The sequence below is a fragment of the Schistocerca cancellata genome, chromosome 4 (assembly GCF_023864275.1).
Source record: "Schistocerca cancellata isolate TAMUIC-IGC-003103 chromosome 4, iqSchCanc2.1, whole genome shotgun sequence".
Taxonomy (NCBI): Eukaryota; Metazoa; Arthropoda; class Insecta; order Orthoptera; family Acrididae; genus Schistocerca; species Schistocerca cancellata.
In genome coordinates this window covers 640,340,425-640,412,513 of record NC_064629.1, presented here as the reverse complement: position 1 = coordinate 640,412,513, position 72,089 = coordinate 640,340,425, and the positions used below count along the sequence as shown (strand labels likewise).

General features: G+C 39.1%; 1 protein-coding gene across 1 annotated transcript; it reads right to left on the bottom strand.

Annotated features, from left to right (window-relative positions):
• Positions 1 to 20,350: 20,350 nt before the first annotated feature.
• On the bottom strand, positions 20,351 to 67,135 carry LOC126183570 (PP2C-like domain-containing protein CG9801). The gene is made up of 6 exons (XM_049925661.1): positions 66,766 to 67,135; positions 65,646 to 65,881; positions 48,456 to 49,223; positions 42,258 to 42,577; positions 32,495 to 32,696; positions 20,351 to 24,943 (listed from the first exon to the last, which is right to left on the bottom strand). The coding sequence occupies exons 1-6, from the start codon at positions 66,903 to 66,905 to the stop codon at positions 24,183 to 24,185; spliced, it is 2,427 nt and encodes an 808-aa protein (XP_049781618.1). The 5' UTR covers positions 66,906 to 67,135; the 3' UTR covers positions 20,351 to 24,182.
• Positions 67,136 to 72,089: the final 4,954 nt, after the last annotated feature.

The window sequence follows — 72,089 nt, the reverse complement described above, 5'->3', positions numbered from 1 at the left end:
ATGCATTCATGTTCCAAGATTCAGCATAACAAATTTTAAGTGAATAATTACTTGAATTGTGTTATGTATTATGCACTGATAAATTTCAGTGCCATTCTGGAAGTACAAAAGTAAGATATTAAGAAGAAATGAAGATAATATTAGATGAGTGAAAATACTTTGTAAGCCTACTTTGTACTAGAACTAAGAAAAGCACAAAGAAAATATATAATTTAAATGTATATAAAGGATTACAAATGACAAACGTCCATATGTACAGTACATACAATTACATATTTCGTTCAGAGATAAATTCAGAAGAAGACCGTTTTCACTTGGCTTGACGTTTATGCATTACTGGCCATTAAAATTGATACACCAAGAATAAATGCAGATGATGAACGGGTATTCATTGGACAAATATATTATACTAAAACTGACATGTGATTACTTTTTCACGCAATTTGGGTGCATAGATCCTGAGAAATCAGTACCCAGAACAACCACCTCTGCCCGTAATAACGGCCTTGATACGCCTGGGCATTGAGTCAAACAAAGCTTGGATGGCGTGTACAGGTACAGCTGCCCATGCAGCTTCAACACGATACCACAGTTCATCAAGAGTAGTGACTGGCGTATTGTGACAAGGCAGTTGCTCGGCCACCATTGACCAGACGTTTTCAATTGGTGAGAGATCTGGAGAATATGCTGGCCAGGCAGCAGTCGAACATTTTCTGTATCCAGAAAGGCCCGAACAGGACCTGCAACATGCGGTCGTGCATTATCCTGCTAAAATGTAGGGTTTCGCAGGGATCGAATGAAGGGTAGAACCACAGATCGTAACACATCTGAAATGTAACGTCCACTGTTCAAAGTGCCGTCAATGCGAACAAGAGGTGACCGAGACGTGTAACCAATGACACCCCACACCATCACGCCGGGTGATACGCCAGTATGGCGATAACGAATACACGCTTCCAATGTGGATTCACCGCGATGTCGCCAAACACGGATGCGACCATCATGATGCTGTAAACAGAACCTGGATTCATCCGAAAAAATGACGTTTTGCCATTCGTGCAGTCAGGTTCCTCGTTGAGTACACCGTCGCAGACGCTTCTGTCTGTGATGCAGCGTCAAGGGTAACTGCAGCCATGGTCTCCGAGCTGCAAACGTCGTCGAACTGTTCGTGCAGATGGTTGTTGTCTTTCAAACGCCCCCATCTGTTGACTCAGGGATCGAGACGTTGCTGCACGATCCGTTACAGCCATGCGGATAAGATGCCTGTCGTCTCGACTGCTAGTGATACGAGGCCGTTGGGATCCGGCACGGCGTTCCGTATTACCCTCCTGAACCCACCGATTCCATATTCTGCTAACAGTCATTGGATCTCGACTAACGAGAGCAGCAATGTCGCGATACGATAAACCGCAAACGCGATAGCCTACAATCCGACCTTTATCAAAGTCTGAAACGTGATGGTAAGCATTACTCCTCCTTACATGAGGCATCACAACAACGTTTCACCAGGCAACGATGGTCAACTGCTGTTTGTGTATGAGAAATCGGTTGGAAACTTTCCTCCTGTCAGCACGTTGTAGATGTCACCACAGGCACCAACCTTGTGTGAATGCTCTGAAAAGCTAATCATTTGCATATCGCAGCATCTTCTTCCTGTCAGTTAAATTTCGCGTCTGTAGCACGTCATCTTCGTGGTGTAGCAATTTTAATGGCCAGTAGTGTACACATAGTCGGGAACATCCCTTATGACAGTCCAGCAGTAATCTGCTAAAATAGTAGGGCTCCACTTACCGGCATACCTCTTACCATTGTGGCAATATGTTGATGAAGTCGCTGCCCATGTACATCACTTACTGAACCACAATCTTTGGGGAAGAGGTCAATATGACTATGTAAGAAATGCATTTTCAATGACATGTTGCAACTAAGTTTTTCATAAGATGACAACACGTTATCTACAATCTCCTTGTAATTTATTGCTCGTTTTTTCCTTAAGAACTGTAAACAGCATGTCTTAAAACATTCCCATGTATGCTTCTCATCACCTTGTATGATTCCATCAAAAGCATGTTCTCCAAAAAGCTCTCGAATCTGTTTGCCTACAGAGGTGCTCTCCTTTACTTTGGCATCACTTATGTAAGAGAATTTTTGCCTTAAGTACTTAAAAGCGTCACCATCTTAACAAAGTTTTTCATGAGACCCAACTTGATGTGCAAGGGCGGGAGCATAAGCTTTTTAGGGTCTATTAGAGGTTCACTCTTAGCGTTCTTTATACCTGGTTGAAGAGATTTTCTGGTGGGCTATTCATATTTACTGTAATGAGATGCACGAGCTCGGCTATCCCATTCACAGAGAAAGCAGCAATCTTTAGTGTATCCTAACTGTATCCCTAATAGCAGTGCAACCACTTTCAAGTCAAAAAAATCTTACATTGAGAGTCATTATACTTGATGGCTTCTAGCAAAATTTTCTTGCTTTGGTATGACTCTTTCATATGCACACTATGCCCAACTGCAATAGAAAGAAGCTCATTACCAATATGTAAAAGCACTGCTTTTAAGCTAAACTTTGAGGAATCGATAAAGAGTCTCTACTCATCAGGGTTATAATTAATTCTGAGAGCCTTCATTAGACCATTTATGTCTACACATGCCACAAGACTATCTTGCATTTTAGTTCACTACAATAGCAGTCAATGTGAACAACTGGTAGTTAATCTGGAAACAAATGTGCAAAAATTATTACATGCATTGATAAAGTCACTGAAGTTGAAGAGGAGGGAGACAAAAAGATCACTAAAATTGGTATCAATATGTTTATATCCAAAATATTCCACAAAAGTAAGACCATAGATAATAATATAATATATTATTACTAGTTATTATGACTTTAACAAACAATTACAATATTTAATTTTAAACTTAACATAAAAATCTGTATATAATTATCTCATACTAAAATGTAGACTTTCACGGCCGGAAATATCATGTTCATTATGATTATCCGGGCTGTTATGCCGTGGTCGGTTGATGAATTTTGTCTCAATTCCCAACGTTTCGTCCCCGTCTGCGGGAGACATCTTCAAGGGGGTCTTTAGCTCGATGGAAGGTCCAACACACCCGCTGGCTCGCTACTGACTGCCGCTAAATTCCGTGTCCGCGCGCTCCGCACCGTGGCGTGACGTCACGTGTTTTGAAAACGACAGTGCAATTGGTCGCTGTCCGCTGCCGGCGATCGCCGTTGCCATCACCCAGTAGTGGACGGGTGGTACACATCCTCTTTAACACCGGCATCCATATACAGTTTAATTTCACGCCCTCCTCCTTTCGATTGAAATTATTAGGGTGTTTAGCGATTTCAATTGCCTCCCTGTAGAGCCTTTCGTAATATCCGCTTGTGGCAGCTAGTACTTGCGTCTCCTCGAAACGAATATGGTGGTTCCCTGGCTGGAAAGCATGCTCCGCAACAGCTGATCGTTCCGTTTCTCCTCTTCTACAATTGCCCTTGTGCTCTTCCAAACGTTTTGAAACAGTTCTTTTAGTGGTACCCACATAAACATCTCCACAGCTGCATGGGATCCTATACACTCCACCTTTTTCCAATGGTTTGCGAGCGTCCTTGGCAGGCTTAAGGTATTCCTGTATCTTCCTGGTGGGCTTGTAAATTACGGTAATATTCCGCTTCGTGAAGAACCTCCCTGTTCTTTCCATTACAATTTTAACAAACGGCAGGAAAACCTTTGATTTTGCAGTAGCCTGTACGTCAGTATGATTTCTGCGTGGCTGTCTCAACGCACGTTTTATTTCGGCGGACGAATATCTGTTCTTCATTAATGCATTGTGGAGATGTTCCATCTCCGCGTCGAGCAACTCAGGTTCACAAATATTTCTAGCTCTGTCCGCTAACGTCTTGATAACACCCCGCTTCTGTCGTGGGTGGTGGTTCGAATCCCGGTGCAAATAACGGTCCGTGTACGTGGGTTCGCGGTATACTGAGTGGCCCAAACTACCCCTTTCGTTTCTAAAAACCAGCACATCAAGCAAATGTAATTTTCCGTCTACCTCTTCCTCCATTGTAAACTGAATTCTCGAGTTTATACTATTCAGATGTTCGTGGAACCGGCTTAGTTCCTCCATGCCATGTCTCCACAGCACAAACGTGTCATCCGCGTATCGGAATCATACATTTGGTTTTTTGCTGGCAGTACCTAAGGCCTGTTCTTCGAATTTCTCCATAAAAAAGTTTGCAATTGCGGGACTTAGGGGGCTTCCCATAGCCACGCCATCCGTTTGCTCATAAAACTGTTCATTCCACTTGAAGTATGTGGTCGTCAAATTGGGAATTGAGACGAAATTCATCAACTGACCACGGCATAACAGCCTGGATAATCATTATAGATATAATTATCTCACCGTAATAAAACAGTGTAAACGAAAACCAGAGCTAATTTTGAATTGTCTTTGTGATATTCGCGACCAGCACATTAGAAATGATAGGAACTGGATATTTGCATTCGACATATATTTTCATTGTTGCACAGTGTAATCGCTTGCAAACCTTTCGTCTAACCATTTCTTGAGTACTGTTCGTTAGTCTGGGATCCTCATAGATTTTTGTTAGAGAGAGAAGAGTGAAAGCAGAGCCACACCGTTTGCTACGGGTTTATTTAGACTGCAACTGACTACGCATCAAGGAGGATTTTGTGTGCGACGGGACTGGACGGCACAAGTTCCGAAACGAATCGTGAAAAATGTTACGTACTATTACATACTTCCAGCGTAACGATCGTGATGCTAAAACAACAAAAATTCGAACGTACTTTCTTCCGTAGCACTGTTTGCGGGTGGATTGGAATGGCCCGAAATGAGACTGTGTATCAACCGCTGCACAGCCTGTAGTTGCTTTCAGGGTAAGAACCCGAGAAGAGATGTGTCTGCTGTTCACGACAGTTATCTTCGACAGCTGCAGAGATTTGGGATTGCTGGAACATCGCACTGGAAGTACAGCGATCGTCGGAGGCATACGGAGTAGCGAAGTAGGTAGGTGAAGCAGGCGTACCGTTGGCGGTGAGGCGTGTGGGGGCCAGCCGTGGGCGGCCATAGCTGGCGGTCTGCCAGCGCAGCGCGACGCACTCCCCGCCCCGCTTTTCTCCAACACTGCCTCATACTCGTTTCTAAGCCTCGTCTCAGGTGAATGTGTGGCATGTACACTACTGGACATTAAAATTGCTACACCGAGAAGAAATGCAGATGATAAACTGGTATTCATTGGACAAATATATTATACTAGAACTGACAAGTGATCACATTTTCACGCAATTTGGGTGCATAGATCCTGAGAATTCAGTACCCAGAACAACCACCTCTGGCTGTAATAACGGCCTTGGTACGCCTGGGCATTGAGTCAAACAGAGCTTGGATAGCGCGTACAGGTACAGCTACCCCTGCAGCTTCAACAAGATACCACAGTTCATCAAGAGTAGTGACTGGCGCATTGTGACGAACCAGTTACTCGGCCACCATTGACCAGACGTTTTCAATTGGTGAGAGATCTGGAGAATGTGCTGGCCATGGCAGAAGTCGAACATTTTCTGTATCCAGAAAGGCCAGTACAGGACCCGCAACATGTGGTCGTGCATTATCCTGCTGAAATGTAGGGTTTCGCAGGGATCGAATGGAGGGTACAGCCACTGGTCGCAACACATCTGAAATGTAACGTCCACTGTTCAAAGTGCCGTCAATGCGAACAAGAGGAAACGAGACGTGTAACCAATGGCATCCCATACCATCACGCCGGGTGATACGCCAGTATGGCGATGACGAATACACGCTTCCAAACGATGTCGCCAAACACGGATGAGACCATCATAATGCTGTAAACAGAACCTGGATTCATCCGAAAAAATGACGTTTTGCCATTCGTGCACGCAGGCTCGTGGTTGAGTACACCATCGCAGGCGCTCCTGTGTGTGGTGCAGCGTCAAGGGTAACCGCAGCCACGGTCTCCGAGCTGCCAGTCCATGCTGCTGCAAACGTCGTCGAACTGTTCGTGCAGATGGTTGTTGTCTTGCAAACGTCCCCATCTGTTGGCTCAGTGATCGAGACGTGGCTGCACGATCCGTTACAGCCATGCGGATAAGATGCCTGTCATCTCGACTGCTAGTGATACGAGGCCATTGGGATCCAGCACGGCGTTCCGTATTAACCTCCTGAACCCACCGATTCCATATTCTGTTAACAGTCATTGGATCTCGACCAACGCGAGCAGCAATGTCGCGATACGATAAACCGCAATCGCGATAGGCTACAATCCCACCTTTATCAAAGTCGGAAACGTGATGGTACGCATTTCTCCTCCTTACACGAGGGACCACAACAACTTCTCACCAGGCAACGCCGGTCAACTGCTGTTTGTGTATGAGAAATCGGTTGGTAACTTTCCTTATGTCAACACGTTGTAGGTGTCGCCACCAGCACCAACCTTGTGTGAATGCTCTGAAAAGCTAATCATTTGCATATCACAGCATCTTCTTCCTGTGGCACGTCATCTTCGTGGTGTAGCAATTTTAATGACCAGTAGTGTAGTTCTCTGGTAAACGTGGGGAAGGTAGTGAGCGGGTGGCATTTCCAGGAAGAAATGAAGGGGTTGCACAGGTACGATACCTGATTAATGCGGTATTGAGCACAAGACGTCACGATAGGCGGACTCGTCAGTATAAAACGAGGCGTAGAGTATTGTGTTGTCAGTAGAAAAGAAGTAATAACAGGCTGGGGCGGTCAGGAAAGCTCAGTGACGTGGAACGTCGGATAGTCATTGGATGACATTTGAGTAACAAATCCATTATTGATATTTCAACTCTTGTAATCAACCCAAGCCAACTGTTGGTGATGTGGTTGTGAAGAGGAAATGCGAAGGAAGAATCACAGCTAAACTAAGACTAGGCAGTCCGCATGTACTGACGACAAGGACCGTCGAGTATTGCGCCGGGTGGTCTTAAAAATCGCACGAAATCAGCGGAAGGAATCACTCGTGAGTTCCAGAGTGATACCAGCAGCCCAGCTAGCACAATGACTGCGCACAGGGAGTTAAAAAGGATGGGGAACGACGGGCGAGCAGCACTTCATAGGCCACTCATTTCCGTAGAAAACGCTGAGTGACGCTTGAGATGGTGCAAAAAGCGACGGCGCTGTACAATGGATGACTGGGAACGAGGGATTTGGCAGTTTGGATTTGAGGAATGCCAGGAGAAGGTTACCTGCCATTACGTGTAGTGCCCAAATAGCTCTGAGCACTATGGGACTTAACATCTGAGGTCATCAGTACCCTAGAACTTAGAACTACTTAAACCTAACTAACCTAAGGATATCACACACATCCATGCCCGAGACAGGATTCGACCGTAGCCGTCGCGCGATTCCAGACTGAAGCGCCTAGAACCGCTCGGTCACAGCGGCCGGCGAACTACGGAGGAGCTTGCGTTACAGTATGGGGTATTTTTCGTGGTTAGGGTGTGGGTACCGTACTGCGGTTAAAAACGTTAAATGCGCCTGTCATAAAGAAGCATGTGTGAATCAATGGTTTATGGACAATAACATTCATGAAATGGACTGACCTACCGATCGTCTCGACCTGAACCCAATGGAGCACCTTTGGAACAAGTTAGAGAGTCGACTTCGCTCCAGACACCAGCGTCCAGCCTCACTGTCTTCTCTGGTTTCGGCTCTGGAGGAAGACTGGGCTGGTCTTCGTACACAGACATTCAGATACCTCACTGAAAGTCTCCCCAGCGGAGTTCAATCCGTCATAAAGGCGAAGAACGGGCAGCCGGCCGTGGTAGCCAAGCGGTTAAAGACGCTACAGTCTGGAACCGCGCGACCGCTACGGTCGCAGGTTCGAATCCTGCCTCGGGCATGGATGTGTGTGATGTCCTTAGGTTACTTAGGTTTAAGTATTTCTAAGTTATATGGGACTGATGACCACAGATGTTAAGTCCCATAGTGATCAGAGCCATTTGAACAAGCCATTCGAAGAACGGGCACAACCCATATTAATGTCTACTAATAGGTGTTCGGGTGCTTTTGATCAGATAGTGTACGTGCAGGCAAAATATGTGCACTGTGGTTTGTCAGTCGTGGAGAGAGATGGGTGCACCAGCTAAGTGCTAGCATTGACACACGGTGCCCAAACAGTTTTGACCTGATTCACTGTTAGCGGTAGGTATCGTTCCAGCTGTTACAGGGACTGATGACCACAGATGTTAAGTCCCATAGTGCTCAGAGCCAGCCAGCTGTTACATATGGTGTTGAGCGTTGTTAACGTATGGTGGCTGCGCGAGTTTACGCACTTTAAACGTTATTCCAACTGCCGATATACCAAATCTAATTTTGAAGTGTATAATAAACTGTTGTTTTGATCTATGAACTTGCATATATCTACGCCATTTGGTAGCTGTGTTCACCTGTAACTGTTTTGCCTATATTGTATTACAGATAGTAGCAGATAGCTGATAAGATTGTAGGACTTTTGCGTCCTAGACTCCAGGATTATCGCATTCCCAAAGAAATTTTTCGGTCCTGGTTACTTACTTATGCTCTTTATTCGACATGCAAAATCTGTTGGCTGTAAGGTAGTCACGAGATCGGGCAATCTTCACCGATTCATTTTTTCCTCACTCACGACGGAAATGGAATAGAACAAAAAATTGCAAATATTGGTGACAAGTACTTTCCACCACCCAATGTGTAGATAAGAGGCAGTCGAAGAGAAAAGAGCCGAAGGCTATAAAGTGAAGGAATCGTAATACCGTTACCTACGGAGCAAGGTGTGGTCTCTTTATAAGCGCTGGGGCCCCAAACTCGTTGCTAGAGGCACTCGGCCGCACAGCCACGTGACGACAGAGCGAGCACGTGCGTGCGTCGACCGTCCACTGCACTCAGTCGTGCTCAAAACAGAGAAATGGAAGCTTCCAAAGAAGATCAGAAGGGCACAGTGCGCATCCTTACAGCGGAAGAAGTGAAGGGAACGGAAAAGTGACGAAGAATGACACAAGTGTACGCAGGGCACCGCACGTCCGTTGCAATTCCTGCGCTCAATCCGATCTTTAGGGCAATGGCTGTCACGGTGACTCGCCGATCTTCAATAATCAAAGCACCGACCTGTTGGACAGTGGTATCGATAATGCGTTGTGGCGATCGCATGTCGTTAGTCAATGACATCCGTCGTTCCTTGACTCGCTTATGCCACGCCTTGACTCTTGCAACGGGCATGTGTGCTCCCCGTACACTTGTGCCAACCTTCGACGAATTTCCGTTCCTCAGACTCCTTCCGCTGAAGGAAACGCGGTACAGCCTTTGCTTTTCTTTTTAAGCCTCCATATCTCTGTGTTCAGCACTACTAAGTGCAGCAGACGGATGAAGCGTGCGCGTTCTCGCTCTGTTGTCACCTGGGTAGGTGCTCATGTGCCTCTAGCAACAAGTTTGGGGCCTCAGCACTTTTAAAGGGGCGACACCTCGTTTCTTTTTGATTGCATACACGGAGGAGACAAAAGTCATGGGATAGCGATATAATCATATACAGATGGTAGTAGTATCACGCGCACAAGGTACAGGGTGTGTGCAGCTAGTGGTATAGTGGCTAACGTTGCTGCCTTTGGATCACGGGGTCCAGGGTTCGATTCCCGGCCGGGTTGGGGATTTTGCTCTGCCCGGGGCCAGAGAGTTGGTGTTATCCTCATCATTTCTTCGTCATCATCATCACTTGTGACATTGACTAGGTTACATTGTGAAAATAATGAACAGAGTAAAAATTGGGACTTTGTACGGGCACTGATGACCACGCAGTTGGGCGCCCCAAAACAATCATCAAGGTACAGGGTGACAATTAGTGAACTACATGAAAAAAAAAACGTATATGAGTTACAAACTACGGCGTGCATACACTTTATTTAAGATGTAAACGTCACTACAGATATTCGGATGTACTTTATATTTTCGATATGCCTGCCATCATTCGCGATGGAGTAACGCAGAGGAATAGAGAAATTCTGCATGATCCGCTGAAGTGTCGGAAGAATGAAGCTGTCTATGACCTCCTGAATGGCTGTTCTCAGCTCAACACTGGTTTTGGGGTTATTGCTGCACACCTTGTCTTTAATATAGCCCCAAAAAAAGGAGTCGCATGTGTTCACATCCGAAGAATATGGCGGCCAATCGAGGACCATTCCAGTGCCATCTGTGTACCTCAGAGACAGAATTTAGTTCCCAAAATGCTCCTCCAGGACATCACTCCCCTGCTTCGATGTGGTCGAGCTCCGTCTTACATGAACCACATCTTGTCGAAATCGAGGTCACTTTGGATAATGGGGATGAAATTATCTTCCAAAACCTTCACGTACTGTTCGGTAGTCACTGTGCCATCAAGGAATATCGAACCGGTTACTCCGTGACCGGACACTGCACACCACACAGTCATCTGTTGAGGGTGAAGAGACTTCTGGATCGCGAAATGCGGATTTTCAGTCTACCAAATGAGCCAATTTTGTTTATTGGCGAACCATTCAAATGAAAGTGGGTTTCGTCGCTAAACCAAACCATACAGTGCTGCTACACTGAAGAGCCAAAGAAAATGGTATAGCTGCATAATATCGTGTAGGGCCCCTGCTAGCACGCAGAAGTGCCACAACACAATGTGATACGGACTCGACTAATATCAGAAGTAGTGCTGGAGGGAACTGACACCATGAATCCTGCAGGGCTGTCCATATACCCGTAAGAGTACGAGGGAGTGGAGATCTCTTCCGAACAGCACATTGCAAGGCATCCTAGACATGCTCAGTAATGTTTATGTCTGGGGAATTTGGTGGCCAGTGGAAGTGTTTAAACTCCGAATAGTGTTCCTGGACCCACTCTGTAGCAATTCTGGACGTGTGGGGTGTCGCATTGTCCTGCTGGAATTGCCCAAGTCCGTTGGAATGCATAATGGACAACGGTAGTAGTATCACGCACACAAGGTACAGGGTGTCCGCAGCTCGTGGTCTAGTGGCTAGCGTTGCTGCCTTTAGATCACGGGGCCCCGGGTATTGTCCCTGCCGTTGTAGCACCAGTAACCGATCTAACAACTGCACCAGGCACTTGTTGTCTTATATATACGTTGCCGACCGCACTATCGTATTCCGCGTGTTTACATATGTCTGTATTTGAATACGCATTCCTATACCAGTTTCCTTGGCCCTTCAGTGTAATTCCCATCATTCCCCGCGGTCAATCGTGCAGTTTGAACATCCTAATGCAAACCGTTCAGAAGTTATGACGATTTTATTTCATATAGTTCAATAATTTTCAACCTGAATAAAAGGACAGTGCATTGGCGGAGCTGTCATTTCTCAGGTGATTCATGTGAAAAGGTTTGACGGCCTTCGCTTAACGACCGTGAGCAGCGGCGTCTGCGTAGAGTTGTCAGTGCTAACAGATAAGTAACACTGCGTGAAATAAAGGCAGATGTCAATGTGGGACGTATGACGAACGTATCCATTACGACAGTGTGGCGAAATTTGGCGTTAGTGAGATATACAACCGAAACGAGTGCCATTGTCAACAGCACGACATCGCCTGCAGCGCCTCTCGTGGGCTCGTGACCATGACGGTTGGACCCTAAACGACTGGAAAACCGTGGCCTCGTCAAATGAGTTCCGATTTCAGTTGGTAAGTGCTGATGGTAGGCTGCGAGTATGGCACAGATCTCACGAAGTCATGGACCAAAGTTATCAAGAAAGCACTATGCTAACTTGTGGTGGCTCCATAATGGTGTGGGCTGTGTTTACACGAAATGGCCTGTGTCCTCCGGATGTTCGGATACTTGGAGACCATTGATTGACTTCATGTTCCCAAACATCAATGGAATTGTTATAGATGACTTTGCGCCATGTCACCGCGGCCACAATTGTTTGCGGTTGGTTTGAAGAACGTTGTGGACAATTCGAGCGAATGATTTGACCAGTCAGATCACCCGTCATGAATCCCATCGAACATTGATGGGACATAATCGAGAGGTCAGTTTGTTTACAAAATTCTGCAACGGTAACACTTTCGAAATTGTGGATGACTATTGAGGCAGCTTGATTGTCGGTATGCCTCTGTCTGGGCTCTAATCTCTCTGATTTTATCCCGATGGTCTCTTCGCGAGATGTACGTAGAAGGGAGCAATATACTGCTTGACTCCTCGGTAAAGGTATGTTCTCGAAACTTCAACAAAAGCCCGTACCGAGCTACTAACCGTCTCTCTTGCAGGGTCTTCTACTGGAGTTTATCTGTCATCTCCGTAACGCTTTCGCGATCACTAAATGATCCTGTAACGAAGCGCGCTGTTCTCCGTTGGATTTTCTCTCTCTCTTCTATCAACCATATCTGGTACGGATCCCACACTGGTGAGCAGTATTCAAATAGTGGGCGAACAAGTGTACTGTAACCTACTTCCTTTGTTTTCGGATTGTATTTCCTTAGGATTCTTCCAATGAATTTCAGTCTGGCATCTGCTTTACCGACGATCAACTTTATATGATCATTCCATTTTAAATCACTCCTAATGCCTATTCCCAGATAATTTATGGAATTAGCTGCTTCCAGTTGCTGACCTGCTATATTGTAGCTAAATGATAAGGGATCTTTCTTTCTATGTATTCGCAGCACATTACACTTGTCTACATTGAGATTCAGTTGCCATTCCCTGCACCATGCGTCAATTCGCTGCAGATCTTCCTGCATTTCAGTACAATTTTCCATTGTTACAACCTCTTAAAGCATAATATTGGTCCCTAGATTAATAAGCTGCAAGAGAAGCTAAGCTTTCACATACAGGGTGTTTCAAAAATGACCGGTATATTTGATACGGCAATAAAAACTAAACGAGCAGCAATGGTAATACACCGTTTGTTGCAATTTGCTTGGGACAACAGTACATTTTCAGGCGGACAAACTTTCGAAATTACAGTAGATACAATTTTCAACAACAGATGGCGCTGCAAGTGATGTGAAAGATATAGAAGACAACGCAGTCTGTGGGTGCGCCATTCTGTATGTCGTCTTTCTGCTGTAAGTGTGTGCTGTTCACAACGTGCAAGTGTGCTGTGGACAACATGGTTTATTCCATAGAACAGAGGATTTTTCTGGTGTTGGAATTCCACCGCCTAGAACACAGTGTTGTTGCAACAAGACAAAGTTTTCAACGGAGGTTTAATGTAACCAAAGGACCGAAAAGCAATACAATAAAGGATCTGTTTGAAAAATTTCAACGGACTGGGAACGTGACGGATGAACGTGCTGGGAAGGTAGGGCGACCGCGTACGGCAACCACAGAGGGCAACGCGCAGCTAGTGCAGCAGGTGATCCAACAGCGGCCTCGGGTTTCCGTTCGCCGTGTTGCAGCTGTGGTCCAAATAACGCCAACGTCCACGTATCGTCTCATGCACCAGAGTTTACACCTCTATCCATACAAAATTCAAACGCGGCAACCCCTCAGCGCCGCTACCATTGCTGCACGAGAGACATTCGCTAACGATATAGTGCACAGGATTGATGACGGCGATATGCATGTGGGCAGCATTTGGTTTACTGACGAAGCTTATTTTTACCTGGACGGCTTCGTCAATAAACAGAACTGGCACATATGGGGAACCGAAAAGCCCCATGTTGCAGTCCCATCGTCCCTGCATCCTCAAAAAGTACTGGTCTGGACCGCCATTTCTTCCAAAGGAATCATTGGCCCATTTTTCAGATCCGAAACGATTACTGCATCACGCTATCTGGACATTCTTCGTGAATTTGTGGCGGTACAAACTGCCTTAGACGACACTGCGAACACCTCGTGGTTTATGCAAGATGGTGCCCGGCCACATCGCACGGCCGACGTCTTTAATTTTCTGAATGAATATTTCGATGATCGTGTGATTGCTTTGGGCTATCCGAAACATACAGGAGGCGGCGTGGATTGGCCTCCCTATTCGCCAGACATGAACCCCTGTGACTTCTTTCTGTGGGGACACTTGAAAGACCAGGTGTACCGCCAGAATCCAGAAACAATTGAACAGCTGAAGCAGTACATCTCATCTGCATGTGAAGCCATTCCGCCAGACACGTTGTCAAAGGTTTCGGGTAATTTCATTCAGAGACTACGCCATATTACTGCTACGCATGGTGGATATGTGGAAAATATCGTACTACAGAGTTTCCCAGACCGCAGCGCCATCTGTTGTTGACAATTGTAACTACTGTAATTTCGAAAGTTTGTCTGCCTGAAAATGTACTGTTGTCCCAAGCATATTGCAACAAACGGTGTATTTCTATCGCTGCTCGTTTAGTTTGTATTGCTGTTTCAAATATACCGGTCATTTTTGAAACACCCTGTATAATGTTGATCTTTTTTGCGCGTGTTACACGTTAAGATACATCCCACAAATGTGCCAGTAATATTTTTTAATAAAGACATGTATGTCTGATGTTCTGAGCTCGAAATTTTTCTAAATGTTCGTACTCAAAAGACCTGATTTTTAAATGAGAGTCAAACGCTCTGTGATTTAAGGAATTCATCGTACATTCTCGCACATAGTTCATCTTACATCAAAGGAAATTTACTTTGAAAGTAACGCTTTTCAAACAACCATTCGCAATATTTTCCCGCGATCTGTTAGAAATAGGTTCGTTTCAGTAGTTGCCAGAAAGCGCCAGATAACAGGCGTCACCGCGCTTGCGCAACTACTAGGATGCTGGAAGCGCACATGTTCGACGGACGGTGTAAGACATTAAACGATCTTACATTGTCATAAAAGAAACAGGACATCAGAGGATACTCCAAGAGCATCGGAATTTCGTGAACCATACTAAAACGCGTAATTCGGCTTAAAGTGCAAATTCGTATGTCCAGATTCGGATGTAAATTTTCTTGGAGTACCAATAATGTATTATCTCATGTTTGGTTCTTCATTGTGACATAATGTCATACGTGCTTGAAGATGAAAGCATGCACTTTTGGAATGCAGCAAACAGTTGAAACTAGCCAGTAGTGTGGAAATTAAACACTTCGTTTCAAATAAATTGACTGCCTCAGCGGAAAAGATTAATAAAAGCCAAATTTCTTTAGCAAATCGACAAAAATAACTTCATTGTTCTGCAAGGCGATTAATGCTTGACAGTCAGAAAGGTGGAAACAAAAGAGAACCTGAAACTAATAACATACAGTATTTTAGCCTTCCGTACTCATGTCAATGTATTTTAATTCACTTGATAGCTCCCGGTCAAAGAAATCCATTTTGTTTTCACTTGACGTGAGAGCAATAAACGAAGAGGAAACAGCAAAATCACTTAAAGTAAACGCCGGTCACGTGGAGATTATCCACTTTCCTACAACAACTCAGACTGCTCTGTGCATCAGAAAAAAACTCGCAATCAATATTGGATGGGATGATTTGTAACTGGGAGGACAAGAACTCTTTAGAAAATTTGCATTGTTTATTGCCTATAGCTAATAACTTGCTTTTTTGTGTGACATAAAATTAAATATACGATACATGAAACCAGTAGAAGAGACAAGCAAGTCAGTACACATTTCTTCAATCCAAAAACCTAGCATTTTTTTTTCTCTCCAACCTTGTTACAGCTTTACATTATGTGTTTTCCTTTCTGGGAAAGAATCTATTACCTCATCAATGATCGTCAAATGTTTTGCTAAATGAAAAAAGAAATGTCATTGTCTAATACCGACAAAGCTGTTAATACAAACACTACCCAAGACTTGTGTGGTTTCTCCATCTGATTACATGTTTTTGTATCTGTCTGCTACATAAAACGAAATAGGCCTGTCTAATATTGCAGTTTTTGTAACAAACACCAAATAAACGAGACTGTTTTGGCACAAATGGTCATTTTTATAACAGAGAAAATATAATTCACGAAGCACCAATATCAAATGCTTATCAGGCCTACTACAAGCAAAAAGTTTTGTGTTAGGAAATAGTTTCACATTTCATTCATACGCTCCAGCTTCTCAAGAATGATATCGAAATTTAGTGGTATGAAATTTTTATATAAATTTGGAGTCGCCTTATTCTTCCATAATTTGTGTGATGTCCCCGTTTCTTCTCCTTCCTCGTTCTAATAAACAATCTTGTCATCACTAATCATGTAACTTATTCTCCGGTTAACTTCACTCACCCTGCCACAATCAACGGTTTAGTTATCCCGCGTTTATTCTCTGGTTAGGTGTTAGTACTTCATACAACGCGTTCTCTGCATTACTCCCAGAATAGAACTCGGGCGACTGCCACCGGGGACAGTAGAGCTGGTCCTTACTAGTGTAGCAGTCTGGCCTAAAATTTTCTATCAAAATTTCATGTTCTTGGATACACCAAGAAGAAAATACGTAATCTTTCTTACCTATCAATCCTGTTAGTCGTTTACTTCCACTCTGGTACTCTGAATCCATGGATTCCGGTGGCAATTATTACAACGCTGATCATTCGCAAACCCAGTCAACCACATAAACAAACAAGGTTTGCTATTCACCCGTCGGCTTTATTCCGCTCAGCTCTTATAGCCCCGTCCCCTTCTGTCTGCAGGAAAGATTATTTCAAGATGCGATGGGGATTCCCCTGGCAGATACATGACGTACACTATACACGCATTCAAAATTCAACTTATCATTCATTCAGAAATAAACTTAGAATATGTTCAAAAACCAACAGGGATGCGTTTCAAAATCATATGAATAATCGACAGATCAACGTGCGCTGGATACTGGGCACTTTGTGAAACAAGGTTTTTTTCCTCAAGAATATGAATCTTCCCCCCCAATTCCCTGAAATTGCCGCCCGGGGTAGATACCCCGGTTCGCCCCCAGTGAATCTGGCAACTTGCACGCAAATTTTTCCAGGTAGCTTCTTGCTGCTGCTGCAGCTTATACAGCTAACAGCCACACTTCTGCAGCCAGAAGCAGGAGAAGGTACTGCACATACGGGACTCAACTGCGCATGCGCATGAGATAGCCCGCAACTGCTCAAACGAATCTAAAGTAAACTGTTGTGACATCACGCTCATCGGAGGCAATTAGTTATTATGAAGAATTGCAGTCTTCCTAAGGCCTTTAACACATTTTGCTGTTGGCAGACGCTTGTATGAGCACTGTGTTTTGTTGTAGTACATGCCGCATTTCCTTTGCAACTTAAGAATTTTTTTTTTTTCTTCTTCTTCTCTCGTTCATTTTTATTGCTGCAGTATTATTCTACAGAAGTGGGGTACATAATACCCTTTGTTAGAGTATTGTTTCTTACTAGTCAAAATTAAAAAAATTACATGAAAGCTAAAAAAACAAAAAATTCCCGGAATTCCAAAAAATTCCTGGGTTTATCCCGGATGAAAAAATTTCCGGGTTTTTCCCGGATCTTAGAAACCCTGAAAACCTACATGATTTTCTGCCCCCCCCCCTTTCTCTCTTTGTTTACATGCCTGTTTACTGTTCCATGCCCCCTCTATTTGACGAATGGGGATTATCCTCTCATACACACATCAGATGTTTTTTGTAATACTAAAATTAGCCAAGAAACTAAAATCTTAATCAGTTTCCAATATGAATAGCAAAATACAAGTTGTGTCTCAAATAATCTGTGAACAGTATCATGAAACAACAGAAAATACCTTAATCATCTTCAAAGTAAGCTGCATTGTCTATAATACACTTTTGGCAAAATTCTAAAGTTGCTAGAAACTATCAGCTAATGCTACTTTTGGATTCTGTTGAGGAACTGACAGTACATCTTTGGATGTCTGCAAATTGGTGGTATTGTGACTAGGATTCAACAGAAGATCAGGAACCACCCAAAAGAACCTGCTGAGGCTGGGCCAAATAGCCTGGGGCCATCAAAGGCAGATCGCAGATTCTGGACGGAAGGACAAACAATGAGGAAATGGACAAGTAGAGATGGCGCTACAGATAAACGAGCCCAACAAGTAAGCCAGAGAGAGAGAGAGAGAGAGAGAGGGAGAGAGAGAGAGAGAGAGAGAGAGAGAGAGAGAGAGAGAACTTAAGACACAGCAAAGCATATGCCGAGGAATAACAGTGCATTACGGCAAGTGAGACAAATACATCACTGAGTCTGGTGTTGCCATGCAGCTGTTCTAAATTGGCTGCAAGCTCTGATCGGGCAGCAGAATGATGTATAACTGGCTACATGAGCACTTGTTCCGTCTAGTAACCAAGGTTCCAGTTCCATGCTCTCTAGTGGGCTTTCAAAGTCACTGGTTCGGGATACCAGAGGTGTGTCTGCTTTCCTTTATATGAGTGATGGAAAGCAGTATGCAGAATACAGTATTGATCTGAGAATAACTGAGCAGCTTTTGGCCAAGCAAGTGTGGAAATCCGTGGCAGTATGCAAGTGGGCAGTATCATGCAGCAGAGTCAACTTTCCAGGATTATACAACTCTGATCAAAAACAGCGATGCATAGCAACTTTTTTTTTTTTAACCCCTCATATAACTTGACATTGACTATTTCATCAAGTACGGATTCCTGATGTCAAAAAGTTTATTAATAATATTATATTGATCCTGCACTAACACTTTCTGCCACATCACAAACGGGCAATGTCAAGCCATTGATTATCACTTCAACTCCTGATCAAACTGATAGCATTAAGTCCAGTCACATATTATCCATGGTTACAGAAAAAAAAGAACTCTCACACATCAATGAAATCTCCAGCAGTTTCTGCCTGTGTTGTTTTCTGCTCATCAGCCGATTTGGGCAACACCTTTGTGAATGGTAGCTATAATAATTTCCTAGCCAGTGCAGTGGGTCGGGGTCGGACTGTCGTTCCTTCATTTCTCTCTCTCTCTCTCTCTCTCTCTCTCTGTAACTTTCATCAAACAGTTCACCTACCTCTATATGCCTTCTTTCTGACATCCCTTCACTCTGCAGTAGTAGATGCACACTAGGCAGTGTAAAGCAGTGTTGATGAAACCACTACCTAATACCTACCACACAGAGGGTGCGTAACTCAAGTTGTAAAACAGTTCCTGTAAGTTGATATTCAAATACTTCAGGCATTTGGAGGATGCATTTTAATTTCAGTAAGCAGTAGAAAATTCTATTGAAAATGCTTTTTATTCTTAATAAAGCACATGAAATGGCTATCAAGTCCGTATTTAAAAAGGCAAAGGCTCAAACATTCCAAGTTCACAGTCTTTGCAATATATTTTCAAACGAAAAAGCAGTCAGAATTTCTGCAACTCCAACCCGATTAAATTTGCGATCTAACAGTCACTGACCCACCACTATTAGCAAGTTGCACATTTGGTCATTTCAGTGGTCTTCTATGTCAGAAGTGCTCGCCAATGTATTCCATAAAGAACACGGAATATGCCACATGGAATTCTCTCTACGACCAAAAGATCACACGCTTATAAAACTTCAACTAATTAGTTCTGAAACGTCACACTTTCCTCAAAATGTTCGTAACTTAAACTGCTCTAGTCATGACACGTTCTATCTGAAATGATCTCACTAGCTCTTCATTTTACATACTATTTTCGCAGAGACAACTAGTATGGTGTTACTCGGAAGCAGGTTAGCGAGTGACTCTCTCGATACTCCTGCCTATCTAACTATCTGCACGCAGGAACTGCTCGATTCTTATTGGCTATTGATCTGAATAACCAATCAGAATGATCCTTCCAGATCATTCAAGCAGCAAAACTTGCTTTAGCCAACCACTAATCAGATAGTCATTTATGTCATTACAATTTCAATTTCTAATATATTGTTTAATAAAATAGAACGAAATGAAAAATATTCTTTAAATTAATATAGAAACTTTTTCCGCCTGTCAGATTAGATCACTGTCACACACAAACTCCGGACTTCAGAAAAGTGACCTATTAATAAAGACTGTAAAGACAACAGACATGACTTTGATTTTATCTTGTTTTGAGTAGAAGCTCTTAGTTCAGTTCTTGGTGATTCCAGACAACAGTGATAATGTGAAAATGATTTTGCCACAGCCCTAAAACTTTATAATCCTTTATGTATATAATAATTGCTTGATTTAAGAATTTTCCAAGGATTTATTTTTGAAATTTAGACATCTCAAAATGTTATTTTAACACTTTTGTCAGAGCTACATGTACGGTGTACCGGTTCATACTGTTACAAATCAACTACTGATATATAACAATTACTCATTTACAGCAATTGTCTCATTCTCCCCCAATAGTTTCTTTGTCATGTTTCGACCTTTTATCCTGCAGTGTTATTTTAGAAACATAAAAGTACTTAGGTAGGTAAATATCAAAATGATCTATTTGTTTTGGAATATTTTCTTCATTACTATTTTTTATTTTAAATACTTTTTTCAACATAATGCAATCCACTGTCAGTCTCAGTTTACTATGCATTTTAAGCATAACAATACATAGCCATCAAAATAATGTTGAGTATATGGTTTATCTGATGCAGCTTTGAGGGTGATATAATGAGTTTCATGAAAAACAAATCCAGATGTTTTGGCAAATTCTCACAAATCTTAAATAGCCTTTGTAAAGATGTAACTCACTAACCACAGAACCGAAGTCAGATATGACCCCCATAAGAAAACATTCATCCAACTAAAAAACAGTTGCACATACAAAAAAACTTCATCTGAAAAACTTCAGATCTCTACAAGACATGCGCAAAGTGGACACTTAATACATTGCCATCTCTTATATGTCTAGTTTCTGAAACTCAGAAGTGAACAAATAGCTCAAATGTAAATCTATCTAGCAGAAAATAATTCATCATTAATAGTTCTTTTGCCTGTACTGCTCTTTTTATCTAAAAGGAACTGCAATGAAACTGAAGGAAAAGCCAATAATATTATCTGTACAGTAGAAGTACTTAAATATGAGCCTTATGAAATAATGTCACAAAGCTATTCTGTAAAGCTGAAAACATAGCCTTAACATTTGATAGTGAGATACTGAAGAAACAGAAGGGATGATTTCGCAGGGCTCTCACCTACCCCCATCACTTTAAACATCCCTGCACGAAATAATTCATGTAAGTAAAATTCACATAAGGAATATGCAGGTGCTGCTTTGAAACATAGCAGAAAAGGATGTAAAAATTTACTGATTGCTACAAGTAATTTAAAAATTAAGTCCAAGGAAAACTTTATTAATTTCTATTGAAATAATCAGAGACCATAAAACAATTGTAAGTAAAAATGCTATAACAAAGTTTGTGTTTGACTGCTTCAGTTTGTGAAAGTGCTCCATGTTATATAATGTATATTGCTTTTTATCACAGTCACACATTACACTTTTGAATAACTGAGTGTCATCATTTTCTACATAAATAGCAGATAAACCAAATACACACTTGACCAGCAAGTGTAATATTCTACAAAGATTTTTCTTTTATAGTCGTCACAAAATTATCACTTAGTAACAAGTAGCTTCCAGTGGTTTGCAAATAACACAAAACAATTCACTCATTGACAGTTCAATGCTACGATTAACATTTGGTTTCATAATAAATGTTTTAGATTCAGTGAAACAAAACTGCTAAAGAAAAATGCATATCTAAGATATTAGTATATTTAAATAACACTGAATCCTGAAGTAAATCATTTTCACAGATAGCTGCATTTATTCAGTGGAATGCCGTGTCAACATTTTTCTTTTTCTTTTTTTGTATTTTCAGTTTGTCACAAATATACTGACAACTTAAATATCCCATACTCCATAAATATCTAACTGCAACAACTACAATAATCTAGCCATGTCACAGAAAGCAATTATTCAAATTATACAATATCAACAAAAATAATATCTTTTGTGAACTACCAATTTTTTTGTCACAGTATGTATTTACGGGAAACTGTACACATTATATAAATTTATAGTGAAAACCATTAATGACAACCCACACATTACAATTCACACGAAGAACTAACTTCTTACAACAATCACAGCCATAAAACATTCACAATAACAATCTTACAAAAGTACAGTAGTATGTAACAGTTATTGTTACGTAAACTTGTGTCAACTCTAGTCTGTATGCTGCAAGATTGATTTACATGATTTCTTCTCCTAATTTAAATATATTTACACAAGTACTTGTAATTCTCTAGAGCATCAGCCATCAAAGTATCAAGTAAATTAATATCAACATTTGAGCATCACAAACTTCTAGTTAGATGAAATTTCATTTGTTACGTTTATGTAGCAATTAAATTATAGGTTTATGTAGGTTTAAATTAATACAGACTAACCAACACACACACACACACACACACACACACACACACACACACACACAGATAGGCCCACATTTCTCAAGAGTGCGACTGAACATGTTTTCTAAAAATAAACAGTTTCTGTGAACATTACTGACTTTTAAAATTAGGTAAAACCTGTAAGAGTACCCAAGCGTTGAAGTAGCAACCTTACTGTCCATCAATAAATTTTTAAAGACTGGCAAAGGCAGATGAAACAAGTTTCAGATATTACCATACATACAAGCTACAAGCTCTTTCTGATAGAGAACATTTTGGTGAATTTTTATAGGTATTAAGTTAGGAGAAATAACATTTAACCCAATTATGCATATTTTGTTTTCCTGTGAAGGTCTTTCCACATTTCAAAACTATACATTTCAATAAATTTCTCTGTATTGCCCATTTTACTTTTTAAAATATATCTGTGTAGTTCATCACTACTTCTCTGTGTTACATATTCCTGTAGTGACAGAAATACCCAATCAGTAGTACCTTCAAATGATGCAAGGGACTTGATCACAAGAATATCTAGATCTATTCTTTCAGAATCTATCCTATCAACATATGCAACCTGAAAACCAACATCTTCAGTATCAATTAAAGTAAAACATGACATGATTTGGGCAAATTCAGACAACAAACAAGACAGACTCTGCATAATCTTCAGAAATCTGTACCATAATCTACATGTAAGGATGGCATAAGCTGTATTGGTATACTTGGTTATTTAGAGTTACCTTTAGTAACTTTGAGGATTTTCCTATTCCATTCCTATATACTTAAGTTACTGATAGACTGGCCATATGGCAAACCTATGTTTGAATACAGTAAAGTTAGTCAATTTGGTTCCCAAAGTTTTATAATTTTGCAAAAAATTTATCACAGTTTTACAGCTGAATGGTGTTCATTTTTGTGTGACTACTAAAACAAAAATCTGTATTACAAACACTATTTATTAATGGTGCAACGAGAATAGGGTGCTACCTTGAAACTATTTTTAGATAAATCACAAAAGATTTTTTTATTCAGTCTTCGATGTAGATACTGATTTGGAATGCATAGAAATGGTTTTAATATTTCCCTTGGCTGGCAAACCAAGTTGAGAATGTCAGTCTCACTTTTGAAGAGCCACATAACAACCTTTCATTTATAAAACTCACCAGCAGAGAAACAGCATGCAAAGCAGATTCAGTTCCTTTAGTGCCTTTTTTATCATTGAGGAATGTTGTTGCTTTTTAGAGTGGAACAGTTGTAAACTTATTCTAAAATCACGAAAGATCATCAATCCGCAAACCAAAATTTCAAACAAAAAATCTGTTACAAAATTATAACTAAATTATAAACTACAGGAGTCATTAGTGTCAGATTTAATAAATAATGTATATGTGCATTAAGAGGAAAAAAATCAGAGGCATTGTTTTCGCATGAAGTTTTAATAGGCCAACCTTGCTTCAAGCAATCTTATTTTCATGTCTAACAGTTCAGTGGGTGCAACCTGCACTGGTAAATATGATACCTTTTATATAACTACTGTGAAATATCTTATTTTCAGTACTGGCTGCACAACTATGAATGTCTAATAGATTAAGTCAGTTACTGGAAAACCACAGCTGAGTCACAGAAAGAGATGGGAATCCATCTTATGTCTATCTGCGCTACTTTTCCTTGGACAGCACAAGATATCCGGGAGAGAATAAGCAAGATTTTTCTCATATATTTTTGTGCTTAGCCTTTAAAGTGCCTCATAACTCAATTTCTCACCAAGGCTATCAAAATTATCTTGCATTTTACAGCACAAAACCAAATGAGAATTAATTACCAAAATTTAAAATTTAATGTACTCCCATTATTAAAGCAACACTGCCCATGAGTAATGTCATATCTACAAAATAGTTTCTAAATAGTTCTCATCTGTTTTTTCAGCAATTTCCTTGTTGGCAGATATTTTAGTTGCTGTTGCTTCTTCCTTGTGGTGAACTCCAACTTTGTAGGCTACAACAGTTGCATGATCAAGTTTTCCTGGTACCATTGCCAATTTTTCACATACCTTCTTTCGTCTTGTGCGTTGCTCGGATTTACTGAGTTCCTTTAGTTGATCAGAATTTTCAGAAACTGTATAATAGAGATCTGGATCTTCTAAAATGTGACGTTTTGCTGCTGTAAGCCTTGTTGCAAAATCTAAGAGTAGTTCACAAAGAGTCTTGGCATCATCACAGGGTGGTCCATTACCAGATACTCCATTCTTTAACAAGTCCTCCATTCTTAACAATGACAGTTCATGTCTCTGATATGCCTGTACTGTGGGTAGTGAACTAGGTAAAATGTCACTGTTTGCATTTGCTCTAGAGGATGTATTGGTTGATTGCACTTTCATAGTACTTCCCGTGATATTCATAGTGTTCCCTGCTGTCTTCGTGTTTTCTGCTGATGAGCTTGGTTGTGCAGGTGGAAGTACTGCAAACTTGCCTACAACAGGATCAAAATTGTCAGAAACCCCATCAGATGTAAGAAACACAATATCACCAGGCTCCACTTCAGTCATGGAACAGGTCAGGTTATTTAATTCTGGATTCTGACCATCCACAGGGCCTAAAGCTCCAAGTGCATCCCTCATGTCTCGCATGCAATGGATATCGTGAGATCCTGAAACAAAATAATGTTAAAGGAGATACACATTACACAAGAAAGAATACAGGATTTTAGTGAATTTGATTCCATTATTATGCACTGCAAGTCCTACTTTTGTATATTTCAATCCTGGTGTGGTGTTAAAAAAAAAAAAAAAAAAAAAAAAAAAAAAAAAAAAAAAAAAAAAAGAGAGCTGTGCCAATATAAGATGAACTATTGATAGCCCCCCCCCCTCCCCCTCACATACTTTCACTAATAATACCCTGCTTCAATTTTATCACATATCCTTTGTGAATGCCAGTAATTTTAGCACAGTCCACAAAAATACATACTAAAATATGAAGGACTCTCTTGTCACTGTCAAATCTCATATGTGATTACCATGTGGCTTGTTGGCCCAATGGGGAAGGACCAGAACAGAAAACCTAAGGTTAGATTTTCTATTCACTATCAGTCCTAGAAGCTTTTCTATCACTTGACATTATTCACTGCTAGCAGTGAAAGAAACAATTAGCTGAACCATGAATTAAAGTGCGCATTAAACACTAGGTCCTACTATAGTAGGTTCAAATGGTTCAAATGGCTCTGAGCACTATGGGACTTAACATCTGAGGTCATCAGTCCCCTAGAACTTAGAACTCCTTAAACCTAACTAACCTAAGAACATCACACACATCCATGCCCGAAGCAGGATTCGAACCTGCGACCGTAGCAGACGCGCGGTTCCAGACTGAAGCGCCTATAACCGCTCAGCCACACCGACCGGCCACTATAGTAGGTTCAGTAGTAGTAATAATAATAATAATAATAATAATAATAATAATAATAATAATAATGGCATGTGACGAGGGCCTCCCGTCGGGTAGACCGCTCGCCTGGTGCAAGCCTTTCGATTAGACGCCACTTTGGCAACTTGCGCGTCGATGGGGATGAAATAATGATGATTAGAACAACACAACACCCAGTCCCTGAGTGGAGAAAATCTCCGACCCAGCCGGGAATCAAACCCGGGCCCTTAGGATTGACAGTCTGTCGCGCTGACCACTCAGCTACCGGGGGCGGAATGTAAGCTGGCTCAAATGTTGGAGAAAGCCAAGAGGGTATACCACCTCCAATAGGACCATATCTAGTAAGGCACTACGACATTCAAACAAATTTTCATGTTGAGAACAGTTTTATGTTATGTGATCTCTCAGCTGAGGCATTCAACTTAGTTCAATTTTTTCCTTCATACCCCACTGCCCCATTTCAGTTTTTTTGTTTTTTAATATCACATAATGCCCAATTTACAATGAGATTAGTAAATTTTGTGATAGTAGGCACTGCCCGTAGTGGAAACCGTGACTGTTGAAGTTACGTTTCTCAGGACAGCCACAAGTTGCAATCAGCTCGTTTTATTTTTCCTAGTTTCACCCTATAATTTTATCAGCTAACTACTGTATTTTAAACGTAAGTTACCATCTTGTAAATGAAATATGTTCTTTAATGTCTTAATTGACATAATTTATTGTATTCAACTCACCAGTATCTGATGATGCTCTTGTAAAATTACAGAACAAAACCAGTAGAAATAAAACATACTGATTGCGACTTATGGCTGCTCTGATGGAAGTAGGTTAGTAAATACTGACGACTTCTTCTTCCGACTAGTCTGATCACCAGGAAGGCAACAAGAAAGGTTTTTATGAGGCCCATTCCGGTACTCACTAAACTACATAGGGAGAGACCAAGCCAAACAGTATCCAAGTGGCAGATTGGAGCCTACAAGTTTCTGATACTATTTCCAATGCACATATTTTGCTCCTAATATGGGCACTTAGTCATTTTTGTCATTATGAAACAAAGCTTTTTAGTAAATTAGATAACTTTCCTCTTCACACGATGAGTGTGAAATCTTCGAAGTCTTTGGGTGCAAGCACAACAATGAAGGCAGGAAGTGTGTACATGAATAAATATTAAAGTACACACACACACACACACACACACACACACACACACACACACACACACACACACACACACAAGCAATATAGCATTATAAATACAACAATGAACACAAACTGACTGTAAGCAGGGACATATGTAGATATGCCAAAAAATTAGATAATATAAACATTTATCATAAGATAGGGAGAGATGTTAACAGGGATCAAATGCATGCACTTCTTAGGCAAGAGAAAAATGTTGACACCTTTTGTTATTGTTTATAACAACACTATCTGCAGTCAAAAAAACTGCAATGTTATGTGACCATCTTAGCTATCATGTATAGTGGCTGCAGAACTTAAATATCTGACAGTTGATGATTCTCATGTGTGAGAAATTGTCTGCCAAAATGCTTAATCACATTACTTAATCTGACAGAGAAGCCTTTCAAAATCACAGTTTTTTGTAAAAATAACCCCTGCATAATAGTACATTTTCAGACATTTCTAAAAAGATTTCAGATCCTACTATGTTCTGTCAGATAAGAAAAGGAAAATAATAATGACGATTTTAGTGTTAATTTTTTGAAGGAATTTGTAAAACAAGTAAAAGGGGTGGTACAGAAATATTACTCAACACTTTTAACTGGAATATAAATCCAGTTAATATTCATCAGTTGTAAATGGGCGGTCATATCAACAAGGTGAATTAGGTACAATAAAAAATAGGACCACTCCTGTTATTGGCCAGGTAGACAAATAGAGCAAGTAGTGATTTCACAGCAGACAACTTTAGAAAGAACTTGCACAATGTAAGTTTGAGTTCATGTTTGTGACACATTAGATGGTGGTTCTAACTTCAATGAATTTCTGGGTATATCTTCTCTAACTTGTACAAATATTTCCCACTGAAAACCATACATTGTGCCACCACAAGAACCATGCATAACAAGAGGAATTAAAACACTATATTTCAAAGAAATGACCTCACAAAAGGTTCAGCATACATGTAGATATGTAACTGTTCTATTTTAAATATAAGTAATGTTATGAACAACAAAAAGTTATTATATCAAGAAGCATATTACATCTTAATTTAATAATTCTGAGAATACAGTTATAACCATGGCCTTAATTTAAAGATGCCAGTACTGGTGACGTTGGGATGGGTGAGTATTGTGTTGTGTTGCCACAGGCCATAGAATATTTATTGAAGCTGAATGTGTGTCCAGCAGCCAGTTCAGGCATTGGTTGGTCAGTCTGCTTTGGCTGCAGTTTGCTGGTGCCCATTCAACTGGTGTTCAAACCCACATAAAATGCTATGCAAAACTGTGATAGAACTGGAATAGGAGGAGCTTGGTGGGTGCTCATGACAGGTCTTGCACAAGGATATAATCCGTGTGGTAAGTGGTTAGAAGTTTTTCTCACTGCGGAGTTCTAGAAGATGTTCTGAGTTTGAATATAATACACTACCTAGAGACTGAAAAGCTCATGTCCATGAAACAGCATGGTTTTAGAAAGCACTGATCATCAAACACAGCTTGCCCCCTTTCTCAAATGATAGACCAGGCAGATTCCATATATATCTCCAAAAAGCTTAAGGAAGATATGAGCATACAGAATCAGTTCACAGATATTTGAGTGGCTCAAAGACTTCCGAACTGATAGAACCCAATATGTTGTCCTCAATGGTGAGTGTTCATCAGACATAACAGTATCGTCAGGAGTGCACTAGGAACGTGTCATACATCCATCATTATACACTACATACACGAATGATCTGGCAGACAGGGTGGGCAGTAATCTCTGGCCATTTTCTGATGTTGCTGTGCTGTACAGGAAGGTGTCAAAGTTGAGTGACTATAGGAGGATGCAAGATGACTTGGACAAAATTTCTAGTTAGTATGATGAATCGCAGCTAGCTCTAAATGCAGAGAAATGTAAGTTAATGCAGATGACTACAAAAAACAAACTTGTAGTGTTTGAATACTATGTCAATGGTGTCCTGCTAGACACAGTCACATCATTTAAATATCTGGGGATTATGTTGCAAAGTGATATGAAATGGAATGAGCGTGTCAGGATTGTGGTAGGGAAGGCGAATTGTCAACTTCAGTTTATTGGGATAATTTTGGGAAAGTGTATTTCACCTGTAAAGGAGATCACATACAGGATGCTAGTGTGACTTATTCTTGAGTACTGCTTGAGTGTTTGGGATCCCCAATTGGTTGGATTAACACAATATATTGAAACAATTTAGAGGTGGGCTGCCAGATATGTTACCAGTAGGATCAAACAACATTCAAGTGCTTCAGGAATTCAAATGGGAATCCCTGGAGGGAAAGCAACATTCTTTTTGAGGAACACTACTGAGAAAATTTAGAGAACTGGCATTTGACGCTGTCTGCAGAAAGATCCTGCTGCCACCAACATAAATTTCATGTAAGGGCCATGAAGATAAGATACAAGAAATTAGGGCTCATATGGAGACATATAGATGGTTGTTTTTCCCTCTGTCTATCAGTGAGTGGAACAGGAAAAGAAATGACTAGTAGTGGCGTAGGGTACCCTCCACCACGCACTTTTTGCAGAGTATGTATGTACGGGGATATTCCATAAATGATGCACAGGTTGATATTACCATGGATTGATGCAGCAACAATGAAAATTATGTCAGATGTAGTTGGGAGTTTTAGGAAGAAGCATGTGGTTCCCCCCCTCCCCCCCCCCCCCCTCTGCATACTCTAACATAAAATTGGTGAGAGGCAGAAATGGACCCTGCAGGGGTCCCAGATACTGTGACTGTTGTTGATCAAGAATGAAACTTTACATTGCAAAAACCTAAATGAGATCCACAGTGTGCTAAGTGAAGTTTGTAGTGAGTTTGTAGTGGACTGTAGTACAGTTTTACGCTGGGTTAATTATTTTTGTGGTGGCTGTATAAGCATAGACAGGATAATCCAACACCTGTAAAGCCAAAAACAAACAGATGAATGAAGTGTGAAACTTGTGGCAGACGCTCTTGAAGAAGATCGCAGTGCGACTTGAGGGGAATTTCCATGGCTTGAGAGAGTTCCTCACAACATCAGCATTCTGTATTCTAACAAATGATTTGAAGAAGAGGAAAATTTCTGTGAGATGAGTCCTACACTGTTTAACTGTTGAAGAGAAGCAGAAATGCCTGGACATTGCAATGTTGCTCAAACAATGATTTCACTGAATGTCAAGGATTCTCGAGTCGAATTGTCGTTACTCATGAAACATGGCTTACAGACGTTAAACACCAGTCCAGTGAGTGGAGTGTCTCAGATTCTCCATGTAAAAAAAAAAAAATGGTGTGCTGCATCAAAGGATGATTTTCGCTTATGATCACCAAAGAATCATCATGACAAAGTTGGGTTGGGTTGTTTTGGGGGAGAAGACCAGACAGCGAGGTCATCAGTCTGATCGGATTAGGGAAGGACGGGAAAGGAAGTTGGCCGTGCCCTTTCAAAGGAACCATCATGGCATTTGCTTGGAGCAATTTAGGGAAATCATGGAAAACCTAAACCAGGATGACCGGATGAGGGATTGAACCATCGTCCTCCCAAATGGGAGTCCAGTGTGCTAGCCACTGCACCACCTCGCTCGGTATCATGACAGAGTCCCATGTGGAACAAGTGTGTCAGCAGTAACTTCATGCAAAACATGTGCAGAAAAATGCACAAAACCCAACATCTGTTGCTTGAGGCTGGAAAACACATTCCCCAAGATGATGCTTGCCCATATATTGGCAATGTATTAGCCCAAAAACTGCGCAAATGCAGATTGGAAGTGTTGCCGCACCTCCCTACAGCCCAGACATGAGTCTGCCAAACTTTGATTTGTTCCCAAAGTTGAAAACACCTGTGTGTGGTCGTGGTCATCATCATCATCATCATCATCATCATCATCATCATCATCATCCTTTGGAAGAGCTTTCAACCACCATTACCCAAGCCATTCAACACACAAACAGCAGTGGTGTCCAGGATGGAATAATAGAGCTTCCAAGAAATTGGGATTCAATCATGGATAAGCAGGGAGACTATATTGAAGGACTGTAAAGAGATATTGAATAAATAAATACAAATGAACATGTAAGTAAAAAAGAATGAGTGTGCGTTATTTATGACATGTCCCTCATAGTGTAGATATTGTGGCATTACGATGATCCACATTATATTTGCAAATTGGGTGCGCAACAGAATACCACTTTCAGAGAGATGGCAAGAATGATAATTTCAGGGCACCTGTGAAAACAGGTCATGTCTCATAACTCTGCTGCAGCTGCTCCAAGACCTTTCTGTGGGCATGACCACCAACCAATCTGAATCAATTTATTACAATTTGGCCATGGGGACAGTTGGCACTCTGTCACAGAGCATGCAGCTGAGCACAGCTTCAGTGGCTGCTCTGTGTTAGCTCCTGGTCGACACCCACCTCCACCACCACCCCCCATGTTCCCATACCGCAGTCTTCACTCTATTAATCAACACACTCCCTCCTCTCTCTATGGACTCCCTCTTTCTCTGTTCTTTATACTCCTACCCACTCCCTTCCCCTCCGAAACTCATTCCTCCTCTTCAATATCTGGAGGACGATGTTGTCCAAATACTCAGCAATATTTTCAGTCTTCTTTTATTTGACTGTCAACTGCTTGAACCTCAACTAATGGCGAGTATTTTATATTTACACATATATAAATTAAAGTCATTCACTGTATTTTTTTGTCGGCATAGGATACAGTTTTCACAAATAGATAGACTGACTCGCAACATAATTGATTACCACTACACCAGATACGTCTCCAGTCTTACTGCTACCCATGCAAAGCTGGGGCAGACTGCTAGTTAAATAAAGTGCAGATTTGTTTGGGTTGAACTTGACTGACGGCCAACACCACCCACATAATTTCACTTGTCAGCTATACACAGCAGCTGTTGATTGGTTGGTTAATTTGGAGAGTGAAGGGACTAAACTGCAAGGTCATCAGTTCTTAGCAGGTTGGAGTCATTCAGTATAATGGCGGCTTTGAACTGCGGTAAAAAATGCAAGTTATTAATTGTGAAGCAGTAGCAGTGGTAGTGTGAACAAACTGTATTTCCTGGTAAAAACACATAACCAATGACAAGATCTTAATTAGACAGACATCTATATGGTGACAAATGTGAATTGTCCTCCTCTTACTTTCTGCATTTGTTACATATTGACACTGTTATACACATTTTCATTTGACAAGTTGAAACAGTTATTAATGATTCCATATGAAACACAAAATCTTGGCTGTGGTGACAGGGTTGACTTTCCACCTGTATAGCATACAGGAAGTGAATGAATAACATAAAAAGACAAAAAATTATCTAAAAACAGAGCAACGGAAATATCATCCAAGATGGAGCTGGAGACAAGAAGCAAATCAGTTACTATATTCTTGAACGAGAAGAAATGACTGGTGAGAAAGCTTTAAACATGAAAGTATCTAGGATGACAACTGCTCCATTTTGTGCATCACTTATAGCCAATAACAGCTTACTTTTGTCAAAGGAACAAAGCATTTCACATAATTTACAATAGCTTCACAAGGTATTCTGAAAGACATATTAAACTAATACACCCTTACCTTTTGTTATTTCTCGTACACCATATTTCTTGCTGTAGACGTACGCAAGACTATCACCTACATTACACACACAAACAACATATTTGTCTACTGCAGTCAAGGGTAATACAACTGCTGCTGTCAAGGTAGTCAGCATGCCATCCTCTTGCAAAATAAGGCTATGTGCAGCATGGAAGGACCTCAACAAGGCAACAAATACCTCCTGAAATATGCAAAGAAATCACTGTCAAGATTTTAGCTGATTAAAAGAGAATTTTAGTCAGTATAAATCATTCACAAATAAGAAATATGATGTACTTGCCTAAATCACTTCTCATTCAGCTTGCAATAAAAGAGCGGTTGTGGATTTTGAGCCCCTTGGAACAACCCAGTTATGATAGATGACTGGAAGGAATGTACAGAAGGATAGTGGATATATACTGCTGCAAACGTGAAAGCTGGAGGAAACCTCAAAGAGAAACTGTTATGTCCCCCATTAGAGTTAGAAAAGTGACTTCTTGGAAAGTCTATTACAGCCTGTTACTACAGCAACATCCTATTGTGTCAGAGCATCCCAGAAAAGGAAGAGCAAGTCCTAACATCGAATCACTCATTAGTTCATTACCGATGGAGGACACACTTTAATTGCACAAAGATGCAGAAGGAAATTGGTCGTGTCATTTTCGAGGGAACCACTCCAGTATTCACCATAACAAATTCCTTTTTTTCTTATACTTGGGTTCAACATCTCATAAAAGTGGAATAATTACAAACAGAGTAATAAATACACTGAGCTAAGAAGGGAGATTGAATTGGCCATAACCTGTTCATTCATGTATTCTGACATTCGACGAGCTGAATTTAGAGAAGCCATAAAAATCCTAATCAGAAGGGGTGGAAAAAAAGCTGAAGTTAGATTTTTAAATGCGTAAATCATCATCTAACCAATGTGCCACATAGTTTTACATATTCTGCAGTTTACAGTGTCCTTCCATCTTTCTTACACTCTGAAAAGAACATCTCATATCAACTGCCAAAACAATCACATGCAATTCTAATGGAGTAAAACATTTCATCCAATAACATGGAATTGGGCAGGAAGGTCACAATGGCAATTATGATTCAATTTCTTACAGAATAAAATATTAGGATACAATCGCCCCATTTGACATGTTGAACACTAGTCAATTATGCAATGTGGAGTCCAAATAGAAACCATATTACGTGGAGAGATTTTCAATAACTGATGTTGGTATGGCAATAACTCTGTTTTAAGATACACCAATATGTTAAGACAACTGCACGTCACATTCTAGTACAGTGCACTATAAATGACTACAGAGTAGACATTAGTTATAGAAATGCTTGCAGACTTTCTGCAAGCAACAGTCACAAAATTGTGCCCTACAGATGGTGTGGTATCAATGGTGTCAGACATTTAAATATCAATTTCATTTTAATTGTATTTACAACACACTGAGTATGCCCCAGACCACAGCTTTGAAGTAGTATCGCATGTGTAAAAAGAGGGTTTAGACCTTTTTTTAATATTTGAATCAGAGCTTAACAAGGTAATGAGTAAGTCCTTTTCAATGCCATCACTCTGAGAAACAGAACAAAAACTATAATTATCATTGGATTTTGCTGAGTCCTCAACAGTCACAGGAAACATGGTAGATGATATGAGCACAATCATAACTAAAAATCAGCTTACAAAAATGTTATGAAGCCTTTCTTCAAATACTGGATGAAAGTAAGGGTAGCAGTGAGTCAAGAATATTTTGGAAGCATTTACAAAACTAAAGATGGACGAGACAATTACTCTGCAACAAATTTAAACCTCCCACCCAGGAATTATGGCAACCAGGTTAGTGTGTCACCAACAATGAGATCAATAAATCTCAACATTTCTTCAAAATTCAATCAGACAGTCAGAGACTTTTCACTAGCATGCAATTGCTGGAAGGCTTAAAGAACAACAGATAATTGAAAAGACCACCTGGAATACGGAACAATGGATCGGCATCCTTAGTGTGGGAATCAAAATATGTATTGATATTACAAACAGAGTTCTACCTTATAGAACATTGTTCCCTAGTATAAAATAAGCTTAATATAAGCCATCAACTATACCTAAAATAATGAGTGTACAGAAAAGATCAGAATACAGGAATATGGACGCCACCACGAATGGAGCTATTAAATGATACTGTGCTTATAGGTGGTGGTGGTGGTGGTAGATTTGCAACATGGAATTGCCACAACAAACAACGTCTTTAAAGAAATAAAGCACTTTGACATTGATACAGTGGATCTAACTGAAATCAAAGGGAAAAAGTATGGGATGTAACAAAGATAATTACATTACATTTATAGAAGTATACCAAAGAACAATGAACGCAAATTGGAGTTGCCATTGGGGTGGGGGGAACCAGCTGGGAATATATTATAGTATTATAATTGGAGTCACGAATGATGGTGGTCGAGTTTAGGCTTGTCCTTCACAGCTACATCAAGCTTTCTCCGGCAGCCAATGAGTGCTTAGTAGTGTTCTGAGCACTCTGCTGCAATTGCATTATACGCAATCATAGTGAGTTATTCAGTGAATTTTTATTCCTCTTGGATTGTCATGGCTGTTGGTGGTGATGAGCAACAAATTCTACACAAGCAAGTGAAAGGCGATTTGTGGGATACACGCTTTCATCAAGTGCAAAGCACATGTATGCGTGTACCTCAATTGTCACTTCGGACCAGAAACAATGCAGTCCCCGTCCTTGTCTCGACCTGTACGAACTGCCATTGTTCGTGGACTGGACTACAGTAACAGAATTCTGCATATACAGCTGAAGCTAAAGGGTCATTCTATGACAATTATTGTTGCCTGTTCACCAAATGAGGACACTGATGTAAAAAAAAAAGAGACTTATTTTATACCCAACTGACAAAACCTCTAGAAAATATAGGGAATCACAAAGAAATAGTTTTACTAGGAGACTTAAATGCAAGAAAAGTGTGGAAAGTCAGTTGTGATATAGTGGGGAAATATGGCGAAAACACAATAAATAATAATAGTGAAATGTTGAAAGAATTCTGTCTGCAAACTTAATTAAGAATTCTAAACAGCTGGTTTAAACGTAAGTATATCCATAGATATACAGGGACAAAACCAAGTATTAACCTTAACTCCATTAGACACTGCATCACAATAAACGAAAGAAGAAAAATAGTACTGCAAGGTGTGAGGACTATGAGTGGCAGCCTGCAAGGTGTGAGGACTATGAGAGTGGCAGAGTGCATATCAGACCATTTTTTGTAATGTCTAACCTTTTATTCGCATTTACACAAGACACGGAGATTGAGCTGGGCACTGAATCACAAAAAGCCACTAATATTCAATATAATATACAAAGTCTTGAGCATAATCCTAGTTGGTTTTTATACCAGCTACAGCTATCAGAAAAAACTTGCTGCTGTTGAATAAAATTCTGAGACGCCATTCCTAAGGCAGCTTGCGAAGCACTGGAAGAAAAAGAAATATAATTCCATTAGGCGATTGCCTCAGTTTATTCTTATTTCTTTGTATCCAGCAATCAACTTCACTGTTCTAGCAATCTATCCTTTTCTATATATGGTTTATATTCCAACCTGGGTTTTCCACTGTTTCATAATTACATCTCCTACTCCACTAAAAATCCCAATATTTCATCCTCAGGTTTTTATGTTCATGTCTCACTGCCATAAATCAAAACCGGTAATACAGTTCAGTTGGAAACTTTCCTTTTTAGACTCTAAGAAGCTTAGTTTTCAAAACACTGTTTAGGTTACCAAAAGCAGTTCAGTCAATTCCTCCTCTTCTGCTAACTGCCTCTGCTGTACTCCCAGTCATTTTCATCTACCCTAAATACCCAAACTTATCATCTAATTCTATGACTTCATTTTTAATTTGTGATTACACTTTCCTTTCATTTTATTTTAACCGATTTTCAGACTTGCTTTCCTACTTGCTCTCAGACTTCTTCCGTTTCTTTATTCAAGGCCATCTGCACCAAGGACAAACAGTACAATTTCATCTGTAAAATGAAGATAGTTCAAATATGTTCCATGAACACACAGTCCTTTTTAAGTTGTGTTCATCAAATACACTTGGCATCAAATGTAAATGTGGCAGGAAGAGAGCCCTCTACCACTGAAAATAATTGCTGTTATTGTGATGTCTTACATGCATGTAAGAACTATAAAGCCTCATCACAGGGCCAAATAGGTTTAGGCAAACTATGGTACAAAGGCTGACACTGAGTGTGAAGATCACATGTGTTAATTACAGTACAACATTCAATTGCACTAACCAATGTTTGAACACTGGTCTAATCCTGAATCCAGTGAACGATGGCTAACTTAACTAGTAGAATGTCCAGTTGGGCTCTTCTGGCTGGTGACAGTACATAAGTGCTGAAGCAGTCTTGAGGTATAGTGTTTTGCTGTTAAATTAACTGTTGATATATACTGAGTTGGGCCATGTGTCTGCTTATACATTGGTAATTTTTTGTGTGGCATAAGGCGGAAGCATAAAATGTCACCTTAAATGATGAATTATGGTGTCTACCTAAAACAAGTTCCAACATATACTTTATTTGTAGCTTTAATGTTTATTTGTTACCAAATTTTCATTGCATTTTGTCACATCCTCTTAACACATTTATCAACAGTCCTGTTTAATTAAATGTATTCTATTATTTTCCTATTATTTTTTACTTGAAACCCATGCCTTCCTTTTTAACAGACCCACATTCCATTTTATGTTTCCTTTTTAGTAATGGTTAATGGTGTGGATTTTCTGGAACTGGAGATTCTGAATAATTTTTCTTCAGGTCTTTGACTTGCAATGGTTGGACAGTATGTCTGGGAAGTTCAAATACATGTTGAGTTAACTGCCTTCTGTTGTTGTTGAAAGTTTTAGATACATCTGGATATAATAACCTTCAGATTATTGTATGTGTGTATGTGTGCTTAAGAGGGATAAGAAATGCAGAGAAGAATAAAATTCTTTAAAATGGACCACCATCTTTTGAAAGCATGGGAATAAAATAGCCACAATCATAACAGTGAATTATGTACAAAACTGAGTTTAGTGGACTATAAGTAGCCTGTTTTTTCAAGCTGATTAAACTATTAAAAGGGTACGGAAAGGTTGGAATACTGTTTTCGAATTTAAAATAACACAAATGTTGTTAGTTTTGGCATGAAAAACAGGAAAAAATACATTATGAACAATGAAATACATGTGTCTCTACATAAAAAGGCTTTGACCAACAATATTAAAAGACTTGCAGTGACTTAAGTAATAGTCATTTCCACATATGGTAAAAAAATCAAACTCTTGGCTTCTTTACTTGCCCTTTTTTTTTATACAATAACTGCTACACCTCCAATTTTCATTTTGACATGGAAAAGTAAAGCTGTCCTTATCCTAGAGGTTGGTTTGAACATTTCAATGCTTTGCCAGGCACAATCTTGCTCGAGGTGGGATGCCCATGCCTTCTGACAATGTTAGAAATGGCTTACCCAACTAGTTATAGCACAATCCATAGCTTAACATGGACTCTGTACTATGGAGCAACTAGGAAGTTTTCACAATTGAAAAAAATCATTAGCAAAGGCGAAAGAAATAATAAGTGACAGGAAAAAAAATTGGTGATGGAATGTCAGTACATTTGGATTTTTAGTTTTTTAATTACCAAATAAGCCCCAGTGTAAGAGCAGTTGCATCTATCGAAATACGAAATATATTTCATAACAAATGCAGTAGTATTCTCAGAGAAAATGCTGCTCTATGTCGCATGCAAAGTACACCACAAAACACAGTGTGAAAATCTGATCAGTCTGTTTCATCAAGTGAGTGGACTCTCCTACTACAGTACTGAAAATACACGATCGGGGTGTGTAAGTCACACACAACGGGAAGTATATATTATCGGCTTCCTGCCTCACGAGTATTTCTTTTTAACATTGTACCTACTTGTACTCTGCATCTTATGAGTCACTGGTCACTTTAAAATTCTAAAATGGTTCAAGGCCATCACATCCAGTACAATTAAAGATTGTTGCGGGGAGACTGCAAACAGCCAAAATGTCTTTATTTGATAAAATATATGGTCACATTCATTCAGAGTTCCATTTCATAATTGCAAACTCTGTAATCTATTTATTTTCTTCAGGAAGAATGTTTTAAGAACAAACATGTTGTTAGTGTCAAATTCTACTGCTGTATGACTTCTCTCATTTCTTATGTAACATTCAAAGTTTTTCACTAAGGAATCACTCTTTGGTTTTTGTCCTATACTCGTTTTGAAATCTCCCATAGTCTTTTAATGGGATCTGCTGTACTTTTACAAGTTTCTGTAACTCCTCTTAGCGGTCTTACTTCATCCTTTGAACATTTCGGTGCACAAACTTAAGTGACTTCTATGGAACATCTATGGTTCATTTTTAAAACAAGCCCTGCTACTCGGTCTGTGTTTCCTTACACATCTACACTATGGTTTTTATTTTTTTGTCTACAATAAAGCCTACATTTGAATTTCCTCTCTGAAGTATTTTTTTTAGTAGTATAACATGTCTCCTGACTGAACTACTTTTTGGTCTTCGCTTTGTTACCACACTTCTGCTGACCTCACTATACTCCATTTGATCATATCTAATTTCTCTTTCAATATCCCTTCAAACAAATAGGAAAAATACAAGGTGACTTAAGTAGAGCCCTGCATACCTGGGAAAGCTTAAAACAGCAGAGATACCACAGGGGTCTCATAAGAGATCTGTAGCATCCTCATGATCTACACAGTTCAGTGAAAATCCATATTCCCTGTGACACACAATGATCTGCTGTTGTATGCCATGGTGGTCACTCCAAGTACATTCTGGGCTTAGAGTTGACTGCAAAATGTGCCACAAGGATGCACTTCAAGACGAGGCAAGATATCAATCCATCATTTGAATCCAGTGTCTCACTAACAGGAGTTCTGCTACTGGTATGAGAACTCACAAAAGCTGTGTTTTTGCCAGAAGCTTGCTTGCCTTAAAACACATCTAAGGTGACAGCAAATGTGTGCTCTTTGGTGAAACTGCACAGCTGACTGCAGACGAGATGTATATGAAATTGTGTTGTTGGAGAACATTTTGTTCACACAATACAAAACTTTTACTTACAAGCTGCATTATAAGAGCCTTGTTCCTAACATCTGGATCAATAACATTTTTCAACTTTTGTACAACACTTGCAATTTTCGAAGTGTGTTAAAGGAAATACTGTATTCATAACAAACAGAACAAAAACTGGTATGTCACAGTCATTAACAACATAGGCAAAGACAGGATTGCAACACTAGGCGGGGCTGGGTATTTGGAATGCAAAGTTGGAGGACCATACAATAAACCACATCAAACACTACAGAGGTTACTCTATGAGATGCAGCAAAAGTGACGGCAAGAGAATTTTAAACAGTGGCTTGCAGTGTGTTATAATGGAGGATTAAAATGCTTTACCAGCTGAAGCTTTATGGGGGAAATCCATATGTAATCGTTGTGCAGCACCTAGATAGGAGTTATTTTCCTGGGTCACGTATTAACATTTATCAGTGACTGAAAGAAGCAAGAGTTTTCTTTGTGACGAGCCCTTTTTAGTTAATTATTTTTGCTAACCACAAAATATCCCATTGCAGTTCTATGATATATAATGAAATCCATGACTGGAAACACGCAATCTTCAGTTTCTAATCACACATTCTGTGTAATAAAAGCTTGACCTACCATGTTACTAAGCCTACTTTTGTACTTTAAATTCCCATTTTTGTCTCTTGCTGAAGATGGAAATTGTCTGAGGGAGCTGCCAGGCTTCAGTGCACGATTCATAATATCACATGGGATATATAATAGCAATGTATGAAATAGCTGCCATGAAATGAAGCAAAAGTTCTGAACAAAGAAAGGGAACTTAGGCCACAAAACCTACAAAAAGGCATCCAAAATATTCATTTTGTATCTAGGCAGTTCCTTGTTGTCATTGTTTTTCTCTCTAAGGCAGATTGAGGTTCTGCTTCTAGAATACTACACTGATGAAATTAAATTAAGGAAGGCATAATTTCATTTTAAAATAAATTTTGAAAACAAGAACAGTGGAAGGAAAGACTGCCTTGTGTGTTTTGGTACTTACTTTACATTTTTAACATTACTTTGGTTAATTATAAGAATATATTGAATCAGTCAAGGGATTCTTCTGACCTCTCCCGCTAATATATAATTCATTATATATTATAATTCATTATATATGGGTGTGATGTAAGTATCTATCTTAAAGAGGCAACTTCCTTTTCATTCTGTTTTGATATAAATAACATAATGTAAGTTCCGCATTCTTTTCATAGACAGACCAACTGACTGCTGCGTTGTTCTGCTAATGGCATTATCAGACTCTTCCAGTTGCCGTCGGGTTTCTAGACTTTGAAACCGCAACTAATATCAAGTAGACCCTCACTTGCCTCATGAAGCTAGGTGCTGTACTAGTCCTAATACAAAAAAATTGCTGTCAGCTCCGAGAATTGAAACCGGATTGGGTCCTCTGCATGGCAGTCAGTCACACTGAACACTGAATTATGGAGTCGTCTGTTTTCATATAGGCCCTCTAAAGTCCACAAGCATGGGGCTTTATTTCAACTATGTTAATTGATACCTCCTTGTCACTGGTTCTTCTAACAGATACACCATTGGAATTCTGTTCAAAGTTTTAGTTTTTAACACTTGACTCTACTGTCCTCTGAAAACGAAAAAACTGTTTATGGCATGCATCAATACCGAGGAGAATATTTTTGACAGTGCTTTGTTGACCACTTTTTAATTTACTGCTGTCCTTTTGACCAAAGTGGCAGCAACCCAGTTGGTATTTGTCATTGAGAAATTTGAACCAGAAACATTAATGTAGCAATCAAAATAATCAAGAAATGAACACTGATGACTAAAAAACAAATTTAAAAATCTTGTCCTGTGGCAACAGATTGAGAATGGATGTGGAGTAGGATATATGTCTTCGTCAATCCTCACACAGCTCTCACCCCACAACCTCTTGCACATTGTTCACACGCCAGTTTAAGACCCAGGTGCAAGCCCTGTCCAACATACCTATCCAGCACATCCTACTTCAGTCCTGTCATAGGCTTATCTTATCTTATCTTATCCTATCCTATCAGAAGCAATCACATAATTTACCTGCTTTCCTGCAATTTATGCACAACTTTGTATGTGGGCATGCTCACCAAATAACTATCCACCTGAATGAATGAATGGACATTGCCAAACTGCAGCCAGGAGTAGAGTTTACCATCCAGTGGTGCAACATGTTACATGCACAACATGCTCAATTTCAATGATTGCCTCTATTATTTGGTGTGTTGTTACTTTTACCCCTTAAATTACTTCAGTCCACCAGGACTTTCCACTACCATATTTATAAAAAATCCAATAGCAATGGGATGCACCTCACAAATATCTTTTTTCCCTGATTTTCACATCACATCACCGTTTTTAAATGTGTATTTCTGGTTTTGTTCCTGGCTGTTGGGAGGAGAAGAATTGCATTTTCTAGTTGTTTCACAGGACACAGCTCATTAAAACAGGTGTTCAGGATATTACAAATCATCATTGAATTGTGTCCTATCCAGTAGAGATTTTTTCACATATATTAATACATAAGACAATAAATACTTATGAATTAAAACTACATTACCGAACCTACCATTGTGTTTGTAACTTTTGATGCGGAGACTCCGGGGGTGAAGAAAGCTTTGTTCAGATATTCCACACATCCATGTATTGCACTTCTTGCAGCAACACAGGCTTTCTCGCCCCAGTTAACTCCATCTGCAAGTGCCAAGACAGCTGAATTTTCTCTTGCTACTAGAGCAAAACAGTCAGCAATTGGGTCTCCAGCATTTTCTTGAGTGATTGGATGTTTCTCGTACAAAGTTGTAGCTACACCAAATGCATCAGGATGTGGATGAAACCAATTCAAAATACCAGCTATTTCCTCCGGTTCAGATGAAATCTGTGATGCATCTGCACAGACCAAAATTAGGAGTTTTTCAAAATGTTCTTCTGTGATAGATAAAACATCAAATGTCAACAAAAATTCAGATTGAACTCAGAGATATTTTATTAAATTCTATTAAAATACCTAAGTAAATTCTCCTGTGTATAATACTTTGGGTTTTAGTAATTTCTTCCAAAACACAGGCATAGTGACAAACAATAAAATTTTTAGAATGAGATTTTCACTCTGCAGCGGAGTGTGGGCTGATATAAAACTTCCTGGCAGATTAAAACTGTGCGCCCGACTGAGACTCGAACTCGGGACCTTTGCCTTTCGCGGGCAGTGCTCTACCATCTGAGCTACCGAAGCACGACTCACGCCCGGTACTCACAGCTTTACTTCTGCCAGTACCTCGTCTCCTACCTTCCAAACTTTACAGAAGCTCTCCTGTGAAACATGCAGGATATCCTTTCTTTCAGGAGTGCTAGTTCTGCATGTTTCGCAGGAGAGCTTCTGTAAAGTTTGGAAGGTAGGAGACGAGGTACTGGCAGAAGTAAAGCTGTGAGTACCGGGCGTGAGTCGTGCTTCGGTAGCTCAGATGGTAGAGTACTTGCCCGCAAAAGGCAAAGGTCCCGAGTTTGAGTCTCGGTCGGGCGCACAGTTTTAATCTGCCAGGAAGTTTCATATCAGTGCACACTCCGCTGCAGAGTGAAAATCTCATTCTGGAAACATCCCCCAGGTTGTGGCTAAGCCATGTCTGCTATATCCTTTCTTTCAGGAGTGCTAGTTCTGCATGTTTCGCAGGAGAGCTTCTGTAAAGTTTGGAAGGTAGGAGACGAGGTACTGGCAGAATTAAAGCTGTGAGTACCGGGCGTGAGTCGTGCTTCGGTAGCTCAGATGGTAGAGCACTTGCCCACGAAAGGCAAAGGTCCCGAGTTTGAGTCTCAGTCGGGCACACAGTTTTAATCTGCCAGGAAGTTTCAATAAAATTTTTCATTTATTCTTGTATTTATTATGTCATATTCTTGGATATGTGAAGCTTAGTGTTCCAGCCTCTAATACTTTATGCAAAATAGATTTTGCATATTTTTGATAAAAATGAAAATACTACTGAACACAAGCAAGGAAACTTAGTGAATTCTCTCCCTGTACTTATGAAAGTTTGGATCCACCTGACAAACTGTCTCGAGTTCTTCAGCTGATGTTTGTCTGTTTTTCTGATGTTTCGCCAGCGTCAGGGCGGGCGAAACATCAGAAAAATCAGACGAACATTGGACAAAGAACCTGAGACTGAAGCGAACAGGCAGCTTGTTAACAAGTGGCCACAAAAGCCTTAACAATTTTGGACCCAACTCTTAATTCTTGTAGATTACATAACCACTTTATTTAGAGAGTCTGTTAAATGACATCCTGACTATAGTGGCAACAAGAAGGGCATCCACCACAAAGTTAAAATAAAATATGCCACATAATGAAAACAGTGACCTTCTACAACAGTGTAAAAGCTAAGAAAGACTGTTACTATGTAAATGGCCAAATGCAAGAATATTTCTCATATTTAAAACTAAAAAATGTGAAAGAAAAGGAAGAGACTGTTTAAAGTATTTCTATCAATATTCACCAAGAGTCATGAACAAATACTGTGAAAAACTCAAGTGTACAACAGTGACAGTCTTCTAAATTAAGAGTAAAAAATTTCATTGTTTGTCCAGTGGGAAAATTTAACACACAGGGCTAAGGTAACGTGTGTGTGTGTGTGGGGGGGGGGGGGGGGTGGAGATGGGTAGGTGGTTGGGATGGGTGGGCGGGGGAAGAGAGAGGGAGGGGGGCGGGAGTGAGAGCACACTCATTACTTCATAACAGAAATGAAATGAAGCAGCAGTACTTGTCATAACATAAGCCCCCACAAAATATCCCTCTACCTTATAAACTAAAATAATAAAATTGTCTCTCCCCTTCATAGCTTATTAATTCTGATAATAATTCTGGAAACAGGTTTCTTCATTTGCATTTCTCTCAGCACTTGTAGACACCATCAGACAGATGGACACAATTATTTTATACTAAAATTAAACTCACTGAACTTCCGCACCTCATTATAAAACCAAAAATATTTTAATGTTACTATTTGCCTAAGTGGGTTTATCAGTTCCGCCAATTTTATTAAGCATATCACAAGTGTTAGATCCATAGGATATAATGTCACATAGCACAGTTGTGACTGTCACACTGAAAAAGAACTGTTGACTAGTTTTTACAGCTAATTTAAATTAATACTGTGCTGATCTCTAAGTTCCGGCCATTACATATATTAAGTAGGGGCCTATGTGAAACTTATTTGTCATTGTGAAATCTTTCTTGACACTAGCTGCATTAAGTATGCAGATGTCACCTACTGGTGACACACCAAAATTAGAGCTGGATTGGGACTAACCTAGATTTCCCACTTGTCACGACTGGTCACCTTAACCACTTTGGCTACTGGAGGACACTTCCAGGACTGACTCAAACTTCCATCTGTCATACTGTGTACAACATATGGAAGTTTGGCTGAGTCCTGAAACCTTAACCACTTTAGCTATCTGAGCCCGTTTTCAGGACTCAGCCAAACTTCCATATGTTGTACACAGTATGAAAGATGGAAGTTTGAGTCGGTCCTGGAAGTGTCATCCAGTAGCCAAAGTGGTTAAGGTGACCGCTTGTGACAAGCAGGAAATCCATGCTAGAGTCCCAGTCTGCCACAAATTTTCATGTGTCACAAATCTTCATACCTAATGCAGCTAATGTCAGAAAGATACCACAATTGTGAATAAATTTCATAAATTTAGTACAGCTGCAAGAATTCAACTATGTCTGTTTCTTCCAACAGTGTTAATAATGAAACTTCCTGGCAGATTAAAACTGTGTGCTGGACTAAGACTCAAACTCAGGACCTTTGCCTTTTGCGGCAAGTGCTCTACCAACTTTCAATCTGGAGTGTTAATAATAAATATAAATATTACAAAAAACTTACATCCAAACAAAGCTCATGAAATTTAAAAAGAGAGTAATGCTGCTTCCTCATTGGTTGAAGAACAAATAAAATTGAGCAGTGCATGTGTTTACACTGAAACCTTATGTTTTAGTCAAACATATTAAATCATATGAGGAAGTAAATGTGTATGCCATTTAGTTTTAGTTTTCAATCACTATACAATGGCATCCTAAATATCTCAACACCTACCTTCGTTAGAAAATAAGCCATCAACTTTTTGTTTTTGTAGTTTTTGAGAGCTTCAAGCCCAGGAAGTAAAGATTGCCTAGACTGCCCCTAAGCATTTTGAACATTGTACATACAAATTAAATAATTTACTTCTAGAAATTTATAACAAAAGTTTTAACAATACTATTCAGCTCACAGTTAATATGTATATGAATTAAAATGGATAGCAAAATCATACCATAATCTCATGCAAAAGGGCGATTATTATTATTATTATTATTATTATTATTATTACTATTATTATTATTATTAAAAAGTAGCACATAACAGTAGGGTAGTAGCATACAACTGAAAAGATAATTAATCAAAATAGGTTGAAAGTGCATGCACAGAAAAATATCATGCAGATAAAATGCATTTTACAAGATATAGTAATATTTCTTCAACAACTTGAAATACAAATGCCAAGAACTTTGGGGTGCTGCAAAATAACAAAGCAGATGGCAAAAAATACAAAGGAAAAACCAATTTTACTATGAATTTATACTACTGTAAATGCAAAATGTAATTTCACAACTTCTACTTAATGATGAGAAATAAACAATCAGCCTTGTAACGCAGAGGAAGTGTGTTATATTCAAAAACAAATATATGCAGGCACTAATTCCCTAACATAAATTGCCACAACCTCAAATTATGCATACAGTTTCAACTATTTGTACATATTAAATTTAAGCCCCTAGTTTCTTCCAACCAAAAGACAAATTACTAGACTGAACATTGTATTATCTTCATATTCTAAATACTGAAGCTACAGAAATTGTTCTCAAAAAGGTACTCATCATTGGTAATTCCAGACATGTTCACAGTGGCACCTCCATACAACTGACTACACTACAGAAGATTGTTTGGGTGTTTAATGATTAAACATTATCTGCACTGGTGTACAATTTTTCTCGCCCCTTTGCCTCCCTATCCCTCAAGCAATAGAAATGATATGTTGAATCTACCTCTTTAAGATGTGTGACCCTAAACAGCAGAAACTACAGTAGTCCTATTTGTAAAACCAAAGTGGATGTTGGTATCAATGTAATTGATATAGCTGTGACAAAAGACTATACATCATATAGTGAAGATTTTCTCAATTCAACTGGGTGAAAACAGATTTATTATACCACTTCTGGAAACATTTCAGGCAAACAATTTATCTGGCTCACTCTATGTTTATGTGTTCAATAATGCTGAATTTTACTGACATTTAATTTGGTTGAGAAAAGTAAAGACTGAAATTAAAATACTGCAAACCATCATCAGTTCCGTATAGCTTGGGATTTAGCCATTGTGAGGTTGAAACTAGTGAGGTGGACAGGCAGCAGAAACATGATTTTATTTGGTGGTGGACTGAGCACCACAGATATGTCCTACAACATGGCTATATGGATATTATCTACACAGGACTATGTTATTACGGGCAAGAAGTACTTGGCTGAAATATCATCAGAACATAAACAATTGATTGTGTAAACAGAAAATTCAGTCAATTGCTACCATCATGTGGACCTGCATTGACTTTTTTTCCAATTATGGTTACAATCTCATTTGCATGTGCATTTAACTGTGCTAATAAAATTCACCAATAGTTTTAAAAAATGTACTGTTGTTTCTTAAAGATAAAGACTTATTTGATGCACTGTAGTATTCATCCTCAATTCAATGTGCATGCCGAAGAGCACTTTATTGCACATTACAACATAGTGCTTTATAAGATTCATTTAAAAGCAGAGAGGTTAAATGGCGTTATATAATATCCAACAATGCTCTACTTATACAGCTAAAGGACAATGATCATATTTGCAGCAACACAGTGACATTTTCCAAAATGGAATATGAATACACTTGTAAAAACCTCTACACATGCACAATTCCAATATGAAAGAATAATGGAAAATCAAGTGAGATAACTCAAGTGGATCTTGTTAGCTACCCACTTAACAAATTCTTCCAACGTCAGTGTTTTATTGTAACATCTTTTGTAGTTGGCTAAGAAGTCAATTTAAGGCTATCGCGAAAATTAAGATACATTAAAGTGCAAAAACAAAACAGTTTGAATATTTCTGCAAGGAAAATTTTCTTTTAAACTGGACTCTAGAATTTCCTCCAAAGTTATCTAAAAGTGTTTCTATGGTAACTTATCTCCAATGTGTTACTACAGCAAGAGTATGCATGGTGTATCAGAGTGTAATGCAAATGCCCACTTAACCTGCAGACTTAGGGCTAACAGTAACATGCTACTAACTCCCAATATTCCAGTTTAGTTTATCTGTCAGGCAACAGTTTGTGGCTTTAAATCCTTTTTTTTAATCTGAATTATATATTATTTCTTACATATGCATAAATGCATGCACATTTCTGAACAGGTATCACAAAAGTTCATCCATAAAAGTATAAAATACATGCAAAAACTGATGCTCAACCCAAATGTAAGAAGAGAAAAAAGTTTAACAAGCACAAGTAGCACCTAACGTGCAGTACATTCATTACTCTGAGGCTTATATAAAATTGCAAATTAATACAATTATGTAAACTATTTGTTTTTGTCACTGTTATTTAAGTATGCATGAGCTACTGCAATCCAATATTTTCACTCCACGCTACATACTTAAATGAACATCACAAATTAATTTATCGGTGGCAGAACTCACCAATACCTCCAGCTGACAATGGAGGTGGAGCACTCTTAGACTTTCGTATGGGTGACATATGTTTAGCCCAGTAATTTGCAGAAGCATATTCTGCAGGTGGTGGTATTACACATTCTTCTAGAATGTTACTGGTATGAAAGACATCAATACTTTCCACGGCAACAGTTCGCCGGCCACTCTTTTCATAAGGAAAATTTCTTGAATATATGTTGTTATCTGCAGTCAAACTTTCTACATTGGCTCCATTTCCAGAGGATGTATTACACACATTTTTCTCTATTCCTAAACTTTCTTCAGCATTGTTCTCTGCTTTATCTAGCAAATGTGTAGTTGTATTATCAGAATATCTCGCAGCCACAATCTGTGCATTCCTGTTAAACTCTGAATTGCTTCCATTTGAATTATCAATGTTGGTGGTTGAAAGTTCTGCATTAGCATTATCTGTACCCAGGTAATTGTCTTCAATGATCCCTCCAACATTTGCATTCCCTGTCAAAGATTCATTTGAATTCTTTATAGTTTTGGAACTACTGCACACAGTATTCCCCAGAGATGACTCTTTATTTTGGTTAGTTTCTTCTGAAACATCAACTGCGGAAGGCAAATCAGATACACTGGTCTGTACAGACAATTTCCCAACACTGAAGACAGATCCTGCAGCTCGAATGTTCATTACTGAATTATCTATTGGGTAAGTCCGATTAATACGAGGTTGACCATGGAACCATTGCTCATATCCATGAGTGGAATTACAACCACTTGCTGTAACTGGGACAGAAAGTCAACAGAACACATGTAAGAGAATGTAGCAAATAACTTTTGGATCAAGCCCAGAATGCGATTCCCCCTCAAAATTAATTTCATTGTTATAATCGAAATGGTAAAATGTGTCAACTGAAATGACCAGAAATGAATTAAAAAATTAAAGTAATATCACCTAATTTTTGAACATAAGTAGGTACCACTGCAACAAAAGTAAGAAGATTTTTGTAAGAGAACAAAGCTACTCTTAATACAATGGCTCCTAAAAGATGGCTGTGTATCTACATATATCAAAACATGGGCCACATTAGTGACATTTTAATAAATTAATAAAATAACACAGTTGTCATAAGTACATAAACCGAAATTGGAAACAAAACAGCTATTGCTGTTAAGGTGCTACACTGTGAGATCTGCAAACAAGACAGAGACTTGCCTGAATCAGGGGGAATCGCACATGAGACTAGGCATCAATTTTTAAAACTTAAATCATTTAATATCTGAACAAGTCAGTGTTGTTGAAAAGTTGAAAGAAAACAGAACTAAACAAATTACAATGTTTATTGATCATGTTACATATAAGTATTTCTAATTAAAGAAGTATCATCAACTTGCCCACCACATATAAACACAGAAGAACATGCACAACCAAAACACACACAGGAATCCTTCCTTCATCTTACAGAAACTAATAAGAACACACAGTGTGCATATACAGGGTGTCCCAGGAGGAATGTTCAATATCCAGGAATAAGACAGGAACGATCAATTGAAGCAAAAATATCTAGTAAATATGGGCTCTAAAATGCATTCTGTTAGAGCTTTGAGCAATCTCGCAGCAGAAGAGATGTGTTTCACAGTAGCTAGGTTGGACAAGTGCACGTAGTGTTTAAGGTATGCATATTACAAGCCCATATTTATTAGACTTTTTTGCTTTGAATGATCGTTCCTGTGATATCCCTGAATATTGACTATTCCTCCTGAAATTCCATCCAGAGAGGAGAAATGCTATTGCATGGCTCAAGAATGCTAGCCACACTCCCAGCAAATAATATTAAACGGTTATTAATCAACTGTAAAAGCATTCAGAAAAAAGTTCTAGATTTTGGAAACTACTAGGTCTCACAAATTACTATTGCAAACGTAGTGAAGTGGTCAGCTTGGAAACAGGCTGTCCACAGCTGATGTTAAATTAGAACACGGACTTAGGTCAGATAAAGATCATATACTTCAAAACATGGGTTACACTGGGTGGCCTCCAGGAAACACTTGTGTTCTAGCTGAGGTCTGGATGACAACAGAGCGTAGTTACTGAATTCTGCTCTCCAGAATCCTATAGTGTTCACACACGTGACGTGCCTCCCACCTCACTATTGGCTAAATCAATGGTGTGAATTCACCAGCAACTTTAAAAAAGGGCTGAAGGTGTCTCATCAGCAGCTGTCACTGCCTCGATTCTGAAAGTCTGGCAGTTTGGGTCACATAGGCACAGACAGAGTTACGTTGGGAGAAAACTTGGAAAGACTCAGCTAAGGCCATTGAAATAATTATTTTTTAAACGAATTCCCTAAAATATTTCCTGACCAGCAACCATCCTGTACACTATGGTACCTAAGACAATTAACTGATGATAATGAGACTTTTTTTGCCAAACCTACATATTTATGAAAATTATTGTATATATAGAACAGAAGCAGGCAGACTTAAATCAAATCAGGTCGAAACTGAGTCAACACATGAAATTGTTTGAACAAGTTCAACTTTTAGCCTACACTTAAAAACTGAATCCTTCTATTGCCACCAGATCCACACACAAAAGTAAATGAAAACTTCAAGCCAAATCTTAGTTAAATATTAACTACGGTGCCATTGCATCCCATGAGAACTGTCGGTAATTTTTGCCAAATCAGTTTCACAGTTGGTGTTATAAAACACATTGTGGAACTGTTCTACAGTTTTTGCTGGGAAATGACACCAAATAGGCAGCTAGTAAAGCCACCCTTGATGCAAATATTACATTTCTTGACAAAAAACACAAATGACATCTATTAGGACGTTCACAAGGAGACTGGTATCACAAATCATGATGCAGTTGTGGCAACAATGACCACAAGGTACAAATGGCTACAGAAACAAGAAGGAAAGTATAGACGTTCAGAAAAATAGAGAAGGAGGTGTGTTTCCCTAATTTCTGAGAAAGGGGCTAGATAATTTGGACAGTTAATGTACTTAACTGTAACTGAAATTTAAATTAATAGCTGATCAAGCCCTAGCAACAAATAAATCTAACAGAAGAATTAAATATAGAAATACAGGAAAACATCCCTCTTGTTACAAAAATTATATCTAAACTGTCTACCAGAAGAACCAAGTCAGAAACCATCAACAGCTACTGTACTAATAGCCCATTGCAGGATCTCCCCAAACCTTATGAAAAGTGTGTCCTCTATACAAGAAATATCTTTGCAACAAAAATTAATTTCCCTTATGATAACAGGGAAGAAAAATGAAAATAAAATTTTGACTCCTGTAGCAAATGTACTTTTGCAAAAGAAAATCAAGGAGTGTCACAATTCAACCGACATACTGCTGCACAGATAACCATTATTAGCAGTGAAATGAAGCAGCACAAATTGCTAAAAGTAAATAAGACCCTGGAGCCCAATGGTGTCCCTGATAGGACCTATGAAGAATTTTCAAATGAATTAGTTCTAGTCCTAATCTTAATTTAATACAGACGACTGTCCCCAACAATTACAGAAAAAAGAAGTTACATCCATTTACAAAAGAAGACAATAGAAATGATTTAAAGAACTACCATCTTGCTGTACTTCCCCTGCCTGTGGCAGAATTATGGAAAACATTCTGAATTCTAAAAATGGCCTACCTTAATCAGACTGACCTTTTCCGCGGCAATGTGTATGGCTCTCAAAACCTTTGTTAACAAACAATCCAAATAGCACTCTCTGCAGGTTTTATTCCAAGAGTTATGATACATGAAAACACATACATACAAATGTATTAGACTCCCAACAAACTCTTTTAATCAACACCATATGAAGATCTAATTTGAAAATGCATTCATATCTACATTGCTAAGCGACTATACTGGAACACGCTGCCAGTAGCAGAGGGCAACAAAAATTTTATTTTCAATATGTCATGTAATTATTGGTTGAATTGAAAATACTGTTATAGTATAGCCATCAAGCAAATATACCCTTATGTTAAAAGTTTAATGTAATAAAACAAGTACTGTAGTCAGAAACTGTGTGTGTGTGTTTTGAGGCAGCATAACCGATGGTGCGCAAACATCTGGACTCCATTCATTCACTATTAGAGAGTGAGAGCTTCCAACAAATTTTACACATCATTTCAAATTTATTAATTTTTCACTAGCAACTCTATTCACAACACAGTTTGCAGACAATGCCCACATATACAACTGAATGTACCTGCAAAATTACATCATTGCACAACACATAGTGTGAGATCATAAACCTTTAGCTGCGTGAAAAATCAGCTTCTGCTTAAAATGGTGTGCTAATTACCCAGACTAATTTCAAACCTTTTCTCACTTACATTCTTAATGTCGATTATTTAACACATCAACTTATTTGCAATGCAATCAGATGTTTGCAACTGTTTTATACATAGGAATTAAATTTTTTACTGGTAGGGCATCTAATTAGGCTTGAAAATTTACTGAAAACTTCCTGAAAGACAGGATAAAGAACACTGTGCTGAACAAACTGTCCTCGACAGAAAGAGTGGTAATTTTAGTTATGCTCCTGGGAAATCATATTGGGAGAATAATGTTCATGTTTTATGTACATGACATGGTGGACAATACTCGATGCAGGAAAGTGACACAAGTCACCCACTTCATACATCTGGCAGAGATAATCCAACCATCAGGACCGAACTCAGTCGCCAATAATGATAGAATCTCCAGATTACAAAAAGCATATAAGCTCACTTGGAATCACTATAATAAGAAATCTATTTCTGTCAATACGAAACTAAGGCATTACAACACAGTAGCCCTACCAGAAGCACTTTATGCTGCAGAAACTACAGTGATTCATGGTCATACAAAGATCAGAGAGATTGAAAAGCAGGAAAGAAAAATTCTGAGGAAAATATATGGACCAGTGCTTCGGGAAGAAATTTGGATGAAGAGGCCAACTAGATAGATTTACGAAGACATAGAAACAATAACAGACACCATCAGAAAGAGAAGGATGAAATTTTATGGACATATCAGCAGGATGAATAAGAGCAGGCTCCCAAGACAAATCTTTGAGATAGTAAACAAGAGCAAAAACAAGACAAAGTGGATCACTGAAGCACAAGAAGACATTAAAGAACTGGGGATCACACAAGACAACATAAACAATAGAGAACAGTTTAGAAACATCATAAAGAAATACACACTTAAACAAGAAATACAGAGAACAGAACAGGAAAAAGATGGTCAGAAGAACACAAGAGAGAACACAGTGAACGTCTCTCTCTCTCTCTCTCTCTCTCTCTCTTCGATTATTCCCTTTTGAGAGAGTGATTGAACTTGAGTAGTCATGATTTCTTCTTCTTTCTTCGTTCATCCCAAATTCTCTTCATACATTCACTGTGTTCTCTCTTGCATTCTTCTGACCATATACAGGGTGTTTCAAAAATGACCGGTATATTTGAAACGGCAATAAAAACTAAACGAGCAGCGATAGAAATACACCGTTTGTTGCAATATGCTTGGGACAACAGTACATTTTCAGGCAGACAAACTTTCGAAATTACAGTAGTTACAATTTTCAACAACAGATGGCGCTGCGGTCTGGGAAACTCTATAGTACGATATTTTCCACATATCCACCATGCGTAGCAATAATATGGCGTAGTCTCTGAATGAAATTACCCGAAACCTTTGACAACGTGTCTGGCGGAATGGCTTCACATGCAGATGAGATGTACTGCTTCAGCTGTTCAATTGTTTCTGGATTCTGGCTGTACACCTGGTCTATCAAGTGTCCCCACAGAAAGAAGTCACAGGGGTTCATGTCTGGCGAATAGGGAGGCCAATCCACGCCGCCTCCTGTATGTTTCGGATAGCCCAAAGCAATCACACGATCATCGAAATATTCATTCAGGAAATTAAAGACGTCGGCCGTGCGATGTGGCCGGGCACCATCTTGCATAAACCACGAGGTGTTCGCAGTGTCGTCTAAGGCAGTTTGTACCGCCACAAATTCACGAAGAATGTCCAGATAGCGTGATGCAGTAATCGTTTTGGATCTGAAAAATGGGCCAATGATTCCTTTGGAAAAAATGGCGGCCCAGACCAGTACTTTTTGAGGATGCAGGGACGATGGGACTGCAACATGGGGCTTTTCGGTTCCCCATATGTGCCAGTTCTGTTTATTGACGAAGCCGTCCAGGTAAAAATAAGCTTCGTCAGTAAACCAAATGCTGCCCACATGCATACCGCCGTCATCAATCCTGTGCACTATATCGTTAGCGAATGTCTCTCGTGCAGCAATGGTAGCGGCGCTGAGGGGTTGCCGCGTTTGAATTTTGTATGGATAGAGGTGTAAACTCTGGCGCATGAGACGATACGTGGACGTTGGCGTCATTTGGACCACAGCTGCAACATGGCGAACGGAAACCCGAGGCCGCTGTTGGATCACCTGCTGCACTAGCTGCGCGTTGCCCTCTGTGGTTGCCGTACGCGGTCGCCCTACCTTTCCAGCACGTTCATCAGTCACGTTCCCAGTCCGTTGAAATTTTTCAAACAGACCCTTTATTGTATCGCTTTTCGGTCCTTTAGGTACATTAAACCTCCGTTGAAAACTTCGTCTTGTTGCAACAACACTGTGTTCTAGGCGGTGGAATTCCAACACCAGAAAAATCCTCTGTTCTATGGAATAAACCATGTTGTCCACAGCACACTTGCACGTTGTGAACAGCACACACTTACAGCAGAAAGACGACATACAGAATGGCGCACCCACAGACTGCGTTGTCTTCTATATCTTTCACATCACTTGCAGCGCCATCTGTTGTTGAAAATTGTATCTACTGTAATTTCGAAAGTTTGTCCGCCTGAAAATGTACTGTTGTCCCAAGCAAATTGCAACAAACGGTGTATTACCATTGCTGCTCGTTTAGTTTTTATTGCCGTTTCAAATATACCGGTCATTTTTGAAACACCCTGTATATATGAAAATCAAATAGGGCGTTAGAAAGAGAACTGATGGCAAACAGGAAAAAAATGGGGAAAGTATTAAAATAATACAGCAGAGACCTGTGGCTGGCTAATCACCAGAATAAAAAGTATGAGCTGGAGTCCAGACACATCACAAAATTTTAAAACCTTGACCACATTCATAGAGGACAGATCCCCATCAAAATTCTGCTTCTGCCACTCAGTTAAAATGTGGCTTACAGTGATTTGCACATCCCACGCATCACACACTGGGGAATGGCCTCGTCGGAGTAAGAAGACGTGTGAGGGGTTAGTAGTTAGTTCAGAGGTGGGTCAGGATCACTTCATTCCATTTGAGTTACCAGCATGAGGTATGCCATGGCCAGATAGTTGGCTCCACCAGACGCCTCTTCTTCTCCAACAATTGTGTGGATCTCTCACACAACAATGAAATGACAGCTTGCAGGGGGAATGGCACATTGTGTCATTGCATGTTTCCTGCAGGTCTCATTGTCAGCTTGGTTTGCTTGCACATTTCCCAAAATTCCTTTATTCTCCAGTACCTAATTCCCCCACTGTTGATGGAAGTACAGTTGACCATGTAGGAGCCAGACCATTTTCTCTGCTGGGTACACATAAGCTGCAAAAATTGTAAGGCGCTAAGACAATCAGAGCAGACTAAAAACTGTTTGCCTCGAGGAGGCCTCATCTGCTCCAGTGCCTTCACAATCATATGGAACTCTGCAGTAACATTATGCTCCGACTACACAATAAATGAATTAGCCTTAGCATATAAACACCAGATTGTAACAATGTCTGAAGACTGAAGTGAAAGAATCACTATGCTCAGTCACAAGTAAAAGGTTTCTCTTTATTTGTAAAATACAGCAAACTGCAGAGTGTTTACAAGGGAAATTGTTTACAAAACACTAGTATTGTCTATAGTGGAATTCTACTCTAGTGTGTGGGATCCGTGTCGGGTTGGACTAGTAGAGAACATCAAGCGTATACGTACAAAGAAGGGCAGGATGAATGATTGCAGATTTATCTACCTCATTTGAGTGTGGAACAGAAACATTGATGAGTTCCATACACTTTGAAAAAGACGCCCAATATCTCGAGAAAACCTAATCAGAAAATTCCAAGAACCCATTTCGAAAATGAAGGAATATTGGCATACAGGTATCATAAATATGAAAGTACACTAAAACAGTGCACACACAGGTGTATAAGCCATCACAATTTCCACGATCCATCCACAAATAAGATGGTAAAAAACCCTAACATGTAGTATAATAAAAATTAAATTATGTCAGGCAGTTTGAAATGATTTACAGACTAAGATGGACAGCGGAACTGACACCACTTCTAGACGTTGTTTCTTGGAATTGTTCATTCAGCATTGTGTGCCATGCCATGACATGAAAAAACATATAAATGTCATTTTAATACCAGTGCTACAAGCAACAGGAACAACATCTGCATCCATCCTATGGCAAACTCATTAAGATGTGATGTCATCTGCTGTATAGTTCACTAACCTGGGAAAATACTTAACGGGATCATAAATTTACAGTCAAGTACAGCTACATACACGATTCTACACAGAGAATACCCATTAAAATAAACATAACAATAGGAATGTAGCAGGCATGTCACAGGAAAGAATTTTAAAGCAAGTGCAACCTACAGAAAATCTAAATGATTCATTAGATGCCAGTAGACGTATAAAGTGCAGATCGTCATTCAAATTATGGTCTTCTGTTCTCTCATGAGAATCATTGAAAGGATGAAAAAGATTTACATGAATTTGGGGCTTCTCGTAGCTGATTGAATGTAATAAATTTTGAAATGGTACACACAGTGAAAAACTGATTCAGTTTTTCCAAGATCACAGTCCTCAGGTATTACAAAGTTGTGTGGAGTCATCATTATAACTCACAATGACTGACAATAGCTGAAATTCAAGTTGAGCTGCAGAGATGACAATAAACTTTTCCTTGAGTGTGTTTCTAAGATGTTAAACTAGTTCCATACAGTCTGTCTTCCCCCCCGTTTTGAACCATGGACCTTATTGTTGGTGGGGGAGGTTTGTGTGTGCCTCACGGACACAGATAGCCATACCATGGGTACAACCACAATGGAGAAGTATCTGTTGAGAGGCCAGATAAACATGTGGTTCTTTGAGAGGGGCAGCAGCAGCAGCAGCTTCTGCAATAGTTGCAGGGGCAACAGTCTGGACAATTGACTGATCTAGCCTTGTAACATCAACCTAAATGGCCCTGCTGTGCTGGTACTGCAAATGGCTGAACACAAGGGGAAACTACAGCTGTAATTTTTTCCCCACGGTTATGCAGTTCTACTGTACAGTTGATGATGATGGCATACTCTTGAGTAAAATATTGTGGAGGTAAAAATAGTCCCCCATTCAGATTTTCAGGTGGGGACTACTGAGAAGGATGTTATCAGGAGAAACAAAACTGGCATTCTATGGATAGGAACATGGAATGTCAGATTCCTTAATCAGGTAGGTGGGTTAGAAAATTTAAAAAGGGAAATGGATAGGTTAAAGTTAGATATAGAGGGGGTTTGCGAAGCTCGGTGGCAGGAAGAACAGGACTTCTGGTCAGATGAGTACAGGGTTATAAATACAAAACCAAATAGAGGCAATGCAGGAGTAGGTTTAGTAATTAATAAAAAATAGGTATGTGGATAAGCTACTATGAACAGCATATTGAATAAATTACTGTAGCCAAAACAGACAAGAAGCCCACAACCATTTCAGTAGTACAAGTTTATATGGCAACTAGCTCCGCAGATGAAGAGATTGAAGTAACATATGATGAGATAAAAGAAATTATTCAGATAGTTAATGGAGACAAAAATTTAATTCTCATGGGGACTCGAATTCGGCAGTAGGAAAATGAAGAGAAGGGAAAACAGTAGGTCAACATGAACTGGGGGAAGGAATGAAAGAGGAAGCCAACTGGTAGGATTTAGCACAGAGCATAATTTAATCATAGCTAACACTTGGTTTAGGAACCATGAAAGAAGGTTATATACATGGAAGAGACCTGGAGACACCTGAAAGTTTCAGGTTGATTGTATAATGGCAGGACAGAAATTTCGTACCCAGATTTTAGATTGCAAGACATTTCCAGGGGCAGATGTTGGCTCTGGCCACAATTTATTGGTTATGAACTGTAGAGTAAACTGAATAAACTGTGAAAAATTAGGAATTTAAGGGGATGGGACTTGGATAAACTGAAATAATCACAGGTTGTAGAGTGTTTTAGAGGGAGCATTAGAGAATGACTGACAAGAACGGGGGAAAGGTATACAGTAGAAGAAGAATAGCTACCTTTGAGAGATGAAATAGTGAAGGCAGCAGGGGTTCAAGTAGATAAAAAGATGAAAGATAGTAGAAATTCTTGGGTAACACAAAAGCTACTGAATTTAATTTAAAAAAGAAAAAAATATTAAAATGTGGTAAATGAAGAAGGCGAAAGGCAATACAAAGATGTAAAATATGAGAGTGAAAGAAAGTGCAAAATGGCTAAGCAGCAATGGCTAGAGGAAAATTGTGTGTGTGTGTGTGTGTGTGTGTGTGTGTGTGTGTGTGTGTGTGTGTTTACTGACTAAGGCTGTGGCCGAAAGCTATATGCAAGTCTCTTAAATGTGCCTGCCTGCAGCCTGATGTGTCTTCTTTATGGTAAGTAGCTATCTGCCTTTTCCTACATTGTTGAAATGACTGGCTTACAGGAAAATTACAGTCACCTTTGGAGAAAATAGAATCACCTGTGTGAATATCAAGAGCTCAGCTGGAAAACCAGTCCTAAGCAAAGAAGGGAAATAAAATTTAAACGAAATGGACTGTGGAGAACAGTGACCTGATGCTATATTTACATTAAATATGAGCAGTTGAGATTGTATTAATATTTATTTATTGATCGGTTTCGGCTTATATACAAGCCATCTTCAGAATTTCTTGGCCCTGCAAGGGTAGAAACAGAAAAGTTATAAACTGTACTATTACATATGGTCATCAAATAGGATACAGAAAGGCTGTAGTATAAATAAACAATACTATTGTATATGGCATTAACAAATAGAGAAAGGTTATAGTGTTTACCCCTATGGCTGGTGCTGATAGCCCCTCAGGTTTCTCGTGGTAACCACTATCGTACAATCTGACTGATGGCTGTGAGGCCACAGGTTAAACAGTGTGCAATTCACATGCTGTCTATAGGTTACATCATCGACAGCCAATGGCAGACGCTTCACAAGTGCTGCATGCAATTTGCACAGTGAGTTTGCGGATTCAACTGCTCGTTTTAAAGTTAAGATGGGAAAGCAGAAATGTGGAAAGAGTATGCAGAGGGCCTACACAATCGAGATGCACTTGAGGGTAATATTATGGAAATGGAAGAGGACATAGATGAAGAGGAGATGGGAGATATGATACTGTGTGAAGAATATGAGAAAGCGCTGAAAGACTTAAGTCGAAACAAGGCCCCGGGAGTAGACAACATTCTGTTAGAACTGCTGTTGGCCTTGGAAGAACCAGCTACGACAAAAATTTCCCATCTGGTGAGCAGGGTTGTAAGACAGATGAAACAGTCTCAGGCTTCAAGAAGAATATAATAGTTCCAGTTCCAAAAAATGCAGGTGCTGATAGGTGTGATTACCGAACTACCAGTTTAACAAGTCATGGTTGCAAAATAACAATACAAATTCCTTGCAGAAGAATGGAAAAACTGGTAGAATTCGACCTCAGGGAAGATAATTTTGGATTCCAGAGAAATGTAGGAACACCCGAAGCAACACTGACCCTACAACTTCTCACAGAAGATAGATTAAGGAAAGGCAAACCGACATTTATAACATTGAACGGAATGGACATTGTCTTGAAAGGAGGCTGTAAGAGGAACATCAACAAAAGCAAGACAAGGATAATTAAATGCACTCTAATTAAATCAGGTAGTGCTGAGAGAATTAAGTGAGGATATGAGACATATATAGATGAGTTTTGCAGTTGGGGCAGCAAAATAACTAATGCTGGCTGGAGTAGAGAGGATATAACATGTGGACTGGCAATGACAAGAAGAATGTTTCTAAAGAAGAGAAATTTCTTAATATTGAATATAGATTTACGTGTCAGGAAGTCTTTTCTGGAAGTATTTGTAAGGAGTGAGAAGTGAATCATGGCTGATTAACAGTTTAGACAAAAAACTTTTGAAATGTGGTGCTACAGAAGAATGCTGAAGATTAGATGGGTAGTTCACATAACTAATGAAGAGCTACTGAATAGAATTGGGGAGAAAAGAAATATGTGACATAACCTGACCGGAAGAAGGGATCAGTTGGTAGGACAAATTCTGAGACCACAACAGATCACAAATTTAATAATGTAGGGAAGCGTGTGGAGGTAAAAACTGTAGGAGAAGACCAAGAACGAATACCATAAGTAGATTCAGAAGGATATAGGCTGCAGCAGGTACTCTGACATGAAGAGGCTTGGACAGGATATAGTAGCATGGAGAGCTGCAGCAAACCAGTCTTTGGACTGAAGACACCGACAACAGAAAACAACAACATAGTCTGTCTGCAAACTGAAGAATGAGTAGGTGAGTACCCACCCCCTTCACTTCACTGTGTCACTAAGATTAGCAACAGGCTGTTTTATCAAGCCCTTCCACAGTGTGTCTTTCCAATTTGTTGTGAAGCAGTGCACAAATATGCCTGAAAAGTGTTTATTTTGCAATACATGTGTTGGCAATATACAGAATACAAAATTAGAAAATACAAAATATGGAAGAAACGCCCATCAAAAGAATCCATGCAAATCAATGAATGTTGTACTGACATCTTTGACAGGAAACTGAGTTTTAGTAATACAGTATACGGGTTGTAGTGTTCTTGTGGAAAAGACCAAACCCCTGCCACAAGCACTATTTGGTCTTCAGTCCACAGAGGCTATACAAGACGACCAATTTCATTTTCTCCACTTTTTTTCAGAATACATGATTTTAATAGAACATGAGGTGAATATTAGAAGGAAGGAAGGTTGAGGTCCAAATACATGTTAACAAGGTCATTACAAACGAAGTGCAAGTCTGGATAATGAAATGACAGGGAAAGATATTGGCTAAGTCCTTTTCATCATTCCAGCACTCACAAAAAGGAAGGTTAAGTTTTACTATCTCCTTGGCACTATGGTTATTATAGACAGAACCAGCATCTGTTGTCAAGAATGAAGAGCAGCATTTTATGTAGTCACTGACATAACAATGATAGGATTTTCTTTACATGTATTAGTTTCCAATGTTATGGCAACCCTTAAATACTAGCACTGGGAGTGGAAGTAAATTCAAAAATGGTTCAAATGGCTCTGAGCACTATGGGACTTAACATCTGAGGTCATCAGTCCCCTAGAACTTAGAACTACATAAAGCTAACTAACCTAAGGACATCACACACACCCATGCCCGAGGCAGGATTCGAACCTGCGACCATAGCGGTCGCGCGGTTCCAGACTGTAGCGCCTAGAACTGCTTGGCCACACCGGCCGGCATTTATGCTCTTTATTAGACATGAAAACTCTGTTGGCTGCAAGATAGTCGAGATCAGGCAGTCTTCAACGATTCATTCCGGCCAGCCGGAAGTAAATTAATTGGTTGAGGGAGGGTGGGAACAGACACACATACAAAACATTTGTTGTCAGCACATGGACAGCCCTTTGTAGTCTTTAGCCACCTAGCAATGCATGTTTTATGCTTGTTCATATCCCTTTCTTCACTTGCAGTAAATAAATCGCCTTTCCACATATCACAGAACTCCAGATAAAGATGCATATATGGTTTCCATGGCTTTTCCATTGCCCATTACTGTTGGTAACCATTCATGTGATGGCTGACGGGAACTGAACATGACGAATCACAAGTGGAATGTGGGTACCCAATCACATTATTCATTCACAATTTTTCATGTATAATAAATGATGTTAGCAGGTGTTTTGTTTCACTCACAGCAGAGTCACTGCATGTCAAGCGGTCCAGGAAAAATAGTAATTGGTTGCTTGATCATCTCAGTAAACTTTGGTATTGCTGGGTGAATTTCCTATGTTTAGTGGACTCAAAAATATTTTTAATTTTTTATTGTTTATCATTTAGAAATGGCAGCCATTTTTGTTCCAGGTCACAAGCATTTTTCCACATGTCCAAGCATCTGCTGTTTATTTTTTTAATTATTCAGTAATGGGTTGCCCTAACCCTTTGAAGTAGAAAGCATTTAGTTCAGCACACACTGTACTAAAAATTAAAACCATTATTATGTAGCTGAGTGTATTTCTTAATGTGTTTTTAATAGCTCAAACTTGCTGGTCACAAATTTAAAAAAACTCCATTTACTAACAGTATTTTTCTAGAGAAGAATTAATCTTTCTCAGTCTTAATATTTTTTTTGTGCTATTACACAATATACTAGAGATACTTTTTATTAAGCATCAATGGTGAGAAACTTACAGTTAAAAGATACACTATTTGGAAAAACTGATTTCCTTTATTTTTTCATTTTTTGGCCTGTGATATCTTTGTTAGAGAATCAGATAAAAATCTAAAAATTGCACCCCCATAGACCTTTGTGGTATAAAACTTCTATATAACACCGAAAAGGAATTACCCATGTTTTTGTAAACTGTGTGTAAATACGAGGACTTCACACCAACGCACTGAAGGAAAGATTTAACACTTGTCAGAAGATTAAAGGCACTCGACATCATCATCCCCTGATAGTGATCATCATCAATATGAAAAACCTGTACCAGTGACACCTCAAAATAAGGACGCAATGGTTTACAATAAACAGTGGGGGGGGGGGTTTACAATAAACAGTGGGGGGCTGCTGAAGTTGATAATATTAATTGTCAAAACCAAGACGTGTATATTAAATTTTACCATCCACCAGGACCAAGGAGCTAGTTTAAAAACGTTGAGAAGGACCAGTTTTGAATGCTAGCTAAAAACATACTGAAGAAGCCGTGTCTCCTAGATTTTACAACTGTCATTGGGTGAACTTTTAACCTAATGCTCAAACTGAGTGGAGAAATTTCTCAGATGTTCAATTAACAATGTAATAAAAAGAAATGAGATGAGAACAACATAATATAATTATGTTGGCTCATTTTCAATAAGACATAACAAGTAATCATAGAAATGTTAAAATTGATATATTTTACTTCATTAGCCAAGAATCACAGATATTAAAAAACATGTATGACCCACACTTGTAATTTTTTTGCATAGTTTCCAACAGAGTCTCAAAGTTGAAATTTCTACTAAAGTTTGATATTCTAAAGGTCTATTACATGTTTATTTCTCAGATTTGTATCTGGTCCCTTAAACATTGTAGGTCAAAAAATAAATAAATAAATAATGTTTTTTCAGACAGTGTTTTTCTTAAGTGTAAGCTTCTGAGCATTGATACTTGATAAAAAGTAACTGCACTATATAATGGAACAGCACAAAAAATATTTCGGCTGAGCCATTAATCCTGAGATATTAAAACTAGATTACCGAATACGCCCAGTTAAGTGATAATGGTTTCAATTTGTAAACCAGTGGGTGCTGAACTAAATGCATGTTATTTCAAAGGCCTAGGGCAACCCACTTCTCAATCATTTAAAAAAGGCACACGTGTGCAAGTGTGAAAAAATGCTTATGGCCTGAAACAAAAATGGCTGCCATTTCTAAATGATGAACAGTAAAAAAAATTAAAAATATCTTTGAGTCCACTAAACGTTTGGGATTCACCCAGAGATTGACAAGTGATCAGTGCTGGACCACTTGACATGGATTGACCCAGCAGTTTAATGTGAGTTATTAGGTCCCACCCTAAACCCCACCTAGTAAATATTAATTTACTGTAGGGAAAAAAGTGTAACATTACTGATGAAAATCACTACAAATATCTTTGATAAGCTCTGCTCTCAGGTCCCACCCTAGCCAGCACCTCCAAAACCACAACATATTCTTTTGAACAGTGAAGTATTTCTGACAAACTAAGACAGCAAATTTCATGAGTGACTCTCATTGTCTATTGTACACTACCACCTCACTGAATATGTTCAACAATAACAAATTTCCAACTGCAGCATGCAACGGAAGAGCCAGGGATGCTGTAGTGCACTTTGCCTATACTACAAAAAGTTTGTTACCAAGCAACAATTGGTTCAGAATGACTATACCAAAACAGCCATACAAATAAGAATTTATTTCACATAAACAGGGTTGTTGGCCTGCTGACATACACTTTCTGCAATACCTATGACTGCCCTATGATCCTATTGATAGACATGTTCTGGAAACCCACAAAGAAGCGGTGTACGCCCTTCTTCAACTGAGCATTTGTACTGGCTCATCAAACATAGCCCTGAAGCCATTCTCACAGTACATGAAGATTGTTTAGTACGAAGCACTCATACCAGACATCCTGTCTTTTCCCATACAGTGATTTGTGCACATTAGTGACTTTGTGCCATTATGTCATTCTGTGGACTTGGATTTGTAGATATGAGTGTGTAGCTTAAAGGTTCCAGCAGTGCTTATCATTGCAAATTAATACAACTAAGACATGGAGAATGAAATTCATTACAACAAAAATCTCATCCCTGACAGACCTTAGAAATTTATCAGATTTCTTTGACATTTCACTTTTCAGAGTGACTATAGTTTCATTTTATCAACAATAATTAATTTATGTCTTGTAAGTTTGTGAAAAATAGGCAGGCTCTGACAGGCTGCTCTTACACATGACTTCTGTTAATGAGTCTCCAGACTGAAGAGGATAACAACATAAATAACTTCTGTTTATGATACCTAGAAGAATGATGCATAGCCTCTGACTGATGGCTTTCGTCATGCACATACTAGTACCCCACCCTTGTCAGACAGCCATAAATAAGCATCACAGTCTGACTAGTCCTATCCATCAGACAAACAGAACACTCATCACCAATTAGGTAGGCTGGATGCAATTAAGTGAGCAACAGATCTGAATACCTTTGTGTTGCCTAAAAAAATAAATCAACAGTAGGGGGGTGAACCTGAATATTCTACACAGCTTCTGCAGCTAACACTATACATGGTAATAATAGTATTTCACATTCACTTGACAATTATGTTTGTACAGTTCAAATTAAGGAAGGGAAGAATATCTTTAAATAGTACCTGTGGAACGGTCGTGCTCTGCTTGTTGATCGTGAATATCAATGTAGTCAACATCTGGATCACTAGCTGACAAATGCCTCTGACGCCTGTTGACAGTCGTCAATCCACCATCTGGTCCTGTCACAGCTGCAAATACTGTCTCAACTCCTTTCACAACAGAACCCAAGGACCGAACTGGAAGTTCATGAGGGTTTCGCCCATGGAGAATGACAGGTTCGTCTGAACGAACATCATGGCTGAAACAAATAAACCAAAATGCAACTAACAGTTACTGAAACTGTGTTAATGAAAAATAAAAGTAATGAGAAGATGAGAAGGATTCGAAACTTTGAGTGCCAAAACTGGCAGCTCTATTATTTACTAATAACTGGATAAATAAAGCAGGAGGTACATAAATAATTGAAACTGCATACTATATGTTTCATACATTTCTGATATTAGGCATAAAATGCTTTAGACTATGATAGCAAACACGAAGTTCTTATGATTACTGAAGCTGATTGCATCGTTTGATGAAAGTACGAACGATCTGTTGGTTGCAAAACACGTGACTACAGAACGGGTCTGTCTGGACACAGTGCTCTGCAAATAAAGCCACAGGTAACTGTCATGACTGGGTACTTAAAAATCCATTCTCTACGACGACATATAGATTTTCAGTTCATGAAGCCTGGTTGAACAAAGTAATGTCGCTCATCTAATCATGGGAATCGAAAAAGAGCGTATTATGTTCAACTTTTAGTGCACAATTAATACTCGTTTGTACCTACACAATGTAAATATTTACTATCAAACGCATGCAACATATACGTGACATTACGCACTCTTGAAAATAATAAACATGATTTACACCATCATTACAGCTAAAATAAAAATATGAGCGCGCCGATTATTGGGCAGATATTCTCTCTCCCTCTCCAAACAAGAGCTTTTAGCTGGCGTGACACAGATGGGTTTTTATTTTTCATCTACGTTTGAAAAGCACTTTAAGTGATTCAGTATTATTCTTTATACCAGTCAGAATTTTGTCTGTACATACTTCTGAACCCTGTGTAATGTAACACACACTAACAATGGGCTTTTTGAAAGAACTATATGCGCTCATGAAATATGCACTTACCCACTTAAATAGCGGTGAATGAAACAACTTCCAGGAGAATCTGACTGTTGATACTTTTCACAGGTTACATTTTCTTGCTGAGTATTAACTGATAGTTGCCTTATAAAGCCTACCACTTTCTTTCTTAGTGATGGCATCATTCAAGTAAGATTTCTGTTGCACTACAATACACGAATGATCACATCCTCCACAAAAATGAACAACAAAAAACACAGTTCAGCAATGACACACCGAATATTTCCATATCGCTGAGGGCCGAATTCCAAATTCAATAACTTTCTTGCGTGGGCCTTAATTATACGCTCAGTAACTACCTACATAGCACTCCAGCTCTTCTCGCACTGTTTACTAGGCCGCTAGCTTTGCTATGCTTACTACTCCACTATCGAAACCATACTCTATGATCGAAACCTATCATGTATATTACGATGAATCGATAATTTCATGTGTACAAAATAGTTCTCGATTCCAATTTGTTGATTTCTTTTGTAAATAACATTGTGTTTACACATTTTTCAGGTATTCTTGATGGTGATAGCGTCTTAGATTGCAGTCATCTTCGTCTTATAGAATTAACTGATTCGAAGAGTAATAGCAGAACGCACCATAGTCAGTGAAGTACGGGGAAGTTACGGTGGTTAAATTACAAGATGCTTGAAGAATTACAGCTCTATGTCGCCTGTATTTTGTACTAACAGATATTCAAAGGGACATTCACGTTAAAGTGGTTTAAGAGATGAGTTTCGATAACATCGCCGCATTTGTATAATTTTCTTCATTATGCCCATGGTAGTAGTCATACAGGAACGTTTACAGATACAACGAAAATTACAAATTAACTCGTAAACCAATCGGAAAGGTACTATAATAATACTACTACTCAAGGACGAAACTCTAACCAAGCGGAATTTTTGATATCCTGCTTTGGGTAAAATGTTCAGAATGAAGTCAGAAATAGCAATTTCTTTTCAGATGGAATAACCAGTGCTGTTTTTCTGGTGGAACGCTGGGGGGTGTGCACCCCAAAACTTTTTCGTCGTCAAAGTAATTTTTTTCGATGTTGAGAACTTGGAAGTGTGCCAAAGATTTATTTCATTGACGTAAATTTTTTATTTCATTTTTTCGTGTTGGTAATTGCAATAAGAACGATACCAGTGCAGTTTTTGGTGGGAAAAGCTATGTCATTCATTGTTTCAAGCTTTTCGAAGCTGAAATGAAGCAGGCGATGCCAATAAACACCCAAACAAACAATGTGGTATCGAACACTTCAGTTTACATTACCTCAAATGAAGCATGCCATTCCCATCAACCCCTGAACAATAAAAGAAAATGATATCGTACACTTCAATTGACCTATAACACACCTCAAATGAAACAGGTGAATCCAATCAACCCTCCGACATACAAAACAATACAAGGAAACATTACCGAAGACATATTTTAACCTATATCATATCGCATATCCGATTAGCACTACCATCGCTCACTATTAGCGGGCGAGGGCACTACATGCTTGTCGAACTGGCTGCCAGCAATTCAATTGTCAAGAACAGTTGCCACAGCTTCGAAATGGAGTTAACTGAAGAGTTCTCAGAGTACCCTCAAACTTTTTTTTAGAAAAAAAAGGTACTGGGAATAACAATAACATATAAAGTTCCTCAGGGCTCGATCTCGGAGCCATCACTTTTTGGGATTTATGTGGGTGACCTCGCTGAATATGTGAGCCTCAAAAAATGTGCCCTGTTTGCCGCTGATACAAGCGTATCCCTCTCTGCACCTAGTATCGAAAGTTTCCAACTAACAGCAGAAATATTTATATTGTGAATTTATGAGTAGTCCAGCACAAACAATTTTAAGGTCCATTCACAGCTTATGGAATGGAAGAGGACAGAACGAAATGTTAAAACATTTCACAATGCATTTCAGATGACGGAATTCGCACATGCCATTAACAGAATGGAATGGATTGAGACAGAAAGGACGTAAGCCTCAAGATTTCCGTCAGGAGGAAAGTTTTGACTTGGATTTAGGGTCATTCCATGTCAATTCAATGCGCTTCCCAGCCTGACCCTCTTGGATTTCTTTCAAATTTGGTGCATTCAATGACCCAGGTAAGAGATGGAAAAATACCAATTTGCAGGTGTGTATTACAACTGTGAAGAAAGTTACAGGTCTGCAAAGTTTGGAATTTGTGCTAAATTTACATGCATATGTTACAACGTAAATGACTGTAATTCTGGTTGTAATTCAGTTACAGCAATGAAAATGGTACCATTAGAAATCTAACAAACAGACCTTTACATTGATATGCCACATGAGAGGTTTCAGAGAATTTTCATACAAAAGGTCATTGATTTTGACCTTTGACCTTGAAGATCTCAAAACACCCCATCTTCAATTTCTTTTTAAAAAAATATATTTAATTGCTCCAGTATACTATAAATATGGTAAATATCAAGATGGCTCAACAAAGGCATCATACACAAAAAATTATTTTGTCAACACCACCAACATATAGTAAGCAGCTATGTATCCAGTTTTTTCTGTAACACCAGCCAATAGCAGTTACTTTTACTCAGACCAGTTCTTTAATATTTCTAGCTGTGAACAGCCAATGGGAGACACTTTTATTTCAATCAATAACATTAGCCTGTTTTAGTGAACACGTAATCAAAGAGATTTTTATTTCCACCAATCAGCATTAGCCTGTTTTAGCCAGTCAGAGAAACTCTTATTTCAACTAGTCACTATCAGCCCAGTGATCTCTATATATTACGCAAATTTTATTTTATATGTTTTATGGCTGTGGCTTATTTAACAAAGTGCAGTGTAAATGTGTCATAAAGTAATATGTAGTAAAAAATGGATTTCGAGTCAAAATTGTATTGTTGCAATCCATTTAGGGAAGAAGGTTATGCAAGAATCCAGAAGAATATAAGGAATGTTCAGGAGTGGATGATAAACAAATATCCTAATGTATTGTTAGGTGGAAAAATTTGCAGTAAATGTAGAAAAAAATATCGCAAAACCCAACAATCACTGCAGATGTTGCCTCAGTTGTGCCAGTTACTTCCAGAGAAGATTTAAATGAAGCTGAAGTAGCGTCAGATCTGGCACTCGATGCTTTAAATAGTAGCCTTCAGTATTTAGGTGAATTTCCTGTGAAGAAAAGGACGCTTCAGGTTGATAAAAAGTACCCAAAGCAAAAACTGAAAATAATAGCCTCTGTGTTGGAGTATACTTACGTGGCACAACCGGAAAAAGAAGAGAGTGAAAATGGAGAAAGTGAAATTGTCACCCAGCTGAAAGATAAGTTTCACAATTCAGACCGTATGTGCGACAAAACACAAAATCTAACTGTACTTCCAAAGAGTTGAAGTATAAGGAAAACTATGAAAGAATTTTCTGCTTCAGATTACATGGTATGGAGAGCAAAACAGTTAGTAGAAGAACATGGTATATTAGTGACACCAAATCCAAATCTAAGTAAGACATTATGTTAGAAAACTGTTCAGTGTGTGCGTGATTTTTACTGTCATCATGACGTGAGCCGTATGATGCCAGGAAGAAAAGACTTTGTGTCTGTGAAATAATCTTTGAATTACAGTATATAAACAAAAGCACTACCTTAAGGAACCATATGTATATTTCAAAGATAGATACCTAGATATAAATACTGGATTCTCCAAATTTTGTGAGTTGATGCCAAAGCACTGTGTTCTTGCCAATGCCAGTGGAACCCATGCTGTTTCTGTTTATGTCTTGCACCAGAATTTCCAGTTAATGATTGAAGTTTGTAAACATAAAGCACTAACAAAGAGTGAAGAATACAAATTACCATCATACAAGCACTGTGTAGCATTTGTAACATGTAATCCTGCAGTACCAGCATGTTTCTTAGAATCATGTCCCTATGGTCCAGGCATGACAAGACTTACTGATTATCTGTATGGTCTGTTGGTAAGAACTGCATTGATGAAATTGCATATAAGTGTTGGTTAACTACAGGCAGGGTAATTCTAGAGGCTATAACAAAGTCAACAGATGATTTCATTGAGATGTTCGCATCAAGGTTACAACAGTTCCTACCACACTCATTTATCTCACAGCAGCAGTCACATTTCTGTAAAATCACTAAAGAAGGTATCAAAGTAAATGGGTTTCTTGTTCTTTGTGACTTTGCAGAAAATTACTCCTTCACCATTGAGGATGAGGTACAAGAATTCCACTGGAATAATTCACAGGCTGCAATTCACTCATTTGTAGCTTACTACAGAGACTCGAGAACTAATGAAATACGACATGTATCATATGTGGAAATATCTGACTGCCTTTAGCATGATACAGTGTGTGTTTATTCTTTCCAGAAAAATTTCATCATTTTCTTAAAACACCAGTTTTGAAATCCAAAGCACATTTATTACTTCTCAGATGAATGTGCTCCCCAATACAAAAACAGAAAGAACTTTATGAATCTGTTCTGCTATCAAGAAGATTTTGATGTTACAGCAGAATGGCATTTTTTTGCTACAGCGCATGGTAAAGGATCTTGTGATGGGGTAGCAGGGACTGTAAAGAGATTAGCAACACTTACCAGCCTCAAGCTTGCAAAAATCATATTTTGACATCACAACAGTTGTTTGAGTGGTGCAAGGAAAATATTCCTTCATGTGTCTTCCATTATACATCAGTTTCCGATCATGATGAAGATACAGCCAAGCTGAAACAACATTTCAAAAATACAAGGACGATTCCAGGTACCCATAAGCTTCATTGTGTTAACAAAGGTTTAGTAAAGACAAAGACATATTCTGCTCCTTTAGTGAGTAGAGAAGAGTCAGTGATTGCTATGGTCAATGAAATGCTGTTAGCAAATATACATGGATTTGTTGCCTGTATGTATGACTGTCATTGGTGGGTTGCATATATCTTCCAAACATGTGAAGAAACAGGTGAAATAAAGAACAACTTCTTGCATCCACAAGGACCATCTCCATCACTTGTATTTCCTGCCAAACCAGACGCTTGTGTCATCAGAAAATGTGACATTATAACGTGAGTGGATCCAGTGACACCAATTGGAATGACATACAATCTCCCTGCATCAGATCTGGTGAACATTAACAATTTAGTTGGAGAATTGTGAGGAGAGATCTAGTAACTTTTCATTCCGTTTTCATTACAACTGTAATGCAGATAATGTAATGTAATATAATTTAAGTAATTCATAATACCACTATAATAATGGTAACCATATTTTGTACAATATTACTTGTGGATTGTACTTTATCATAATCTGTGTTTCATATATGTGTGTTACTTTC

Coding starts and splice junctions, on each gene's coding strand:
- LOC126183570 (XM_049925661.1), bottom strand. CDS start 66,905: ATGATGCCATCACTAAGAAAGAAAGTGGTAGGCTTTATAAGGCAACTA. Junction 42,578..48,455: donor ATTGTCAGCTGGAGGTATTG/GTGAGTTCTGCC, acceptor TGGTCTGTGCAG/ATGCATCACAGATTTCATCT. Junction 32,697..42,257: donor CAAAAGTTACAAACACAATG/GTAGGTTCGGTA, acceptor TGCATATTTCAG/GAGGTATTTGTTGCCTTGTT.